We start from the raw sequence: 69,698 nt of genomic DNA on the forward strand, positions 1-69,698 counted from the left end.
TTTTGAGCTCCTGGCTTCCTGCAGGGCTTCTGCTCTGACTTCCTGCCTCATGCGGCCCCAGGCTTCATATCCTGTGCTTGCCTGCAGCTGGTCAGTGTTTGGGATCCTGGCCAGCAGGGATCAACAGGACCTGTACAAACGGTGCTAAGCCTTGCCGTGCCGGGCTGGATTCACGCTTCTCCATGGTCTCAGGCCTTTTGGGATTCCACTTACCTTCTCCCCAGAAAGATTTGAAGTGTGATGTTCTGGGGCATTTTCGGGTCTTAGATGCTCTCTGTTGGGAGGCCTCCTCCCCACTCTCTTCTGCTGTGTTCTGGAAGGGGTGTCCCTGGCCCGCCTCTGCAGGATTAGAGAACTGCATTGCAGTTGGCATTTGAAGGACTCTGCACAGTGGCCCGGCTCCTGTTCAGCTTCTCTCTGTGCTCTGCAGCCTCCGCTGTATGACTCCTGCCCGCTCCCTGCATGCAGAGTGTCACTTGTTCTGCAGCTTTCTCTGATGCAGTCTCACTGTCCCTGTGGCCACTTGTGTGCTGGTTTATTCATCCCCAGCATTCCCTGAGGAGACAGGCCTGGGAGGGCAGTGGCAGGCCCCACCCACACGCAGATCCCAAGGCCAGCCTGGTGCTGACCACGTGGTGGCTCAGGAGACTATGGCCTCTGCCTGCTGGTGCAGGTGGTGTGTGCCCATTCTCCTGAGGGGTATTCTCTGCAGACCAGCTCACATGCTGTGGCACTGTGGCCTTCTCAGGAGTCAGCAAGCACGTGTGTTCCTGCAGGCCTTTCTAGAAAGTAACAGGTGGGGACGTGTTGGCGGTGGGGGAGGGGGGAGGGCTCGATGGCCTGGCAGCCTCCTGCGGGCCCAAAGCTGTGCACTCTCCGCACCTCCGGGGAGGACAGTGAGCCGAGGGGCATAAAGCAGTTCTGGCGCCTCCTGGGAAGACCTTTTGATAGGAGCGAGAGGCTCCGTGCGTCACAGGCCTGCCGGAGTGAGCCGGTGTGGCCACGAGGACTGCTGGGCCTGGAACAGATGGTCCCCGCAGAAAGACTGGTGCCACAGTGTCCCCAGAATGTGCACCCCTCTGCTCGCTCCTGTGGTTCCCACTTGTCGGGGCTGGGTCACTGAATTCCCAGGCCTGCTTCGGCTGCCCCATCCCTCCCGGAAGACTCTGCTGCTACAGAGGGTGGAGTAAGGGGAGGAATTGGCCCTGGCAGCGGGGACCCCAGAAACGTCACCATTCATCATCTTGGGGTCCCCTCTGTACCTGCCATGGCCTCCCTCACACTCCTCTGTGTGGGACGAGGCTCTGCCTCACAGGTGCCTGGCTTCCACGCTGCGGGCTGGGAGGCCGGGTGGGCTGGGGTCTGCTCTCCATCTCGAGGAGCGGGACAGTGAAGGCGCCCCGAGCTGACTCAGCCCCTGCCTGGGAGCAGGTGTGTGCAGTGGAGGGTGGTGTCAGGCTGAAATATGTCCCCCCAAATTCATATGTTGAAGCCCTAACCCCAGAACCTCCAAGTGCGACTTAGGTCTTCAAAGGAGACAGGGCCTTAAAAGAGGTGATAGAGTTAAAAGGAGGCGTAAGTCACCAGATGCACCTTCAGTATGTAAGTTGGAGTGCTCAAAATACCTTCATAGATCGGGATGTAAGGTAAAGGAGGTCAGCGGGGTGGTTGGGACCCAGTCTGCCCGGTATCCTTGTAAGACGAGGGGATGAGGACACAGCCACAGAGGGCTGGCCCTGTGAGGACACAGGGAGGAGACAGCGTCTGGGAGCCCAGGAGCATCTCAGGGACCAGCCCTGCCCTCCCTGACCTCGGACCTAGCCTCCAGGACTGTGGAGAATCTAGGAATATGTGTGGGTGCTGAAGCCCCAGGCTGTGGTGTTTTCTCACAGCCGCCCCCCGTGACTCACAGTGGATTTGTCCTCCGGAGTCCCCGATGAGTCTGCGCCCTGGGGCCCTGTCTTGGTTCTGTGGCTGAGCACACCTGCTCCCTGCCCTTCCAGGCTCCTGCTCTGCCTGTGCCGATCTCCTGGCTGGGGCTGGAGACTCGCAGGTGGGAAGTGGGTGCTCCTGCCAGGAGCAGGGCGTGCACATCTGAAAACGTGAGGGTGATCAGTGCGAGGGAGCTGGCTTTGGCTGCCGCTGGAAGTGGATCTGGGGAGGAGCCACTCGAGGCTCAAATCCCCCATGAGGCGGGAGGTGGTGGGCGCTGAGGTCCCAGCTGACCGGGGCAGTTCCTGCTTCTCGTTTTTATAACCCGAGGTGTCCCAATTAGCCGCTGCTTCGGAACAAATCACCCTCAAACTTAATAGCATAAATAACGACTCATTTAATTGTCTTCCCAGTTCCTCTGGGTCAGGATTCCAGGCGGGCCGGGCTCAGGGCTCTACTTGGAAAATACGCTTTATGGGCCCCGCTACTCCCTGCCGTGGTGGGGGCCCAGGAAGCATCCCCAGTTTGGTGGAGAAAGTTGAGGTGAGTGCTGGAGGGTGCTCACCACTGCTGGGCCAGGCAGGACCCCCCAAACTCACACCGCCCTTTGTCTCACCTCACCCACCCCACACATCTTCCTCCCTCCCCAAAACATCTGGTGAAGATGGATTGCACCGTCCTGGGCCCACAGTGCTTAGGGCTGCTTCAGTCCCTGTGTCGGTGTCCCCAGGACTCACGTGTTGAACTCCTACAGCCCGCGTGCTGCTGTTAGGAGGCAGGGCCTGTGCCACGTGAGTGATGTGCACGAGGCCGGAGCCCCGTGAATGGCTTTCCCCGTGGTCAGCACAGACGCGGAGCCACACACACAGTGTGAGCAGAAGGCCGAGCAGAGACGAAGCGTGATGAAATGCCTTTCTCTTCAGCCGCACTGCGGGGAGAATTTCTGCTGCTCATGAGAAGAAACACAAAGACGGAGGAAGTCAGCGGCCGAGCGAACTCAGGGAAGGCCCGGGGAAGCCAGGAGGCCCTGGAGCCGGGGTCAGGCAGAGCCGCCTCGGGGGTGCAGAGGGAGCCCCAGAATCTCAGGTGGGTCGGGTCGGGGCTCTGGCGGGGCTCCCTTGTGCCGCCTGTGTTCGTCCCTGAGTGCAGGAGAGAGAGGGAGAAAGAAAGGGCGAGATGGGGGAGACACAGGGAGACCGAGGTGTCCTCCCGCCCCTCGCTCCTCGACGCCGGCCATTCCACAGCCCGCGCCCTCCTGCCGTGTCCCTCAGGAAGCCCGCGTCTCACGGAGAGCATCCCTGTGGACACTGGGAAGGACGATGGCACCCCGGGCAGTGACAGGCCCTCTCAGCTGCGTTTCCTGGGACCGCCGTCGCCGCGCGCGGCTCCTCTGTTCCTCTCGGCGAGGCTTTGAAGATGACAGCGTTCACCTCCTGGAACGCCTACCCGACAAAAGCCATCACGTTTCCAGAGAAAAGTAACAGCTCACCCAGAACCACGCCAAATATTTAGGACACTTGGTATCAAACCAAGGGTTTCTCTTGGATCCTAGGAGACTCGGAGGCATTTTAAACTTCCCTCAGCCTGCGGCCGACACGGTTAGGAGGGTCTGGGGGCCTGGCCGAGTGCGGCGGAAGCCTGATGGCTCATGCTTCTTGGAAAGCTCAACCCTCATGTGCCCTTCTGACATTAACAACCCCAGGCCCCAGGTCTTGTCGCTAGCAAAATCAGGACCAAGTCCTCCTGCCGCAGGGCACCCTGGCATCTGCTCCCTTCACCCTTTGCGTGCAGGAAGAGACAGACGTGTGCTGGAGGTTGTCACCTCAAAGCACGGGGACCAGCAGAGCCTCAGCTATGGCAGCCGCAGGGAGACTCAGGAGTGAGGGACTCCCTCCTGCAGGATAGTTATGTCAGCCGCTGTAGTGTTAACTCCATCTGCAGAAGAGACAGTCACGGGCCATCCTCTCACTTCGACCTTCCGAGGCCGTGGGAGCTGCACCCCTCTCCTCGTGCTCAGCCTCTTTCTGTGAGCCACTCCCTTCTTAGGGCTCTGTGGACTTTCCATCTTATTCCTTTCCACAGCGATCATTGTCATCCAGCACCCTCCTCCCTCGACCTGATGCTGAGATACCTCATGCCTGTCCAAATGCAACACACCAGTTCCTGAAACCTAGAGGTGATTTACAAGAAACCCTTATATCCGGCACAGAACTTCGCGGTTCGTGGATGATCCTGTGACAGGTGAGGAAGAGGCATCCCGCTGGACCCGCTGTTCCTACCCTTTCGGACGGGGCTGGGGCAGCCCTGCCAGCCACGGCTACTGAGCAGGACTGCTCTAACCAGGGCCTGTCTGCTGGTGAAAGGTCAAACTGCAGATACTTAAACCCACAGCCACTGTGCCTTTAGGGTCATGAGTTTGGTGTGCTTTGGAAACAGAGACTTTTTGATCTCTGGAAGGAACCAAATTAAAATGACACTTTTGTCAATAGTTTATTAAATTCAATTTGGCTTCCCTCTGCTTTGGCCATAATCAAAACTGTTGGGTATTCAAAAATTGGAGTCTGATGAGGCTAAAGAAAAAAAAAAAACTTGGTTGATTCCACAGTAAAAGCCATTGCCTTGAGTTTCACTGAGACTAAAAACCTTAGAGCTAACATTGCTTGTTTTCCAAAAAAGGATGTAAATGATGTTATTAAAGACACTCTGTTCCAAGCACCCGTGAGCCGGCGTTACCAGAATCTATGAAAACCCCACTCACGACACCTCAGACGACTCATCGGGCAGCTAATGAACTTACAAGTCTACAAAACAGTGTTGGCGGAGAAACGTTCAAGGGCGGCCAGAGGCACAGCTGACTCGTGCTTTGTCCAAAATTCAGCCCAGAAGAGACAGTTCAGACAGTCCCCGGCCATTCTGACCTGCCAAGTGGACTTCATCCAGCCACTGCCACTCAGGGCCATAAATATGTTGTGATGATGTGCATGATTTCCTACTGGGTAGAAGCATTCGCTTCGGACGTGCCGCCACCTCAGATGCTGCAAACTCTGTTAGAACAGAGTCTCCCTAGGGGGCAGGAGCATATCTTCACAGGTAGTGACCAAGGAACTCCACTGGCCAGGTCAGAAATCTGTGAGGTCTGGTCCACATGGCAGCAGTTTCATTGTGCCCACCACCCCAATCTTGCGACTCCTGGAAAGCGTGGGCGGCATCATCAAGATTCAACTGGCAGAATTTCAGGAAGCACTAAAATGGCCCTGGCCAAAGGCATTTGCTGTGGGTCTCCACCTTTTGGAAAACGCAAGTTGTCGCCTTTTGAAATTATCCCTGGGGTGGTGGTGGTGGGGGGCAATGCATATCGTCCCTTCTGCTTTTAATAGTCAACTGACTGATTGATTAAAGGAGACATTCTCCAATATTGCAAAGCAATAATTAGGGTTATACACACAAGTCACACCTGGCAAAACATCTTTACGCAGTGTGCTCCCAGGAGATAGAGACACCAGATGTCAACCTTCAGCCTGATAATTTCATTGGAAAAGACATTTACAAAAAGATTTCCTTCAACCTCTGGAAAAGTCCACGTCGGGAACTCCTTACCAGTCCCTGTGTTGCCAAACTAAAAGGTGTTGACCCTTGGATTCACGTTTCTCATTTAAAGAAATATCCTACCCGCTGCTGGAATTCAAACAATCAGACTTGAAATGAGAACAGGCCCGAAGGGGAAGCAGATGGCCGTGGAGGCTGACTGAGGTCACGTCTGCCACGAGGGACGTGACTCCCTGGGACAAGTCCATCCCAGTGACAGTGGACGGCATCAGATTCGCTGATCGATCTGTGACACTGTCTGGAGGAAGGGCTTGATCAGAAGGGGGACACGTGAAAGAGAATGGAGTGAGTGAGGCTAAGGCTTTCTCAAGTGGAGCTGGGCGGCCGCGGGCGGTCTGCACTCACATCTGCCAACGGCCAGTCCACAGGACGTGCCCACACACTTGGACGAACAGCTGAGGCCGGCACCAACGGCCTTCACATCCCCCAGCTGGGAGTGCCCAGAATTAGCCAGTCAGAATGGGTTTGACTTAGGATTTCTGCCCAGCCAATGAACTGCCTCCAAAAACCCTTTGTGGAAATCCCCTATACAAATCTCTCCAGGCTGGGTGCGGTGGCTCACACCTGTAATCCCAGCACTTTGGGAGGCTGAGGTGGGTGCATCACCCGAAGCCAGCAGTTCAAGACCAGCTTGGCCAACATGCTGAAACCCCATCTCTACTAAAAATACAAAAATTAGCCAGGCATGGTGGCGTGTGCCTGTAATCTCAGCTACTCAGGAGGCTGAGGCAGGAGAATCACTTGAACCCACAAGGTGGAGGTTGCAGTGAGCCGAGATCACGCCGCTGCACTCCAGCCTGGACAACAGAGACTCCATCTCAAACAAACAAAAAAACCCAAAAACTTCTTCAGTGTTTGCCTTACAGGACACTGCCCCCCAGGGCTACCCTGACTCAGTGTACCCAAACTGCAACACTTTGTTTCCCAAATAAATGCTTTAGTTTATGGTATTAAAAATGAACAATGAAAAAGCAGATTCAAAACATTCAAATGGTTCTAACTCAGTGTGTTATATAGTCACAGCTGCTTACTGAAAACAAACAGTTCAAATTGCTCAACCCCAGGAGCTTGTGCAGAAAACAGGTGACGGGTGAGCCACTGGGCCCAGCCCACCATACAATGGCCCTCTGTGCTTGTCTGCCCCAGCACAGCGCAAGCCCTCGTCGTGCCTGTGCAAGCTGGCTTTGTGTTGCCTGACTGCACGGGAGTGAAACCAGAGCCAGGCTGCTGCCATTCACACACATTTTAAAAATGAAACGTTTATCAAGGGAACACCTTTGGACTGTTTTTAAAAACTCTGAAGTCATGACTTGGAGCTGGCAGAACAGGCTGTGGCGGTGGACTTCGGCACAACCAACATTGCTCAAGACATGAGATTTACATCCATTCCAAGTTGCAAATACATCTTTTTTTCCTGCAACAAAAAGACCATTAGCTTAAAAAAGGGGGTGGGTTCCATCATCCCTACAGCAGCTAAGACAACCCCTCGGAATCCACCGGGACTCCCAGCCCCAAATTCCTGATGTTCAGACCCAGCAACTCCTTCCAGAAATACTGCTGGCACTCTGGGCCTCTCGTTAAATTTAATTTGGCCTAAAGCTTCCCCCATTCTTTGAATTTCTACCTAGTGAACTGCAACCTAACTAAGCATGCAAACAAATTCAACCTAATGAGTCCATTCTTATAACAAGTAGCTGAGTCTCAGCCAATCGCAAGCTGCCAGAGGAACAGACCACACCCACATGTGGCAGGCGACCAGCTGTGGCCAATCAGGCTGCTCCTTGCCTCACCGCCATGTTGTGTGTGTAAGTACTGCCTGCCCGTGTTGCTGAGTGGAGCTCACGGAATCTCCAGGTTCTGAGTACCGCCCAATTCATGAACTGTTCTTTGTTCAAATAAACCCTGAAGTTTAAAAAAAATTTTTTTGAGACAGAGTCTCACACTATTGCCCAGGCTGGAATGCAGTGGCACAATCTCAGCTCGTGGCATCCTCTGCCTCCCAGGTTCAAGTGATTGTCCTGCCTCAGCCTCCCGAGTAGCTGGGATTAGACGTGTACCACCAAGCCCGCTAGTCTAAGTTTTGTATTTTTGTAAGTAGAGATGAGGTTTCACCATGTGGCTGGGCTGGTCTGAAACTCCTGACCTCAAGTGATCTGACTGCCTCTGCCTCCCAAAGTGCTGGGATTACAGGCATGAGCCACTTGCGTCCAGACTAAAGTTTTCTTTCAACACTCACGACCACTGACACAGCAAGGGCCTCCTCACCAGCCTCTGGCTTCCAGGCTGCTCTGCACAGTGGCCACAGCACGCCCTGCTCAGGACCCACGGTGGACCTCCTGCCCACACACCTCCCGATGCACCCCTGGCCCAGCGGCTGCATGCCACACCAGCTTCTCTCCGCCTTGGCCGTGTGTGCCCCGGGGCCTCTGCACTCAGTTCGCGGCTCCTCCCACCCTCCCACCGCCTCCAGGCTGCTTCCTCCTCTCTGATCATGCAGCATTCAGCAGCGCCTAGCACACAATCTTCTCACTGGCTGGTCTTTTCCCACCACAAAGGCCATACTGCCATCTCCTATGTGCCTAAAACGCTGGCAGTTTTCAAACGTTTTACAGCTGCGGGATTCTCTCTCTCAAGAGGCCTCCCCGCAGGCTAATAGACAGAGGGCTGGCTGCTGTCGGTGGCAACGAGGTTTGCAGGGCCCCTTGAGCAGACCCCGGCCACACTGGGGGCCCAGGGGTTCTGGCAGGAGTGTCCTGACATAGATGCCACAGCACTCATGGGCCAGCAGGAGCGCCCCTACCCTGCTCCCCCAAGCCTGGTCGCCATCTGCGTTCTGGGAAGTCTGAAAGGATTCTTCAATTTTTCCACTGGGTGGCAGGAAAAGAGTCTACGCTCCACAGCTATGAACTACCATAAAGAGTTTATTTTTCTAAAAAAGGAAGGTACATGGTCACAGTCCAGAATGTTTTATACAGCTCTCAGCCTGAAGAAAATTCAACTGATGAAAAAGGCACTGTATCTAGAACAAATGAAAAAAGAATAAATATGTCACCACGGACCCTGCACAGCTGAGTAACACCACAGAACCCTGCCACAAATTCAGGGTCAATGTTAAAAGCTTGAGAAGACAGCAAGGTGACGTCCTAGACTAGCCAGGCTCCGAAGGGAAGAGCCGTCTGTCCCTCCTCACTGTCCTCCCTGTCACACACATCTGTGTCACTGTTCCTCTAGCAGACGTGGAAAGTGGCAGGGCTCAGCCCCCACCAGCCTGATGGAGGGTCACACGACACCATGGTGGGAAGGTCGCAAAGGGCAGAGGGGTGAGGGGGGCCTCCTGACCCTGAGGACCCCGAGGCACTGCTGCTCCTCCCTCCATTCTGTGTCCAGCGCTGCCCTCTTTGCAGGTGCCCCTTGTGGTTGTAGCATAAAGACCTAAAAATGATTGCTGTAAAATGGGTACAAGGAGCTCCCTGATAAGGCAGCTCATCCTAGACAGCCTTCTGGAGTCGGTGTGACCGTCTTTTCTCATTCCCAGTTCTCAGGAGTCCGGAGGCCCCACGTGCATCTGCCAGCCAGGGCGAGGGTGGGTGGCTGGGTGAGGATGGGCAGCCAGCCAGGCCTGGTGTGAGGAGGGCGGGGCTCTAAATTCCTACGGACAATCCACTGAGTGTCTGCCCCAAGGCATCACTAAAGAACTTTCCAGCACACTGACGTGCGGACGGTGGGGCCTGAACTGTCATCACTCCACGGGGCTCCGAGGCCTCAGGCCCCTCCCTGTGCAGCACGAGGTATGCCTTTCACGCATCCCAGGAGAAAACGCACTCGCAGGCAGCCTCCTGCTGTGCAGAGGGCACAGGGGGTTCGTAAGGCCCCTGGCCGCTCCCACAGAATTTAAAATGACGCCACTCCTTGCACCAGCTCCCAGGGAAATGTCAGCCCCGTGTCCGCCCAATGGAGGCAGCTCACCTGCCAGCATCTGCCCTCAACTCGCCTAAAATATGACGACATGAAGGGCGGCTAGAAAGGGCCCAAGCTGGAGCCTGACACACACTCCCTGCTTCTGGACCACCACACAACTGAGCCGTGGGTTCAGACACCGCCCGCAAACACAACCACCGCCCCGAAGGCAGCGAAGCCTCCTCGTAAGCCGACGGCGGCCAGGAACGCCGGGGACAGAACGCGACTCCAGACGCGTCATACCCCAAGGGTGGGGCCCTCCCTGGGCCTGGGGCCTGCGATGGACAGTCGTGTCCACCCAGCTCCTGGCTGGGCAGCAGAGGCTGACTCCACGATGGCAGAGCACGCACCCACCCGCGTCGGCCAGGCCGGGCAGCCGCGCCGTCTCAGTAGCTGATCTTCCAGTGGGTGGGCTGCTCACACGCCTTCTCCTGGTCTCCGCAGAATCTGTTGTACGTCGTCCTGGGGTCCAACCCCAGGATTTCTCTTTCCTCATGAATCCGGAAAGAAAATGTTGAGACTGAGGTGCCGATAAAAAACCTGCAAAGGATCAGAGTTTCCCGAGTTACACAGAACTGAGAAGCAGATGAGCAAAACGAGTGTGGGTTCCACAGAACCAACACGGAGGCACCCCGAGCGACCGCACGCGCCAGCCGCCCGCCCCCAACCCAGGGACCGCACGCGCCAGCTGCCCGCCCCCAACCCAGTGACCGCACGTGCCGCCTGCCCCCAACCCAGCGACCGCACGCGCCAGCCACCCACCCCCAACCCAGCGACCGCACGCGCCAGCCGCCCACCCAACCCAGCGACCGCACGCGCCAGCCGCCCACCCAACCCAGCGACCGCACGCGCCAGCCGCCCACCCAACCCAGCGACCGCACGCGCCAGCCGCCCCCCATAGGAACCGCGCACACCAGCCGGCCGCCCGCCTGCTGGCACACCTCGCTCAGGTGGCCTCAACATCTGCGCCCTGAGGGGCTCTGCCTGGTGCTGCAGCCCCTTCCCCTGCTGCCTCACGGTCGGTGGCTGCCATGCCCTTGTCCTGCCACACGTCCCCTGGGAGCCCTCCTCTGTCACCAAATGCCAGGCCCGCACACAGCGCAGGTCGAATGTCTCCTGGAGATTCCCACTAATCGAGACACTGTGTAGCCAAGGCACGGGGGTTCTTATCCCGAGGCACAGCAGAAATCACAGAGGTCCAGGCCCCTCCACGTACAGGCTGCGTGGGCTGGTGGGGACACCCTTCTCCAGGGGTCCTCCTGACCTCTGGGTCAGCGGCCTGCCCATTCATTCCTCTCGATCCCCTCTCCAGCAGCACTTTCTCAACAAGCAATCCTCAGAGACGTTTCCACGGCAAACATGACGTGCACAGCGCTGTACACGGAGCCACAGGGCCAGGAGGCTGCACAGGCCTGGCTGCTGCTGGGTTGGGGGGCGGCGTTGGTGGGCAGACCTCACCACCCCACGCAGAAGGGCTGCCAGAGTGGGTGGCGCCGGTCCGGAGGCGGAGAAGCTCCAAGTCAGTGGGCGGCACACCTCCTGCAGCAGGGGAGGGGGCTGAGAGCTTGGTGTGACACCTCCCCACAGCAGGCCTCCTGGGCTGAGGAGACAGCACGGCCAAGCTCGCAGTCAGAATCCCGAGGCCACACCTGAGACGCAGGGGTGAGCTCGCGACCAGCGCCTGCACACCTCCGCCCAGACCACAGAAGTCAGCACGGCATCCTGTCTGCTTAACACGGAAAGGATCCGACTCTGCGGCAGACAGCATCACCCAGAGCCACCGTGGGTCTCACACGCAACACCCAGAACACAACAGGCAACAGCAGACGCATGGAGAGGCACTGGCACAGGAGAGAGGCAGGAGAACCCACGCAGACCATGCACATGCACAGGTGAGGCAGGAGAACCCACACAGACCACGCACACACACAGGAGGGAGGGAGGTGAGCCCACACAGACCATGCACACACACACGGGAGAGGCAGGAGAACACACGCAGACCATGCACACACACGGGAGAGAGAGGTGAGCCCACGCAGAGCACGCACACGCACACGGGACAGGGAGGTGAGCCCACGCAGACCACGCACACACAGGGGAGAGGGAGGTGAGCCCACAGACCATGCACACACACGGGGGAGGTGAGCCCACAGACCACGCACACGCACAGGGGAGAGGGAGGTGAGCCCACAGACCATGCACACACACGGGGGAGGTGAGCCCACAGACCACGCACACGCACAGGGGAGAGGGAGAAGAACCCACACAGACCACGCGCACGCACAGAACCACAGGCATCGGAAACGCTGTGACCGCAGGGAGAATCGTTCCCTCTCATTTCCATTTCACTGGAAATGTTCCGTCGTAATCCCAACCTTGGTCTCCCGTGCGACCGGCAGACGGGCCTTTGGAGGAAGAGACCCAGGCCCCCTCCCGCAGCAGCCCCACGAGAATGATCGCAGGAGGGCCTGCGCCTCCAGCCTTGAGGACACTCATGGACACCCTTCAACGCACCAAGGGTGAGCCCCAAGCCCAGGGCCCGGGCGACTCCCAGGGCAGGGGGCAGACAGGAGCAGAAACTGGGAATGTCGGGAAAACGAGAGCCAAGACGAGGCTCTGAGATGAAGCGATGCCGGCGGCCTGCTACGGAGGAAGATGAACAAGTAACTTCCACCCAGGAAACGCGGAGTCAGGCGTTCCAGGAGACGCAGGCGAGGACGCACACAGTACGGAAATGACCACTGTGCACACAGGCCCATCCCCTTTGAAAGCCCCAAACGCGCTCCTGGCCGACAGTGCGAGGCGGGCGGGCACCTGGCGTGCGAGCAGATCCACTGGTCAATGATCGCGACGCCTCCGTCCTTGTACAGCTCCAGCTCCTCCCACGTGGGTTCAAACCTCACCATCTCGGGTAACAGCTTTTTTAGCTCTTCATATTCTGCAAAGTAGAAGGAGAGACCCTTTGAACTGGGATCCTCCAGTAAGCACAGATAGGTCTCTCTTTAGCGGAAAGACTTGGCCTCTTGTTAATTTGTTACGAACTGGCTCAAAAGGTGCAGACACACATTCAGCTTTACCCTCTCAGGAATCACAGCTGAAGATCATGCAGGCCTAGGTCTACCCAGAACCGAACCAGGGATCAAAAAGACACGAAAGGCATCAAAGATCCATACCCCTCCTGACGGCATCTGTGGCCACAAACACCTTGTCCAGCCGCTGAGTCTTCATGAGGCTGCGGATCTTCCTCACGGCCCCTTCTAGACTGGGCACGTCCTCTCTGTGACCCCAGATAAAATCTTTTCTTCTCAGGTGGACTCCCAGGTAGGGGCCCCCTAGCGCCGAGCCCAGCATGACCTAGCAAAGAACCACATGGAAATGCAGAAACTGACAGGCAGACTCAGGGCTCATCATGGGCACCCAATGAGACTTGAGACGCAGAGGGATGGCTGCTTCCACGGGGTGGCCTCCAGGGCTGTCTAAGGGATTCAGGTGGAATCTTGGGGGCAACCAGATGTCTTTTTAAGAAGCAGTATTAATTACCACAGATCCTTTTTTCTGCGTTAAATAAAAGCATTTAAAAAGAGAACAGCATGTGGTGACTCACGCTGTGAACTTCTGCTCCAAGAACCACCACAGGAATATGCCAGAGGCCGAAATAATTCATGGACCCTGCAGATGAAGCAGCTCACAGCTGCAAACTCCCAGAGAACCAAAGCACTCTGCTGCTCTCCTGAAAGCAGCACCAACGCGAGCCGTTACAGCAAATCTTAATACAACAACCCCACTCCGAGGAAGGAGAAAACAGCAGCGAATTCCACCACCTGCAACATCCTGGCTGACCAGAGGGCCCGGGTCTGTCCACGTGACAACTTCACTGTAGCACAGCAGCATTTGAGAAAAACAGTGCACTAAACACACCCAAGGGCCCCCCGAGCCCACTTCACTCCCCTGCCACCTCCACCAGAGCAGGGGCTGTGTCCGCGGCTGGGAGACCCGAAGACGGATCGCATCACGGGACTCTACAGACATCCCCCAGCGCCATCCCGGGGCCCGACGGCCCACTGGGTGGCCAGACCCAGAAGAGCAGTAACAGTCACTGCAGCCCGGCTCTGAGGAAGCCCCACCCCGAGGGGAAGGGGGAGAGCACCACACAGCACCCCGTGGGACAAAAGAATCTGAACAGCAGCCCTGGAGTTCTGGATCTTTCCACTGAAATAGCCTACCCAAATGAGGAGGCAGAAAAGCCACTGTGACAATATAACAAAACAGGGTTCTATAGCACCTCCAGAAGATCACAGTAGCTCCCTAGCAATGGATCCAAACCAAGAAGAAATCTCTGAATTGCCAGATGAAGAATTCAGAAGGCTGATTATTAAGCTACTCAAGTAGGCACCAACAAAGGTGAAAACAACTTAAATTAAAAAAATACATAATATAGATGAAAAACTCTCCAGAGAAATAGGTATCATAAAGATAAAACAATTGCAACTTCTAGAAATGACAGACACACTTAAAGAAACAAAATACACCGCAAAGTTTCAACAACAGAAGAAACAAGTGCAGGGCTCCAAGACAAGCCTCCAAGAAATCTGGGATTATGTTACACAACCAACCTAAGGATAATTGGTGTTCCTGAGGAAGAACAGGAATCTAAAAGTTTGGAAAACTGATTTGAGGGAATAATCGAGGAACACTTCCCTGGTCCTGCTAGAGATCTAGACATCCAAATACAAGAAGCTCAAAGAACACCTGGGCAATTCATCACAAAAAGATCACCTAGGCACACAGTCTTCAGGTTATCTAAAGTCAAGACGGAGGAAAAAATCTTAAAAGCTGTGAGCCAAAGCACCAGGTAACCTATAAAGGAAAGCCTATCAGATTAACAGCAGACTTCTCAGCAGAAACCCTACAAGCTAGAAGGGACTGGGGTCCTGGCTTCAGCCTCCACAAACAAAATAATTCTCAGTCAAGAATTTTGTATCCAGCAAAACTAAGCTTCATAAATGAAAGAGAGATCATCTTTTTCAGACAAGCGAATGCTGAGAGAATTCATCACTACCAAGCCAGCACTACAAGAAATGCTGAAAGAAGTTCTAAATCTTGAAAGAAAACCTCAAAATACACCAAAATAGAACCTCCTTAAAGCATAAATCTCACAGGGTGTACAAAACAATAATGCAATGCAAAAAAAAAAAAAAAAAAGAAAAAGAAAAGAAAACAGGATATTCAGGCAGCAACTATCATGATGAAGAGAACAGAACCTCACACCATAATACCAAAGTTAAATGTAATAGAACAGAACCTCACGCCGTAATACCAAGGTTAAATGTAATAGAACAGAACCTCACGCCGTAATACCAAGGTCAAATGTAATAGACCAGGACCTCATGCCGTAATACCAAGGTCAAATGTAATAGAACAGAACCTCACGCCGTAATACCAAGGTCAAATGTAATAGACCAGAACCTCATACTGCGATACCAAAGTTGAATGTAAATGGCCTAAATGCTCCACTTAAAAGAAACAGAATGGAAGAATGGATAAAAATCCACCTAAAAGCTGTGAGGCAAAAGTCTTCAAGAGACTAACTTAACGTGTAAGGACTCACATAAACTTAGGGTAAAGGGTTGGAAAAAGATATTCATGCAAATGGAAACCAAAAGTGAGCAGAGTGGCTACTCTTGTATCAGACAAAACAGACTTTAAAGAAACAACAGTTAAAAAGAGATGGAGGGACATTATCTAATGATAAAAGGATTAGTCCAACAGGAAAATATCACAATCCTAAATATACTTGCACCTAACACTGGAGCTACCAAATTTATAAAACAATTACGACTAGACCCAAGAAATGAGAGAGACGGCAACACAACAGTAGTGGGGACTTCAATACTCCACTGACAGCACCAGACAGGCCATCAAAACAGAAAGTCAACAAAGAAGGAACTCAACTATACCCTAGAACAAATGGATTTAACAGATGATTACAGAACATTCTACCCAACAACTGCAGAACATTCTGTTCATCAACACGTGGAACATTCTCCAAGGTAAGTCATATGACTGGCCACAAAACAAATCTCCATAAATTTAAGAAAATCAAAATTATGTCACGTACCCTCTCAGGCCACAGTGGAATAAAACTGGAAAATAAATCCAAAAGGAACCCTCAAAACTATACAAATACATGGAAATTAAATAATCTGCTCCTGATCTTTGGGTCAATAATGAAATCAAGATGGAAATTTAAAAATTCTTTGAACTGAACTAGTGACACAATTATCAAAATCCCTGGGATGCAGCAAAAGTGGAGCCAAGAGGAAAATTCACAGCATTAAATGCCTACATCAAAACATCTGAAAGAGCAGAAATAAACAATCGAAGGTCACACCTCGAGGAGCTAGAGCAACAAGAATGAACCAAACCCAAGTCCAGCAGAAGAAAAGAAATAACCAAGGCGAGAGCAGAACTAAGTGAAACTAACATGAACAAACAAAAAAATACAAAAGTTAAATGAAACAAAAAGCTGGTTCTTTGAAAAGATAAACAAAACTGATAGACCATTATTGAGATTAACAAAGAAGAGAGACGATCCAAATAAGCTCAATCAGAAACGAAACGGGATATATTGCAATCGCTACCTCAGAAACACAGATGATCATCCAAAGCTACTACGAACACTTTTATGTGCAAAAACTGGAAAACCTCGAGGATAAATTCCTGGAAATATACAACCCTTCTAGATTAAACCAGGAAGAAACAAACTCTGAACAGACCAATAACAAGTAGTGAGATTGAAACAATAATTTAAAAACTGCCAACAAAAAAAGCCCAGGACCCAGTGGATTTGCAGCTGAAATCTATCAGACATTCAAAGAACTGGTGAAAGATCCTACTGAAAACTATTCCAAAGACAGAGAAAGAGGGAATCTCCCCTAAATCAATAGACCAACATCCTTGATGAACATAGATGCAAAAATCCTCAACAAAATACTAGCTAACTGAATCCAACAGCATATCAAAAAGATTACATGCCATGATCAAGTGGGTTTCCTACCAAGGATGCAGGGATGGTTTAACGTACGCAAGTCAAAAGATGTGATCCACCACACAAACAGCGCTAAAAACAAAAATCGTATCATTTCAATAGAAGCAGAAGAAGCATTTGACAAAATCCAGTATTGCTTTATGATTAAAACTGTCAGCAAAAGTGGCGTAGAAGGAACATACCTCAAGGTCTTTGAAAAGACCTTGACTTTGAAAAGTCATCTATGACAAATCCAAAGTCAGCATTATACTGAACGGGGAAAAGTTGAAAGCATTCCCGCTGAGAACTGGGGCAAGACAAGGAGCCCACTCTCACCACCTCTATTCAACACAATACTAGAAGTCCTAGCCAGAGCAATCAGACAAGAGAAAGAAAGAAAGGCCATCCAAATTGGTAAAAAGGAAGTCAAACTGTCACTGTTCACTGACAATATAATAGTGTACCTGGAAAAACCCTAAAGACTCATCCAAGAAGCTCCCAGATCTCATAAATGAATTCAGTAAAGTTTCAGGACACAAAATCAGTGTATTCCCAAAGACGGAGGAAGTCAGAAGTCAGCAGCACTGCTATCCATCAGCTACAGCCAAGCTGAGAATTAAATCAAGAACTCCTTTTACAACAGCTGCAAAACAAAAACAAAAAACCGCAAAACTTGATCTCTACAAGCAAAATTATAAAATGGTGCTGAAAGAAATCATAGACAACATAAACTAATGGAAACACATCCCATGCTCATGGATGGGTAGAATCAATATTGTGAAAATGACCACACTACAGAAGCAATCTGTCAGTGCAATTCCCATCAAAATGCCATCATCATTCTTCATAGAACTAGAAAAAAAAATCCTAAAATTCATATGGAACCGAATAAGAGCCTACATACCCAAAGCAAGACTAAGCAAAAAGTACAAATCTGGAGGCATCACATTACCCAGCTTCAAACTGTCCTACAAGGCTATAGTTACCAAAACAGCATGGTACTGCTATAAAAATAAGTAAGTAAACCAGTGGAGCAGAACAGAGAACCCAGAAATAAAGCCAAACACTTAGAGACAACTGATCTTTGACAAAGTAAACAGAAACATAAAGTGGGGAAAGGACACCCTATTTAAGAAACGGTGCTGGGATAACTGACAAGCCACATGCAGGAGAATGCAACTGGATCTGCATCTCTCACCTTAAAAAAAATCAACTCAAGGTGGATCAAAGACTTAAATCCAAGACCTGAAATCATACAAATTCTAGAAGATAACATCGGAAAAACTCTTCTAGACGCTGACTTAAGGCAAATCATGACCAAAAGCCCAAATGCAAATGCAACAAAAACAAAGATTGATAGACATAATTAAACTAAAAAGCTTCTGCACAGCAAAACAAACAAATCAGCAGAGTAAACAGCCCCCAGAGTGGGAGAAAATGCTCGCAAACTTTGCACCCGACAAAGGACTAATATCTAGAATCTACAAGGAACTAAAGCAAATCAGCAAGAAGAAAACACAAATAATCCCGTCAAAACGTGGGCGAAGAACATGAATAGGCAATTCTCAAAAAAAGATACACGAATGGCCAACAAACCTATGAAAAAATGCTCAACATCACTAATGATCAGGAAAATGCAAATGAAAACCACAATGGCGTACCACCTTACTCCTGCAAGAATAGCCATATGTAAAAATCCAAAAATAGGCCAGGCATGGTGGCTCACGTGTGTAATCCCAGCACTCTGAGAAGCCGAGGTGGATCACCTGAGGTTAGGAGTTCAAGACCAGCCTGGCTAACATAGTGAAACCCTGTTTCTACTAAAAATACAAAAAATTAGGTGGGCATGGTGGCAGGTGCCTGTAATCCCACCTACTCGAGAGGCTGAGGCAGGAGAATCACTTGAACCCAGGAGGCAGAGGTTGCAGATAGCTGAGATTGTGCCATTGCACTCCAGCCTGGGCGACAAGAGCAAAATTCCAGCTAAAAAAAAAAATCCAAAAATAAAAGATGCTGGTGTGGATGTGGTGAAAGGGAACACTTTCACACTCGTAGGGGGAATGTAAACCAGTACAGCTACTATGGAAAACAGTGTGGAGATTCCTCAAAGAACTAAAAGAGCCACCATTTGATCCAGCAATCCCACTCCTGGGTGTGTACCCAGAGGAAAAGAAGTCGCTATATGAAAAACATCCTTGCACACACGTTTACAGCAGCAACATTCACAACCGCAAAGACGCAGAAGCAGCCTAAATGTCCACCAACCAACGAGTGAAGAAAATGTGGTGCACTGGCCCTCAGGAGGAACGAGACGAGTGCATCTGCAGCCGGCTGTGTGGAGGCGGAGGCCACTGTTCTAAGTCCCTCAGGAATGAGAAGCAAACGCCACGTGTTCTCACACGTGGGAGCTAAGCCATGAGGACGCAAAGGCCTAGGAATGACACAGCGGACTTCGGGGACCTGAGGGGTGGAGTGGAGGGCTGAGGGGTAAAGACTACACACTGGTTAGAGGGTACACTGCTCGGTGACAGGCACACCAAAATCTCAGCATCACCACTAAAGAACTTATCCATGTAACCAAACAAAACCTGTTCCCCCAAAACAACTGAGGTTTAAAAAATGATAAAATAAACCAGGCACGGTGGCTCATGCCTGTAATCCCAGTGCTTTGGGAGGCCGAGGTGGATCACCTGAGGTCAGGAGTTCAAGACCAGCCTGGCCAACACGGCAAAACCCTGTCTGTACTCAAAATACAAAAAATTAGCCAGGAATGGTGGTGTGTGCCTGTAATCCCAGCTACTTGAGAGGCTGAGGCAGGAGAACTGCTTGAACCCAGGAGGTGGGGGTTACAGTGAGCTGAGATCGAGTCACTGCACTCCAGCCTAGGTGACAGAGTGAGACTCTGTCTCAAAAAAAAAAAAAATTAAAATTAAAAATAAAATTTACAAGAATAAAAAATAAAGAAACACTGAAAATACAAACGAGATAAAAAGGAGAAATCTATGTTTTTCCCCAGTAAAAACTGTCCAAGTAACTTTATTATTGCTGGAACAATGAATGCCATTCCACTTGGAAATAGCTCAAATATCCCATAAAGAACAAACAGGTAAAACAGCATTTCTATGAAAGTTTTGTTTAAAAAACACTAAAAACAGATAATGAAAATGCTTAAAAATAACATCAAGTTGAAAATGTGTGGGTAACACCCTTTTGGGTGCCGAGGAAGGAGGGCTAGGCAGACCCCCAGCACGATTAGTGCCTAAAGGATAATTTACTGCTCATTTATTTATTTATTTATAATCCTTTTATATATAATTATATCTTAGTTCATAGTGGGAGGACTGCCTAGAGCAGACACGGTGCAGAGATAAATTAAGGAATGAGCAGCTATATATATATAATCTTATCTTACTTATAGTCGGAGGAATGTCTAGAGCAGACACAGTGCAGAGCACAATTTAAGGGAAAAACAGGAAATACCAGGACAAGAACTTATGGCCCAGGAGGCAGCTCTCAGTATCGTAAAGATACCAGCTGTACGGCAGGCTTGGAGCAAGAGCCACTCCTCCTGGAGAAGGAGTTGTAGTACCTTGTGTCCAGTTCTTATAAAGGCCGCCCTCAGACCCGCAATCCCGCGAATGTCCAAGGGCTTAAAACCCCTCCGGTATAATGGCAACTTGGTGACTGTATAACTTGTCAGCTCTCTAGCTACTGTGCTAAGAGCATCCCCCTACAGAAATCACTGGAAGCTGCCAGCAGGTGGCTGTAGACCTTGTCAGCTCTGTTGCTGCTTAAAGCATCCTCCTTTAGAATTCCTTAGAAGTAGCCTGTGCCTAGATAAGAGATATTGCACACTGCACCCTCTTCACTGCGCATGGCCCACCTCCTCGCCTCCGTGACCTGATGGGGGTGACCTCTGCTTATCGCCCACATGACTGTCTTGACCCTATCACTGTTCTTAAGATGACCTCACTCACTACCCTGCCCTCTAACCTATACCCAGTAAATACAGACGCTCCTGGACGTTCGGGGCCTCGCCTGTCTGCTCGTAGGTGGCGTGGCCCCCCGAGCCCAGCTGTCTTTTCCAGTCCCTCGGTGTCTCATCTCTTTACTTCTCGGATCCTGCGCCTCAGCACAGCAATAGGGGACATCCCACGACCCTGTAGGGCTTGACCCTACAAAAAGCAACACATTTGTTGAAATGACACACTGCGACGAGGGCCCCAGGTCCTGGCACCTCCCGAGAGCAGGTAATTACCAAGACTCACACCCCAGAGAGGTGCCGGAGCATCCGCCCGCCACCCCTGCCGTGACTTGAAATTGAAGGGATGAGTTTTTGGGCATCTCAAGAGCATTTACGTTCTCTTATAAAGGAAGGGGAGGGGAGCTACCTTCATCTTCGTCCAGTCCTCCTGGAAGGGGATCCTGTCTGTGGCGTCCGTGGAGTTGAGGTGCCTACTCCTGAACTGGTCGCCCACCTCCCGCAGGTGCCTGGCGAACACCATACTGCGACGTGTCTGTGGAAACGGCCACGGGCTCAGCTGAGAACATGCCCGCCCACCCGCCAGGCAGCCCTCCCGGGGCGGGTTCTTCCACTGTTGCCACCGCCCACCCTGCAGCTGCCACAAGCCCCTCAGTCACGTCCCTAATCAACGCTCGCCCGAGAAGCACGGTGGAGGCTCCCAGAAGCTCTCCTGCAGGAAGCCAATGCAGGGCCAGCTGCCCACCACTGCCGGCTCTGCCAGGCCCCCTTGGGAGGCTGTGGCACGCACTGGGTGGTCGGCTGTGTCCCTGGTCTCTCCCCAATCCAACTTCCATCTCACTCCATAAGCGCGTCTTGCTTTTGCCAAACTGAACGGGACTGACCCGCATGAAGCCCCACGTGAGCAGGGACAGTGTCTCCTGAAGGCAGATCCCGGCTTTACAAGCTGCTGCCCCAGTGAACACGTCACCGGACCTGCTGTGCCCACGGGAGGCAGCAGCCGCTTCCCAACCTCTGCTCCATTCACCCACAGAACCAGGGCGGCTGTGGAAAGTCACCCATTAAAGCAGAAAAGGACACCAGTGGGAAAGGCCCACTGCAGAAAGCAGCCCCCCCTTTCAAAGCTAAAGAGAGGAGCAGGGAGGGGTCTGCGTTGCACCCACTGATGGAGTCAACGACCTAGGGGCTGACTCCAGGGCCTGCGGCATCAGAGCTCAGAGCTGGGCGGGCCTGCAGCCACATGACATTCCGGAGCAGCACAGGGTCATGGCAGGTGCCCAAATCCACAGCTTCCATTATGATTTTAATCAGCAAGCTCCAAAAAGAGCTGTGAGCTGTTTAAAATTTTCAAAAACTAAATACTGGACGACACACAGTAGTTTAGAAAGACTCCCGAGCAAACACTCACATCCCAGTATTCCTTTCCGCCATAGTGGTCATGAAGCAGGTTTTCGGCTCGGTCTAACATCACAGACCTGTTTTTAAACAGAAGAATCAACGGTTATAAGAGTTATGGATGATGACTTCACACTCTTTCAGAACAGAGTGGAAGAACCCTGGGCCGGGGAAGCAGAGACTGTCCCAGAGGGACACCGGCCAGGGCACGTTGGACGGCAGTGGCTGAGACATGGGGAGGCTGCTGTCGGCCTGCACACCACGGTTCTGAGGGGGCTTTCACGCCCACGGCCAACAGAAAGAATTGACATCAGAGAAAAGTATCTCCTAATTTAAGGAGCGAAGCTGAATGGACAGGAGGCTATGGCAAGCCACAGGTGCGCCTGAAGAGGGGAAGGTGGGGGAAGCTTTTATTTGGCAAAGAGAAGTTCACAGAAGCTGCTGGGAACAGAGTTCACTGACTCTGGTGCTCAGAGCCGGAGCTGCATCTGATGCCTGGCAGAGCTGCCATCACTGGGCTGGCGGTCTTTCGACAGCATGTCGTCCGAATGACTGCAGCCGCTGAGAACGCCCAGTGGCGAACCTGGTCGTAGGAACGCGTGCATGTGTGGAGCGACAGCCGTGAGAGCGTGAGGAGCCCTGGGGTTATCTCGGAAAGCCTCCAGCCGGCCCGTATCTGACCCGCAGGCGAGCCTCCTCCTCGGTGTCTTCCCTGCTCCAGCCTGGGTCTGACAGTCATCCTGGTGCCCGTGACAGTCACGCTACCTAATTCCAGTGAGGCTAGGTCTCCCCTACTCCAGCCACTGACCCAACTGTCACCAAACTCCCTAGAGCTCTTGATGCAAAATAAAAATGAAACCCATGAAACAGACTGTGAGCAAACAGACCCCGAATATTGGGGCGGTAAAGGCTGCAATACCAAAAGCCAGAGATTTTTAACTGATAACTTGACTATGGAAAAAATTTTAACCTCTACAGAGAAAAATTAGTGACATATCTAAGTTGGCATTTTATAGAATAACATTTCAAAAGGCTTTTAAGTGTAGTTGTACTCTGAAATCAAAAGAAACACAAATGAACAGAACAGATTCCACACTTCACTATCAGATCCACAGAGATGGAAGCTAAGTCCTGGTGGCTCCCTGGGAACCAGCTCTGCACTGCCACTGCGGGGGACTCTGTGAGGACCGCGCCAAGGGCACGCACCCGGCCGTCCCTGTTCTGCGGGGGACTCTGTGAGGACCGCGCCGAGGGCACACACCCGGCCGTCCCTGTTCTGCGGGGGACTCTGTGAGGACCGCCCCGAGGGCACACACCCGGCTGTCCCTGTTCTGCGGGGAACTCTGAGGCCACACCAAGGGCACACACCCGGCTGTCCCTCTTCTGCGGGGGACTCTGTGAGGACCGCGCCAAGGGCACGCACCCGGCCGTCCCTGTTCTGGGGGGGACTCTGTGAGGACCGCGCCGAGGGCACGCACCCGGCCGTCCCTGTTCTGCGGGGGACTCTGTGAGGACCGTGCCGAGGGCACACATCCGGCCGTCCCTGTTCTGGGGGGGGACTCTGTGAGGACCGTGCCAAGGGCACGCACCCGGCCGTCCCTGTTCTGGGGGGGGGGAACTCTGTGAGGACCGCGCCGAGGGCACACACCCGGCCGTCCCTGTTCTGCGGGGAACTCTGAGGCCACACCAAGGGCACACACCCGGCCGTCCCTGTTCTGCGGGGGACTCTGTGAGGCCACACCAAGGGCACAAACCCGGCCGTCCCTGTTCTGCAGGGAACTCTGTGGCCACACCAAGGGCACACACCCGGCCGTCCCTGTTCTGCGGGGGACTCTGTGAGGCCCGTGCCAAGGACACACACCCAGTTCCTGTTCTGTGGGGGACTCTGAGGCCACACCAAGGGCACACACCCGGCTGTCCCTGTTCTGTGGGGGACTCTATGAGGCCCGTGCCAAGGGCACACACCCAGTTCCTGTTCTGCGGGGGACTCTGAGGCCACACCAAGGGCACACACCCGGCTGTTCCTGTTCTGGGTGGCATCCTACAGTTTTACACACCCATGGTTTGCACAAAGACTCTTCTACAGAAACCTGGAAACAACCAAAGGCCAAATTTTCTTCCAACTGTGCACAGACGGCTGCAAAGGAACAAGGTGATACCCACACCCCAGGTGTGTGGCTGGGTGGGACAGAGGCAAACTGAAGTGAGGGGAGGGCGTGGGTGGTGAACCCACATGTTGAAACAGCAAGACGGCCGCGCGCACAGGCAGCGATGTCAGGGGCGTTCTGGAGAGACTGGCGTAGCTGGACACGGTGGGTGCCTCCGGCCCTGCTTCCAACACCGTTTGACGGCTTCTGATGAGATGCACCCCCGCCCTTGGGAGAGCACGTTCCAAGTGCGGGTAGACAACTGGTCCGAAGCCAACACTGCGCAGCCGCGCCCGGGGGAGGAGCGAAGCGTGTCACACACGTGCTCTGGCCCGGCCCTGGGGCCTCCCCGGCATCTTCCCGTCTCCACCTCCGACACACTGACTTTGACCTTCATGCATGTGGAACGTGACATGTATCCTTTTTCACTGGGCGCCATATCTTGATTTCTCTCTGTGGAAAGCAGCGTCTGCCCATGTTCAGCGGCGAATCTACCACCCTCCAGCTGGCCGGCGTGCGGCTGAGGGCTGCACGGGTTCTCCCGGTCCGGGGAGGCCGTGAACGTTTCCAGGCAGGGGTTTGCGGGCGCATGTCCTGCATTCAGGGTTTTATCAGCATCTCCCTCCAGGAGCAGCCTTCGAGCCCCTGCTGCCTGTCCTCCTGATGGCGGCTCGTTTCCCGAGCACCACAGCACGGGGGACACCTGCTCGCGTTAACAGCAGTTCTTACTCCTGAAACGCACCTTACCCCAGGCTGCCTGCCCGTCCGCCCCTCCCTCCCACGCTGGGTTTTGCCTCCTGTACCCCAGAGCGTGCTTGGTGGATGAACTGTGCTGCCAGGAGCTCCCTCTTGGAGGCCTGTCTGTTTTTCCAATGGACAAAAAGTTCTTTATTTTAGAGTAACTGGCTTTACCAATCTTTGCTTTTTGGATGCATGCTTTTCACACCTTAAGAAATGCTTCCTGCCCGAGGGCAAAGGCTTCTATCCTGACAGCTTTATGGCTTTGCCTTCCCATTAGGTCTTTAACTCCAGGTATGCTGGAGGTGGATGACCTCACCCCTCATCATCAGCTTCTTTTTCCCACTGCTCCCCACAGAGGCCTTTCTCCTCAATCAGGACCATCTGCTTGGAAGCCCCCTCTGGGCTCAGCTCCATTCTAACCTGTGAATGTGAGTCAAAAAAACTGACTGGCAAGCCTGTCCCGCAGGCCCCAAACGTAGGCAGATTGGCCTCTGAAACGCAGGTATTTCACAAAATTAACCCAGTTCCCACAACAGTAAAGCTGCATCCCAACAACCAAAACGATCCAGTCCAGTTCCCTCCACAACCTGCAAGTCCTGCTTTTCTGCAACAGCTGGGCTGGCTGAGCAGCAGAGACTCGGGCCTGTGCTGGAGCCACCTGCCTTCACAAAGGCCCAGAGCAGCTGAGACCAGGGGGTCCCGGCCTGCTGGAGCCAGCGGCAGCTGTGACTGACCAGGGCGACATCAGCCAGCTGTGGTGTGCAATGGGATGGCAGCTGCCACGGCCTCTGGAGGTGCACGCAGGGCACAACAGCAGACAAGGCAGCCTCAGCGTGGGTGAGTGCGAGGGGCACCCATGCCCTGCTGTGCCCGGGCCTGCGGGAGACGCTCACACCACCTGCTGGGGGACTCAGAAGAAGACCCAAGGGAGGTGACGGAGAGGGTCCCAGCCTGCAAAAAGTTCAAAGAATGTGGCCACCAACAATTCCCTCCAGAGTTCACAGCATCATCAGGTACCTGCAACCCCAGCGTCCCGGGTGGACCCTCGAGGCCCGGCTCACCAGGGCCGGGTGCCACATGGGGCAGACCCATGAGGCAGAAAACAGATGAAACAGTGGGTGTCGGGGATGTATTAGCAAAAGCTCCCCAAGTGCTACAAATGGAGAACAGTCCCATGGTGAGCCCCCCAGCACTCCCAGTCCAGCCCAGCCCCTCCCTGTGCACCTGGCCCGGCTGAGCCCTCACCTCTGTGCCCCTCCCCCCGTCCACGTCACCCACTGCCTTTCCCAGCCCCTCCCCATGCACCTGGCTGGGCCAAGCCCTCACCTCTGTGCCCCCTCCCGGCCGTCCACGTCACCCACTGCCTTTCTCAGCTTCAGCCTGGCAGTCACAGCACCTCAGACAGGGAAGCTGGAGAAGAACCGCTGTGACGCCTGCCTCCACCCCTTACCAGTGGAGGCCTCGGCACCATCAGAGCCAGGGCACGGAGAGGACGCCTTAACAGCTCCCCTGGGAGGCTGCATCCACACCCACGGGCGTCTTGAGCTTGGGTGTGGCTGGTCTAAACCCGGGTTCCTCCTGGGCTGTTTCCTGGGACACATGAAACCACCTCCCCAACCACCACCCCCGGGCCCACAGGGTCTGCTCTCTGTGAGGAAGGTGGGCAGGGACTCGGGAGCGCAGGCAGAGAGCCCCCAGCCGGCACGCACGGAGCAGGTGCCTTGGCCTCCAGGCTGCTCCTGGAGCGGTGGGGGGCGGGGGGAGCGGGCCACTCACCGGGCCGATGTGTTTCTCAGAAGCAGGGGCGCCACGACGGAGGCCGAGCCCTGGACGGACAGACAGGAGACGTTTAGACCCCTGGTCTCCTCATAACCCCAAAACCATCCTCTGGAAAACAAAACCCACGGCAGCTCTATTAGTTTGCTTTGCTTCCGCAAGGAAAACAAATCACGTCTAGACGCGCACAGACCATGGCTCGCTTCTGACGAAACGTGGCTGCTGTGGGGAAAACTTACTGATCCTGACTGTGGATCGTGATGTTCTCATAAAATTTTAAAAGCAGCTCACGAGCTTCTCTCAGGCTGATGGACCACTGAGGCCTTCCCCAAGACAGGGGCTGGCGGGATGGCCAGGGCAGGGAAGGAAGCCGGACAGAGGTGGGGCCAGGGTGGGGGACGGAGCTGGACAGAGGCAGCCCGGTGCGCCTTCAGGGCCAGCGTGGCTGTGATTCTCACCCAAGTCAGCCGCACCCTTCCAAAGCCCTCACCTACTATGCCTTAGAGCCAGCTGCCCTGGCACTGGACACAGGGAGACTGTTAACTGGCAGCTTTCCCACAGGAGGCCTGGCAGGGTCAGAACCGCTAACGGCAAGTGACACTTGGGACTCACAAGACCTCCCTTCCCATGGCAACATCCGAGTGCATTAAGACGCAGGGAAAAAGGAACGGGGTCTCAGCCAGGTGTTCATCATGGCCCACTCCACAGACCTCATCAGGAAGGGGACCAGCACTGTCAGGATGCCGGTGGCGGAGGACACCCCGAACCCTGCACCAGCACCCAGCGTGTGCAGAAAGGGCGCTGCGGCCAGGGGTGGGAGGGTTGTGTGCAGCAGGAGCAGCAGCCAAGGGTGCTGCCGCCAGGAGGAGGGGAGTGTGTGCAGCAGGGGGAGGAAGCAGGAGGAGGGGAGCGCATGTGGCAGGGGAGGAGTGGGGGATGCTGCAGCCAGGAGGAGGGGAGCGCATGCGGCAGGGTGGATGACGCAGGGAGAGGAGTTGGGGGTGCTGCAGCCAGGAGGAGGGGAGCACATGCGGCAGGGTGGATGACGCAGGGAGAGGAGTTGGGGGTGCTGCAGCCAGGAGGAGGGGAGCGCATGTGGCAGGGGAGGAGTGGGGGATGCTGCAGCCAGGAGGAGGGGAGCACATGCGGCAGGGTGGATGACGCAGGGAGAGGAGTTGGGGGTGCTGCAGCCAGGAGGAGGGGAGCGCGTGTGGCAGGGGAGGAGTTGGGGGTGCTGCAGTCAGGAGGAGGGGAGCGCATGCGGCAGGGGGAGGAGGCAGGAGGAGGGGAGCACATGTGGCAGGGGAGGAGTGGGGGGTGCTGCAGCCAGGAGGAGGGGAGCGCGTGTGGCAGGGGAATGAGGCAGGGAGAGGAGTTGGCGGTGCTGCAGCCAGGAGGAGGGGAGTGCATGCAGCAGGCAGGGGGAGGCATGCAGCAGGAAAAGGAGGCAGGGGGAGAAGGCGGAGGGGGGCCGCTTGCGGCAGAGAGAGGGGTCGGGGGAGGAGGTGGGAGACAGGCAGCAGGGGGTGGGGGCGTGCAGCAGGGGAGGCGGCGCAGGGCACTTGGCAGGGGAGCAGCTGGGCAGCACCTGTAGTACTCATGCTTGTCCTGGGAGTACAGCAGCTGATCGATGCACGGCCGCTCGTCCACCTTCTCTTCCCAGGTCCCTTCTTTCCACCCCTCTGCGTAACTTTGTAGGACGTAAACCTGGTCAATGAACGGGCCACCAGACTCTGAAAGACATCAAGAGAAGGTGGGCAGTGTGACAGTGATCATCAGAAGCTAACTCACAGGAACACATTGACCGCCAGCAGGTGACTTACTACTGTACAGCCCCCTATTCCCAAAGGGACTGCAGGAGGCTCACAGAGGCAGAGGCTGGGAGAGCACCTGCTATGAGGGCACGGGATGGACAGCAGCAGCAGCCGGAGGGTGGAGCTGGTCCCCGATTTCCCGGCCCTCACGCCCTGATCAGGGCTGTTCCCTGCTGGGATGGCTCCCCTCGGGAGCTTGCTCTCCGGCCCTCTGTGAGGCCACCTCCCCCTACCCCCTGGCTTCCCACAGCACTCCTCACCACCTCGGCCACCCTCTGCTGCACGGGTTAACCGCGTTGGTGACCTGCCTCCCCCGGGCAGGGCGAGAAGGAGTTGTGCCTGTTACCCACAGCCCAGCCCGCACCCAGAAGGTGCCACTGCGATGCTCAAGAGGCCAGCATTAAGGTCTGCTCAAAGGCGGCAGAACAAAGCCAGGAACGAGCATCGCCGCGCAAGTGCAGTCCTGGTGCCCTTTCCGCTCACTCATGACAGGGCCAACGGCTGCGTGGCCTGCGGGCCCGAGGCTCGGGTTGCGGGGGCTCCTTCTACAAGAGTGGGAGGTGGTGCCACATCAGGAGCTCACTGTGTGGTCTCCTGGCAGCCTCGCCCCAGGACAGGCACCCCGCCTCACGGGTGAGAAAACAGCTGAGCAAAGCCCCAGGTTGGTGGATGGCAGGTGAGAGTGAGACCAGCGTATCTGCCTCCGAAGCTCATCACACGGGCACTCGGTCTTCCCAGACCTTCCCAAGCTCTCGGATGTCCCAGGCCCAGACCTGCCCACTTCCCTGTCAGGAAACCCACTGGTCCCAAAGGGAGGTGAGGACCGCATCTCCGGGTTCCTGTTACCCAGCGTTCAAGCCAAGGCTAGCTGCTAGTTAGACTAAATGCGCAACCACAGCGTTCATCTTCCAGGACGCACGAGCACATTCACAGTCAGCTCAGGAAAGGATGCACTCTGGGAATGCTTGTTACAAGCTGTAGACTTCGCAACTTCACATCAACGAGGATGTGAGAGGTTTCTCCCTCTGCTGCTGCGTGCCCCTAGCACTCACAAGACTGACCCTGACACAGAAAACATTTCAGGGTGACAAGAGGTAGGGTGCGACGAGACCCACATCCTTGAAAAATGACGACATGGGAACAACACTCCTTGGCAGGGAGCAAAGGTCTCTAAGCCCAGAGGGTGGCTGTCGAGTAAGACCCCAAGAGATGCTAGAAAGCATGAGCCTGACTCAAACCCAACTCAGTCTTCAAAGCCTCTCAAATGCGGCAGAAACACATCACTGAAATTTATGTCTTCCAAGCAACTCAACACACAAAGCTTTAAATACTTTCATTCTAAGAAGAGCTTTAATTCCTCTCTTAAAATTAAACGAAGAGATTAAGCAACACAAAGTGAAACAAGGGGACCTTTATCTCTGGCGCTGCACTGACACACCACGAAGTGTACTCCGCACGCAGCGTGTCATCCTTAACGGAAAACAGCCTTTCACACAGGGAGGCGAGTCTCGTCAGGACAATGCCCGGGGCGGCCGCTTTCTTAGGGTGTCTGGGCAGCTCTAACTGCATTCACCTACCCATCAGCCCAACGTGGTTTCCAGAGGCGAGGAGCACAAAGCCATCCACCTCAGGTCTATTTCCCGAGAAGCATTTTGGGAAGTTCACTGCAGCGTGGGAAAGGGACTGTGCTCCCGGGCCGAGCAGGTGCCGCCACAGGCCTCAGGTAGCCCCGCTGGGCGCTGGAGGATGCTGGTGAAGCTGGATGCAGTCGTGAGTCCAACCTGATGTCTACCCTAGAAATAACTGCCCAGCCCCAGTTAAACAACCTCGGCCTCCCAGCCTGCCGCCCGCCTCACCTGCGATAAACTGCTCATACTCAATGACGGGGATGTTTTTATTGAGACTCTGAAGATCAAAAAACTCAGACCAGGGAATCCGGACCTGGTGGATGTCAGGACTCTGCCAGTGATAGAGGCGGCCCCACGGGGGCAGGACGAGCACCCACTCCTCCGTCTTCAGCAGAGTCTTCAGGAGAGAGGCAATTCGGATATAGACATCCCTGCGCAGGTTGAAGCCTTCCGGGGGGTTGACGTCATACAGAAGATACCTGAGCAGGGAGGAGGACGACCGGGGGTCTTGAATGCTGAGGTCTCGGCATGGAAAACCGACTGCTCAGAAGTCTCAGCACATGGCCCAGCTCCAGATCCCAACAATGGTTCCTAGTTAGTGAAGGCAGTGAGTGGCCTGTTTCTCTATGACCAATTACTTACGGAGCCTGTAAGCCAGAGCAGACATGCTAACATCCTTTTAACATCAGCAACAGTTCAAAACTATGGCTAGAGGACTCCCAGTGACTAGAACCCAAGAATCAGTACCCACGTGGTTCTCAAACTGTTTGCTCTGAAGACTCCTTTACACTGGAAACAATGATTGACAGCCGCAAAGGGCTGCCGGTTATATGCACTATGTCTATGGACAGGTCCTGTCTTAAACATTAAAGCTACAAGTATTTAATTCAGCTAAAAATAATAAGCCATTACATGTTAACAAAAGTCACTCTGTTAATGAAAAAATAAGTATATTTTAAAAAATGAATTAGAACTGTGACGTTCTTAATTTTTGCAGGTCTCTTTGGCTCTGGTGATAGCTGGATTCCCATACCCGTTTCTGCATTCAATTTGTTGTGACATCACAGATCAGGTGGTTTCTGGGAAAACCCCTCAGTGCACTCGTGAGAGAAGTGAAAAAGGCGTATACCCTGGTACTACTATTGAAATGGCTCTGAAAGTTCAGAGACCCCGGACACACTTTAGCGTCACTGCCCTCATGAGAGACACCAAGCACCCCAAGGCACAGGTCACCAACGGCTACAGAAACCCTGTTCCTGGCGCTCTCCTCTCCCTGCTCTGCGCCGGTTTTCCGTAGACCCCCATCGCCACGGCTGCCTGCAGCGCCCAGGCCTGCAAACGCAAGAGGGGCCGCGCGCCTCTTGGTCCTGGCCCCACTCGGAGTCCGCTTGGAGATCCCACAACCACAGGGAGGCCGCAAAGCCCGTCTTGGCCAAGACTTCGCTGCGGAGCGCCTGGCGCTGACTCCAGACCCATGTCGCTCGCAGGGGCCCGCCCAGGCTGAGCCTGAGCAACTCGGCGCTCTTTCCGGGCTCCTGAGGCTGCGCCCGCCTGGCCTTGCAAACGACCCCGCCCGCAGACCCGGGCCGCAGTGACGGAGCCCCGACTACAGCCAACCCGCCGGCCCGACCCTGCCCCCATCCCCGCCCCATCCCACCCCGCAGGCCCCTGCCCCTGCCCCGTCCCCGTCCCCTCATCCCATTCCCCTGGCCCCTGCCCCACCCCCATCCCCATCCCATCAGTCTTGGTCCCTGCTCCCATCCCATCACCCTGGCTTCTTACCCTGCCACATTCCGTGCCCCAGACCCCTGAACCCCATCCCATACCCCTGGCCCCTGCCCCCTGCCCCCGCTCCATCCCATCCCCGTGGCCCGGGCCACCCTCCGTCCCCTGCCCCTGCCCCACGACCCCATCCCATCTCCTTGGCCCCTGACCCCGCCCCATCCCGGCGCATCCCCGGCCCTCCCCCGCCCGCATCCCATCCTCCGACCCTGGAACCCCAGCGCTGGCGCCGTGAACGCGCATTTACCGTCTGCGGGACGCCGCCCCCGACAGGATGTCGGCCGCCGACTGTCCGGGCCAGAACTCCTCACCCGAGGCAGAAGCCGGCGGCCAGGACGCTGCCCCCAGCAGCAAGGCGACAACAACGAGTGCCGCCATGGCCGCGGGCGGCCACGCACTTCCGGCGGCCGCGCTCCGCCCCGGAAACACGCTTCGCCCGGGCGGAACGGGTTCCCAGTAGCCACGGCAACGCCCAGAGCCCACCTTCCCGCGCATGCGTATGCGCCGTGCCCGGCAGGCCGAGGCGGGATCCGAACTGCGCGTGTGCGGATTCTCCGCCCGCCTGAGCGCTCGGGCCGGCCGTCCCACCGCGGTCCCGGTGGCGCGCGCTGGTGCTGTAGGGGGCGACCTGGCATAGCCCATGCAGGGGCTCCTGAGGGTCCGCGAGGCCGGGAGGTCACCAGGGGCCAGTGGGGAGGGGGCGCGAGACTGGGGGCCGGGAGGGCGGGACGGCGGGGGGCGGGCCCGTGGAGGAGACGCGGGGCGGGTAGGGGCGGGGGTCAGCACTGCGTGGGGCAGGACACGGGGGGTCGGTACTCTGGGCCGGCGCCGGGTGCACGCGCCCCCTGAGTTGGGGACGGGGTGGGAGCCGCGCGTTGGAGCCTGGGTTTTTGGTCTGGGGTGCCGTCGAGCTCGCTCCTGCGGCCTCCTGGATCTCCCCAGCCCTGGAGCCCTGGGGAGGGGGCGCCCGGGCTGGGGCGCGGGCCTCCAAGGAGCGCTGGAAGGACTGTGCTGCTGGGGCGCGGGGCCTCGTGGGGTGATCGGGAGACGCGCAGGGATCCGGAGCTGCCGCCCCTGCGCTGCCCGCCCCTGGCCCCCTCTGTGAGGGTTTATTACAGGTCTGGTTTCGGGAGCCAGGTGCGTTCCCGCTGCCACCGCACACCGCGGCCTCCAGGCAGCTCTCCTGCTCCGCCGCTCCAGAGGGCACCAGCACTGGCCGACTGGCCTGGGGCGCGGCGCTGGCAAGCCTGGCCTTCTGAGGGGCCGCTATGCTGACTCTAGTGCAGGCAGCCCCCAAAACAGTATAACTGGACGAATTCCTGGAAGGATGCCAGTTACCAAAAAAGAACATATGAATGCTCATTATCTGTTCAGTTAAATTTGAGATCAATTTGTACTCAAGTGTCCTCACACAGAAAATTCCAGGCCCAGAGGACCAAGCTGGTGGATCGTACTTAGCAAAGCAATAATGGGAATGCTGCCACTCAGCGGATGAGGAGGGGCCGCCTGTCCCTGCCTGGTGTATGAGGCCAGCATTGCCCTGATAGCAGAGTCAGACATCACCAGACAGTAGAAGCAGAGACCAATGTCTTTCATGCATCTAGACACAGAGCATTTCAGAAAATTAGCAAATGGAATCTATCTGCCTATTGCTTACAAAAAAGCCAAATTTTGAAAAATGCTTGAAGAGATTCATTCTGAGCCAAGTGGGAGGACCATGACCCATGACACAGCCTCAGGAGGTCCTGAGAACTTGCACCCAAGGTGGCTGGGTTGCTTGGTTTTGTACATTTTGGGAGACATATGGCATCGGTCAGTGCTTGTGAGGTGTGCATTGGTTTGGCCCAGAAACAGGACAACTCCAAGCGGAAAGGCCTCCAGGTTACAGGTAGGTTCAGAGGTTTTTCTGATTGGCAATTGGTTGAAAGAATCATTGTCTAAAGGCCTGGAATCCATAGAGAAGAGTGTCTGGGTTAAGATAACAGGCTGTGGAGACAAGGGTTCTTAATATGTAGATGAAGTTTCATCGGTGTTCACCTTAGAGGCAATACATGGCAGTTTCCTATTCAGATGACCCGCGTGGTGAAACCCAGTCTCTGCTAACAATACAAAAACAAAACAAAACGACACCAGACTCTGAGCCAGTCTCTTCAGAATCAGAAAAAGAGCTGGAAAAAGAAGGGGAGTCTCTACAGAATGTGAATTTCCCCACAGGAGACAGCTTTGCGGGGCTATTTCAAAATTTGTCGAAGAGATCTATTTTGGGTAAAATACACTGCTACTTTCAGGGTCTGCTGTCACGTGATGCTGTACCAGAGTCAGATTGGAACTTGGTGTCTTTTTACTATCGAGTCTGCTCTGTCAGTCTTAGGACCTGTTTTAATGTCAGTGCTGGTCAGCTGCACCTGAACTCCAAAGGGAGGTGAGTGTAATGAGGCACGTCCAACCCCCTTGGTGGAGAGGAGGGTTAGAATTCTACTTTTGGGTTACACTATATGAAGCAAAAATTAAAATTTACTAGACCCCTAATAGGGTTCTTTTAAAGCTGCAGGAAGAGGATAAACATGCAGGTCAGAGTGGAGTCCCGAGCACCCAGAAGTGCCAGGTGATGGACAAAGGCTTGGAAAAGAAAAAAAGACCTCAGCCAGACACAAAAGCATGAGCCTTAAAAGAAAAAATAAGAGATGTTGAACTTCATCAAAAAGTAAGCCTTTCCGGTCTTCGAAAGACACTTAAAGGGCAAGCCATCGACGGGGAAAATATTCAGAATAATGGATCTGACAGAGGGCTTGTATCTGGAATATATAAAGATCTTTTAAAATCCAGGAATCTGACATGAAGATGGTAGCCAGCCTGACACACAAAGGAAGGAACCCGAATGGCCGATAGGAAGGGAAGTGAATGTGAAAACCTCAGTGGGATGCCCTTGTCATCACTGGACTACTACAGTTAAAAACGTGGATGCCAAGTGTTGGTGGGTGACTGGAGTGGCCGGAACCCTCAGACATAGTCGACGGGAGCTGCGCCCTTTGGAAATCATTTCACAGTTTGTGCTTCATCCTGGCTGAACCCATAGCTGGAGTCATTCCAAAAGCAGTGACGAGAATTTCCACCATGGAGTGCCTCAAACCCACTGAGATGGGCTGGTTGGGATTCCAGAGAAAGGCCCTGTCGCCAGGGTGATCCGTCCGGAGCACTTACTAGGATCTTGCATAAGGAGAGCCTGCAGTGTATCCTCAGGACAGATAGGACAGATGGCTGACACAGCCATTCCATCCTGCCTTTACCTGGGAGAAACAGCACCACCTGGCTGAACATACCTTCTTATATACCCATGGGTCCTGGACTCGTGCAGCCTTGTGGGACCCTGACACTCCCATGGGCAAGCCAAGGGGTTTGCCTGGGCTTGTGGCCAGAGATCCTTGAGATGGGTTTCCCTGTGCAGCCCTCCCCACGGCGGACCTGCAGCTGCTGCAGCCACGCCTCTATGCAGCCCTCTGCTGCAGCGCTGCAGCCACGCCCAGGCCACGCCTCTATGCAGCACTCCCCACAAGGGACCCACAGCTGCTGCAGCCACGCCTCTATGCATCCCTCTGCTGCAGCTGCAGCCACGCCCAGGCCACGCCTCTATGCAGCACTCCCCACAAGGGACCCACAGCTGCTGCAGCCGTGCCTCTATGCAGCCCTCTGGTGCAGCTGCAGCCATGCCCAGGCTATGCCTCTATTTAGCCCTCTACTGCAGCCACGCCCAGGCCATGCCTCTATGCAGCACTTCCCACGGGGGACCCACAGCTGCTGCAGCCACGCCTCTATGCAGCCCTCTGGTGCAGCTGCAGCCGTGCCCAGGCCACGCCTCTATTTAGCTCTCTACTGCAGCCATGCCCAGGCCACACCTCTATTTAGCCCTTTGTTGCAGCCATGCCCAGGCCACGCCTCTATGCAGCCCCTTTGTTGCAGCCAAGCCCAGGCTACGCCTCTATGCAGCCCTCTGGTGCAGCTGCAGCCATGCCCAGGCCACGCCTCTATTTAGCCCTCCGCTGCAGCCATGCCCAGGCCACGCCTCTATTTAGCCCTCCGCTGCAGCCACGCCTCTATTTAGCTCTCATTGCAGCGCTGCAGCCACGCCCAGGCCACCGCCTCTGAAGACAGGGGCAGTGCTGCTTTTGTGAACAAACACTTCTTTCAAATGTCAATAATCAATGCTTAGGAGGTAAGCGCCCAAGCAGAAGCCGACCCTCTTTATGAAGGGGGCCACAGAACACCTCAACCAGAAATGAGCGGAACAGCCAAGGCCACAGGGGAACTGAGCGGGCCACACCCCTGCCTCTAGGCTGCTTGGGACAGGCCAGCCCTGACCCCACTGGCTCTTATCACAAGGACTCACAGTGGAGCTCTGCTGGACTCAGTGACCTTAGCTGGAGCCCACAGACCCAGGTCCTACGGGCAGTTCTGTGCTCACGACCTAAGAGGCCAGAGCCCACACTGTCTCCAGCAGGCCCGACTCACTTCTCCACGGCAAAGGCTTGGCCTTGCTCCGGGCCCGGGGAGTCTCCCCCACTCAGGGTTTCTTCCCGGGTGACAGTGGTGGGAGAGCAGGCAAGCCACGTGCTGGGTGCCACAGTGGGGAGACTCCAGGCTGGCACCCCTCGGCCTCTGTTGAGCTCTGGCCTTTCTCCTCCCTGTCTGGGCAGCTTCCTTCAGGTTGGGGAGGCTTTTGTTGACCCCTAGATTAAAGTCCTAATCAGGAATGATCCGGAAGAGATTTTATGAGTCTTTCTCAAGAAAGTCTGTGTCTGAGTCTCAGGAAGTGGCCCCGTTCCCTGTACAGCAGTCTCTTCTGTGACCAGCAGCTCACACAGCGAAGGAGGGGCTCTTGGGCCCACAGACCATTGCCCTGAGGCTGCCACGAGAGGGCAGGAGAGCCCTTCCCGGGAGCTCCATGCCAGGGGGCAGGAGAAACGCAGCTCCGCCAAGCTCTGCATCTATGTGTCCAGCAGGGAAAGGAGAGTCTCCAGCACACGAGAGAAGAGCAGACGGGGCGGCCCCTGCCGAAGCCTCCCATCGCCTGCGACCCCCGAGAGCAGGCCCTGGGCCCCTGCAGCCCCTGCCGAAGCCTCCCGTCGCCTGCGACCCCCGAGAGCAGGCCCTGGGCCCCTGCAGCCCCTGCCGAAGCCTCTCCCATCCCCTCCGACCCCCGAGAGCAGGCCCTGGGCCCCTGCAGCCCCTGCCGAAGCCTCTCCCATCCCCTGCGACCCCCGAGAGCAGGCCCTGGGCCCCTGCAGCCCCTGCCGAAGCCTCTCCCATCCCCTGCGACCCCCGAGAGCAGGCCCTGGGCCTCTGCAGCCCCTGCTGGAGCCCCTCCCCAACTGCCGACCTGCTCCCAGCTCGCTCAGCTCCCTGCAAAACCTCACCTGAGGGGAAGGAGGCTGTTTGGGCTCAGATGCAGCAGGTGCAGCTTGTGGGCCTAGGGCCACACCTGTGAGAGCCCATCATTCCACCCCTGCTGGGCCCTGAGTATCATCTGTCCCCACAGAACTCAGAAGGGTCAGCTCTGGGCACTCCAGGCCCCCAGCTGCATGAGTGAGCCCTGGGCCCGAGGCGGATGTGGGCCAGAGGCCCCCCGGCCAGAACACCCACAGCAGGTGGACGCGTGCACCGGATGTGGGTCCCCTCCCGAGAGACATGCAGATGGGGAGGAGCCCAGCAGATCTCAGCACATCTGGATCTTCCACCCATCACTACCTCCCAGCCTCCCGGCCCGACAGGGGTGGCCCTGGGAGCCCGGTTAGCAGTGAATAGCAGAGAAAGGCAGTTGGGGATGTCATCATTGTCCCCGAGACCCCCTGCCATGGAGATGAGGGAGCTGTCCCTTGGCAGAGGGAGGCTGGCCAGTAGGAGTGGACAGAGAATGGACCCAGTGGCCGAGGACCGCTGAGCTCAGGACCCAAGGAGGGCTCTCGTAGGAGCAGGGATGAGAGCAAACGCCAGGGATCCTGTGCAGGCCTGCTTGTCCGCCAGACTCACTGCAGAGTTCCCTCCCTGCACATCACAGTCCCCAGTAACCAAATCTTGCCTTTGTGCCTGGAAGTGCACAGGGAGGTGACAACCTTGTGAGTCAGTGGCAGGGCAAGGAGTCTGGTTTTCCAGGGCCAGAGGCCACACTCGGAGGATTTCTTAACACTTTCCCATGGACAGCCTGGCCAGCAACGTGGACAGAGGAGGCGCCCGAGGGTCCCAGACCACCAAGTGACCAAGCAGCGAAGTCGCCCGGGGTTTCCTAGGGGTGCACCAATCCCAAGGCAGCCACCTGTGGTCACTGTACAGGGGACCAGCGCCCCAGAAGGCCTGCAGTACAGAAGGGCCTGCCTCCCGGGAGAGACTGGCCAGCGCCTGCAGGGGCCTGGGGGGCCACAGTGAGGGCTCTGCTGGCCCACCTGCCCTGAAGCAGAACCCAAGCCTTCTGCCTCAGGGAGCACCTGGACAGCTGCCTCCTGTCCGGCCCTGGACACATCCCAGCGGTTACATGTGGGGGAGGTACAGCCTGGGCTCAGGGCCAGGGCCCACTCTGCGGGGATGCCAGACCTGGGGGCGACCATGCCTGCTCAGAATTCCCCCCACACCTGGGCTTCTCCATCCTGACCTTCCCCTCCCCAGGGAAGGCCTGTTCTTCCTCAGCATTGCGTAGGGGGTGGGAGGCGGGAGGCAGGGCCCACGGGGTGGAGGGAGGAAGGAAGGCGAGGCCCGTGGCGTGACGTTCCCCCAGCAGGGGCTCCGGGAGAGAAAGCCCCATGTCTCAGGGAATGGAAACAGAGATTGCGCCACCCGCACGCACTCGGTGGCTCAGAAAATCATTTTCAAATGTTCTGAGCCCCTGAGTTTGGCTCTAAAAGGGATGTGACCAGTTCGTGACAGCTCCACTGCCTGTGCCTTGAGAGGGGAGCGTTCGACTTTGGGGGCAGCTTTCCCTCCAAGAGGAGCTTCACAAACATCCGCTCCCCGTGGGGTCGCCTCTCCATGGCCTGGGGCCGCTGTTGGAGGCAGGGTCTCCAGCTGCCGACAGGCAGGAAACGTGGGGGGTGAGCGGGGGTCACGGCTGGGGCCCACTGGAGACTGTGAGAATCCGTCCCACAGGACTCTCTGGGATTGAAAAGCTGGCAGAGGTGAAAAGTGCGTCATGCGCTTCGCTGGCCCCGGCTGCTTATTTATGTTTGGAGGGCTGGCTCCAAGGACGCCTCTTCTCCCTCTCCAGTGATGGCGTCAGTGGAAAAGCGGACGGGGCTGGGGGTGCTGGGCTTTCCTCCCCGGAATGAAGCGCATCCGGAGGTTTTGCTGATTCCCGAGCAGGCCCTGAACCCCGGGTTCAGGGTGGCAGATCCACGATTGCTGAGCCTGGCCCTGAGCCTCGGCATAAACGTCGCAGACCCCCTGGCCCGGGCGGTGTCCGTTCCATCCCTCCGGAGCGAAGACATCAAGTTCAAGTGTGAGGTTTAGAGATTCTAAAAGGAGAAGGGCCAGAGGTCTTGAAAACGACCTTCCTCACCTCGTTCATTCATTCCAGGATTTTGCGAGGGCCTCCGTGTCCCGTGCTTGGTGGGGCCTGGGACGCAGGTGTGAAGGGCGCTGCTCTCAGGAGCAGACGGAGGTGTAGACGAATCAGCACACACCCACCTCGGGCGCACAGAGGGCCCTGCGGGGAGCTGTGGGTGCAGGAGGGGACCCTCCTCGTCATGCTGACGGTGTCGGCAGAGTCTGCAGCTTCTGCAGGAGCGGACCTGGGGTTCTTCTGTGAATTGTTTAAACAAATCTTTTGCGCAGTAGTCTTCTCCTGTTGGGACACCTTGGTAGTTTGAAAGTGGTTTCTCGCATCCCTCGCTTGTCTCTTAGCTTTTTAGATGGTGTTCTATTTTAAATTTTGAATATATTTAATGTGAGAAATAGTTGTGCGCGCCATGAGTCCCTGTGTACCTATCACCCAGCCCAACCACCAGGGGCACTGGGGGACTGGCCACACCCCCCTTCCTTAGGACTCCTGAGTCTCGGGTGTTACTTAAAGGGTGTTTCTTACAGCCAGACAGTTGAAACAAACTTTGATGTCTCTTCCGTCTTTCTACGGCTGTGGCGTCTAACATTCTAATAGTGTTCCCGTCAGCCGGGGCTGAGAACAAAAGAGCGTAGACTGTGGGGCTGAAGCAGCAGAAACGTACTTCCCGCAGTCCCGGAGTGAGGAGTCTTGGCTCACCGTGCCACGCGCTCAGGTTCCTGGTGAGGGTCGGATTCCTGGCTAACCAAACTGCCTTCCCAAGAACGCTCCGCTAATACTGTGTCACTGGGGGTTAGGCTTCAGCATCGCACATGGTGAGCTCTTTAATCCACTGGAATTTTGGTTGCAGTTGTGTGAGATACAGCTCTAAGATTTTCTGTTGCAAATACGTAGCCAGTTATCAGATGATTTATTGAAAAAAGAATCTTTTCTCCACTCACCGACGTGAAATGCCACCGTCATCATAAACAAAATTCCTGTAAATACTTGGTACTGTCTCTGCTTTCTCAGTCCTGACTGGGGGACTTGTTTCTGTTTCTTTGCAGTAACTCAGGCCATTAGCGGCGACAGCTTTACAGCAGGCTTCCTGCCCAGGCCTCGCGAAAGCATTCCTCGGCCGGTCTGCCCGGTTCCTCTCCCACGTCAAGTTTACGAGCAGCGTCAAGGCCCACGGCAGTCCTGTGGGAGTTTTAAGGGATGCACGTAGTTCACGGGGCAGTTTGGAAAATTGTCATTCGTGGGACTTCGAGTCCTACTACTTGAAAATGGATTCTAGCTCTCAACTTATAGAACTTTGGCAAAGCGTTTCAGAGTTCTTCGATGGCAGAGGTGCTGATTTCTCGGTTTGTTGTTGAGTATTTTATGAAATCCATGAAGTTTTTGTGAGAATGAGTGGGACGCTTTCCCATAAAATGTGGTGACTCTGTATCGCTGTTGTAATAAACACTGATGATTGATGTATATGATGTTACAGTTGGCCACTTGTAATTCTAGTAGTTTGTCCGTTCATTGTTTTGAACGTTTTAGGTAAACAGTCAGATAATTATGCAAATAATTATAGTTGTATCTCTGCCTTTCTAATATTTATACTTTGTATATATTATCATGTTTGGCCAGAACTCAAGTATAAAACCAAGCTTCTTTCTCTTGTGTCTGACTAATGACAGTGAGTCTAATGCAGGGGTTTGCAAACTGTGACGCGGGGGCGGTGGGGGCAAATCCAGCCTGTGGTCTCTTCTTGTAAATAAAGTTTTATTGGAACACAGTTATGCTCATTCTTTTACATATTATCTGATGCTATTTTCACGCCACAGCAGTAGTGTTAAATAGTCCAGACACAGGCAATATTGCCGGAAAAACCTAGAATATTCACGATCTGAGCCTTTACAGAAAAGTTTGCTGGTGTCTGTCCTAATGTATTAAACACCATGTTTGTTACAGGATCAGGAAGCTTCTGACTATTTCTAGCTTTCTGAATTTCTTGTGGCTGTGTGTGCCTTAAACGTAGGGCTAAGTATTAAGTTTACAAGATGCTTGTTAGGAGCCTATCTTTTGAGATGCTCGAGCGTCTCCCTTTTCTAGTCTCTTTACGTAGTGAGTTACCCTAACAGATTCTCTAGTTAACAGAGTTGAAGCTACTAATGCCAATTCAAAATCAGGGAACCGCTGGGCATGGTGGCTCATGCCTATAAGCCCAGCACTTTGGGAGGCAAAGGTGGGAGGATTCCTTAAGCCCAGGAGTTCGATACTAGCCTGGGCAGGATGGCAAGACCCCATCCCTACAAACAAATTTTTTAAATTAGGCAGGCGTGGTGGCAGACATCTGTGGTCCCAGCTACTCAGGAGACTGAAGTGGAGAATGGCTTGAGCCCAGGAGGTCAGAGCTGCAGTTTTTTTATTTTTATTTTTTCCAAGTCTTGCTCTGTCATCCAGGCTGGAGTGCAGTGGTGCAATCTTGGCTCACTGCAACCTCCACCTCATGGGTTTTAGGGATTCTCCTGCCTCAGCCTCCCGAGTAGCTGGAATTACAGGTGTGTGTTACCATGCCCAGCACATTTATATATTTTTAGTAGAGATGAGTTCCACTATATTGGCCAGGCTGGTCTCAGACTCTTGACCTCGTGATCTCCCACTTTGGCCTCCCAAAGTGCTGGGATTACAGGCATGAGCCACAGTGCCCAGACTTTCTTCCTTTTTTTTTTTTTTTGTGATGGTGTCTGGCCTGGATGACAGAGCAAGACTCCATCTCAAAAACAAAAACAAAAAGCAAACAAACAAACACCAGGGGGAACATCCAGGAAAGCAGGGGACATCAATGCCCTGTGAAACCGTAGTCACAAGCCAGGTCTCCAAACCTGAGCGTGGGTAATGTGTGCCTGCAGCTCGCTGGGCTGAGTGTGTGTGACACTGCGCAGGCTTGCAGGCCCCGGCACGTTTCTGCGTGTGTCGTCTTCGGATGATAACATGCTCCGGGCAGGAGCCGCTGGAGCAGCGTCTGCACTGGGAGAAAGCCCGTCACACCGTCCTCTGTGGGAACCTTCCTGACAAGGTGGCCACATAGGGGCAGATATTTCCGAAAGGGGCTTAGAATCAAACCCAGGAATAAGGACATGGAATGCTGAGTGGTTTCACAATCAAAATAGAGGGTTTATGTCAAATATTGAATATTAAACAACAATTAAAGCCAGCGTGGACGGAACAGCTGAATGCTCAGCCTGGGCAGGGGCTCAGGAGGGGCTCCTGGACTGCACCAGCAGGAACTGAACCCCGGGGACTTTGGGGCTAAGAGCAGAACGTCTGGACGTTAGAGGCAAGCAGGTGGGTGGAAGTGAGCGCAAGCTGGGGGTCCCCTTACACCGGCTGCCCTCCACATCTCTGTCCAGGTCTGTCTCTGTCCTCTGCACATGGCACGCACTGCTCCGGGGGCGGCCGTGCCACAGGTGGGCAGAACACGCCTGAGGAAGGCGGGCCGGGCAGAGGGTGGCCAGTGGCTGCAGGCGGCAGAGCTTGCTGAACTGGCTGGGCCTTGGCGATCGATCACCTGGTTCTGCAGATACAGAAGTGCGGAAAGTAATAGGCACTTGCTGGGACTGGGATCCAGGCCGGCAGCTGCCCAGCCCAGGGCTCCTTGCTCCACAGCGTGGGCCACGTGTTTTCCAAATAGGAGATGCTCCAGAGGGGAAGTATGCACCCAGGCCCTGCAGAGGCAAGGGTCCAGCGTTTCATATCCCGACGTCCCTGGGCCCTGCCCCTCTGCACAATGACAGTCGTCTGGGAGAGGTTTCCCACAGCTGACCTTCCCTCCAGACCACTCCAGGCTCCCATGGATGGAATGTTCATCCTGTAACTGCACGGATTTCACAAACCACAACTTTCCATCTTACTCTCACGAAACCGGGAGCCCAGACCATGAGAAAGCCAGGGAGGCGGCTTCGCACACCGGCAGGCTGTGGGGGAGGCCTGGGAACGATCCCCGCTGAGGAGCTCCGCCCCACGTAGCCGACCCCTCGCACCCGAGTGTGGCTCATCCCCTTCTGCAGCTCTCGTTCAGAGCCCCTCTACCCAGAACGTCCCCACCCCAAGCCATGCAGCAGTGCCTCTGTGGGGTCTCAGGCAGCTCCTGACTTCCCATGAGTCCTGGGTCACCTACAGGAGGTAGAGATGCAAGGGCTGTCTCTAGGGTGGCTCTCGGGTCAGAGAGCCGCCCTACACCCTCATCTGTCCCAGAAGGCCCCCAACACCTGCAGCCACCCACCCCCTCCTGGGGCCTCAGCTCGTCCCCTGCTGCCTCCTCCAGGCCTTGTTCCTCCCTCATCCTCCATCCCCCTCGGCCTCCACATCCCATTAGCTCAAGAACATCCTTCAGCACTGCTCAGCCCCAGACAAAGTACAGCAAAACCCAAAGCTGCCCCGAGACCCCCACCGTCTCCGGTCCGGCCTTGCTTCCTTGAGCACCACCCTCGCCTGCCTGGTGTCACCCACCCCGTGCCATCCCCACGGCCCCAGTGGCCCCTGCAGCTGCCTCCCTGTCTTTGCTGTGGGTGATCCTGTGACTTCACCCACCCTAAACGCGCCTGTTCCTTGGCAGCCACTTCGTCGTTTTCGGAGCAGGTGCTCTCCTCCCCCACGTCGGTCCTGTGCTCTGTGGCTCCCTCCAGGTCCCCTGCAGAGGGCTCTGTAGGGTTCATTGAGCAGGGCCTGTGGGTCCTGGCCCTGTCTCTGCCCCCAACACTGAGCTTTGCAGGATGAGGACACAGAGATTCACTTTGGGGAACCCCCGTCACGTTCAGGCCTCACAGCTGCCCTGTGGGTGGGCGGGTCCCGCAGGGTTGGCCACAGCCCCCCATACCCTGCTGTGAGCCATCCTGACCACTAGAAGTGACCCCAGCACATTCTCTCTCTGGGCTCCCACACCCAGGCCACAGTGCACTCAGGGGCAGGTGCGGGTGGAGGGAGGAGTCTGGTCCAGGAACTGGTATGGACTTTTCCTGGCTTCTAGAAGGTTCGGCTCTGGCCAGGGGTCAGGGGCAGAGCAAAACCCAAAGCCCCCTGAGACCCCCATCTTCTTCGGCGGGGCCTGGGGAACTTGGGGTCTGGAACGTGTGACCCTCACCTCTGCGTCTTTTGAGCTGCAGTTTGGGGCAGGTGTGTACCTCCCCGCTCACCCCACCAAGAGGCTGGTCTAAGCCCCTGGCCCCACCCGTGTCCCCATCCCAGCAGCATGGACCAGATGCAGTCCCAGCCATTCCCGGCACCTCCTGTCTCGAAGCTGAGGGTAACCAGGGTGGTGTGGGGTTTGTCCTGGGGCTGGCGGTTGCTGAGTGAGAAACAGAAGCCCAGCTCCGATGGCGGCATGGGACTGGGGTTTCCACGTCAGCGTGGTGAAGCCCCGAAGTGCTGCCTGTGCTTAGCAATTAAAATATTTGCTTGGAGATGTTCAGTTTCACAGACGGCCAGGAAAGGCAGGGGTGGTGCAGAAGCCCTGCTCCCCAGAGCATGTAGGAGGGGAGGGGCTTGGCCCTCGGCCAGGACATCTCCCCCACCTCACCCTCGCTGGGCTGTGGTCCTGGGGACGCTGCCACTGGCCTCACACCCTGGAGCGTGGACGGGCCACTCTGGCCTGTCCGAAGGGGAAACGGTCGTCACTTCCATCAGAGCTGACGGACGCAGCAGGGCCTGTCTGTGCCAAAACCGAAGTTGAGGCGCCTCCCGGCAGCCAGTGTGTGGGAAACCCATCAGCCTCTGTGCGGAGGGCCGGGGATACCGGATGGCCTTTCCTTCCATTCCTGAAGCCGTCCCCGAATGCACTTGTGACCAGGGGACTGGCCAGCAGGCGTCCGGGAGTCAGTGGCTATCTGGGAAGGCGATGGTGCAAGTGGACTGGCAGCTGGGAGCGAAAGGCGCGGCAGGACCCGCTGGCTGCTGCTGGAGCCCCAGGCCCGGGCGTGGCCTCTCTGAGTCCTGTCCCTGGGCGGGCAGCTTCACCAGTTCAACCTACTCGGCCTGGGCGTTTCTCCTCCTAAGTGCCTCCCTCATGGTGGTCTTGGGAGGCTGGCGTGAGAACCCAGCTGGGTGCAGTCTCCAGGGAAAGAGGCATGCGGGGTACACGGAGGTCCTGCCTTTGTACCCAGCCCTGGGACACCCCACAGTGAATGCCCCCACTGCACAGTCTCCGGTGTCCCTGAGCTCCTGCTCTGGCCCCAGAGCCAGCACTAGGGATGGACGCAGCAGCTCGTGCCCATGACAGGGACGGCGGAGAGGCAGAGCCCACCCAAGGAACGCGCCCCCTAGAAGCTACCTACACCAGCTCCGTCTGGTGTGTGCCGCGGGCAAGGACATGCCGGAAGCGCAGGGACACGTGGGAGGCCCGGGCCTTGAGCCGTGTCCTGGTGTGCGTCGTGGGGACGTGTCCTGTGAAGATGCCGCGGCCACCTCACCTCTTTCCATGTGCAGCGAGGGGTGGGCAGCGTCCTTGCCGTGGGTGTTCCCAGCAGAGGGAGGAGAGCGCCACCCTTGGGCCACCACTGCCACCAGCAGCACCTGGACCGTGGAGCTGAGCGTTAGCATCTGCTTGGCTGGACCCAGGGCGGAGAGGGGCTGAGGGCGGCACCCGTCCAGCAAATGTCAGCACCTGCTTATTAGTGATGGTTGACAATAGAAGTGTGGTCACAGCGAATTCATCGCCCTTGGAATTTGAGGCGTGCTCTGTCCACCGCAGTGTCAGGGCTGTGAGGTCCCCAAAATCCATATACTGGATCCCCAGCTCCCAGGATCTTGGAGCAGGACTGGGTTTGAAGATGGGGCCTTTAAGGAGGTGATTACAGTAAAAGGAGGTCACGGGGCGGTCCTGGTCCAGTCTGACTTCCAAGGAGGTGATGCGGACGTGGACTGCACAGAGGGCCCCGGGAGGATGAAAGCGCCATCTGCCTGGCCAGGCCCCTTTTGACCTTCAGCCTTCTGCTGTGAGAGGACTCAGGAACTAGGGGCCGTCTTGGAAGCAGAGACAGCAGTCCTTGCCAGACACCAAACCTGCTGGGACCCTGGTCCTGGACTTCCCAGCCTCCAGTGCTGTGAGTGGTAGTTTCTACTCTTTATGAGTCACTCAGTCACAGAAACCTTACAACAGCAGCCAGCACGAGGGGGCGGCGGCAGCCCGGGCCCTCCCAGCCCCACCACGCGGCTTCCTGCAGATGTGAGCAGCTGGGGACGCTGGCCACACTGCGGCTTCTCTCTTTTCATTTCACTTTCTATTTCAAAACAATTTCAAATACACCAAAAAGTTGCAACAACAGTACGAAGTGTCCATATTATTCACCTAGAGACTTACTCAGGTTTTACTGACTGTCCCAATAATGGCTTTTTTGTTTTGAGAAGCGATCTCGTTCTGTCACCCAGGCTGGAGTGCAGTGGTGCAATCTCGGCTCACTGCAACCTCCTCGCCTCCCGGGTTCAAGCGATTCTCTTGCCTCAGCCATCTGAGTAGCTGGGATTATAGGTGTCCGCCACCACATTTAGCTAATTTTTGTATTTTTTAGTAGAGACAGCATTTCACTATGTTGGTTGGCCAGGCTGGTCTCGAACTCCTGACCTCAGGTGATTGGCCCACCTTGGCCTCCCAAAGTGCTGGGATTACAGGGCTGAGCCAGCTCACCCGGCCCCAACAATGTCTTTACAGCAAAAAGATCCACTGTACCTCCACACCTGGTGCCCAGTTGCCATAAGTTCATGCTCACCCTCAACCTGGAATGTTCCTGAGTCTTTCCTTGACTTCTAAGACCTTGACTTTGTTGAAAAGAGAAATACTCTCAGTTCGGGTTGATTTCGTGGTGAGACCCGGGCTGTCGGTGGAGGGAGCAGGTTCATCTGGGTTGGGAGGTGGGCGTACTGATGCTTTCACTCCGGGGGGCGCTGACCTTGACCTTCCGGTGGACGTGGCGTCTGCAGTGGTCTCCAGTGGAAATTCCTCCCTTCTCTGTGATTAATACACATGTCGTTGGGGGACCTTCAGACGTGACGTAAACCCCATTCTTCCCTCCACTTTCACCGCCAGGTTTGGCATTGAGGGATGTCCTTGCTGCCTGGATTAACTATTCCTGCAGTGGCTGCCAGGGGCGAATTCCCCATGCTGTCACTTATCAGCTGGAATTCCACGGGGGCGGGTAAGCTTTCTTTTCCCCCATCTATTACTCAAGTGTAGAGTCTCACGTCATGCACCGGCAATCATCTGCTCCTGTCCTTATTTATTTTAGTTTGATGTGAAGTTTGTCTCAGTGAGGGGCCCTTCAGGCCGGCGTCTGTGCTCTTTTCGTGTTTTCTGGCATGTTATTTGCGTGCACACGCGCACGTGTTTCATCTGCAGCGTCTTCTACCTGTTTGTACTGAGAACGCTGCATTCTGGTGCCTCCAGGTTGAATCTATACCGTGCTGCTGTCCTGTCTACAGCCGCCTCCCGTCAGCCCCGCCGGCCTCCCTACATGCGATCCCATGCCCGGCCTCCATGGGTAACCTGTCTCCTTACCCTCAGGGCTCAGCCTGGCCTGGAGGCCGCGTACCCTACAGCTGCCCTCTGTCCAGCTTCAATGCTTCCTCCATGGAGCCCAGACCCCCACCGGGTCCCTCCTGGTCTGTATGGGAAGGAGGGCGTCTTTCCGAATTCAGCTTTCTCCGTATCGAGGGGGGAGTCTCCCTTGGAAGCCGGGGTGGGGGCCTCACTCTGCAGCATCCTCTGCAGGAGGAAGGGGTGAGGGTCCAGGCTTTGCTGGTCCTAGGACAGCTGCGCTCAGGCCAGGCAATAGAGGAGGGGCCCCCACAGAGGCTGCAGGGTCCCCCAGGCCATCCTTGCTGCCCCTCCTCAGGAGTCACGGTGGGGACTCTGCAGGCAAGGAGCCCGGCTGGTCCTCTCACTCAGGCCCTGGGACTCTGCCCCAGGCAAAGCTGGTGCGGGCGATTCATGGCTCGCCACCGTGGCAGCTGAGTGCCATCAGAAGTGACCCCACTTGTGACTATCTCTCGGCCTGAGAACCTGAGAATGTTCCTCGGGTGAGCACGTTCCCCTCCCTGCAGCCGGTGTCCCCGGGCGGGGCTGGGCTCAGGCACTGACCAGACAAGGAGGAGAGCGCTTGTCTCCAGGCGGCCCAGGCAGACAGACAGCCAGTCCACTCAGCCTCGCTGCTGCAGCCACAGCTGCCGGGGCGCACAAAGGGCCCTTGTTCCCACCCAGCATGTGCTCCCGCACTCCGCTCCCTGACCTCTCCCGGACATGATTAGGTGTGGGAACTATTTTCCCGGGACTGCATTTGACATTTGCCATGCATTTGGGAGGAGGCGTCTGGACCGAAGGAGCCCTCCGCAGGCTCCCCCCATCTCCATGTCACTGCAGAAGGTTTAGCAGCAGCGACCCTGAAGCGCCTGTGACCCCAGACGGGCCTGTGTGTCAGCCACGCAGCCCCAGCCTTCGTCGCCTTCCACTTAGAAAGGCTGGCTCAGGAGGGCGGCGGGCAGAGGAGAGGAAGATGCCAGGGTGCCAAGGACACACAGGCATGCATGTATGTGCAAATACACACCAGGAACACATGTGCACAGACACGCTCCAGGAAAACACGCAGATGGTAGACGTGCAAATGCACACCAGGAATGCACACGTAGAAATGCACAAAAAGACCGAGTGCTCTGTGTGGCTCAGTGAAGACATGCAGCCCATTCCCTAAGGACGTTTTCACGCCCCACCGGCCGCGCAGAGCAGCAGCCTCACGAAAGCGGGGCTTGCTGTGCAGCGAGACTTCAGGGCCTGTCTCCCACCTGCCCCACTCACGGACTGCCCGTGCCCATCCTTCTCTCGCAGTGGGACCCGAGATGCAGCTGGGCCCAGCAGAGGGGAATGTCCTGTGAGGAATGGTGGCACTGGGAGCATTGTTGAAACTGTCCTCAAAACCACAGGCGGGAGCCAGGTGGCCCGGGGAGTTCACAGTGTGCCGAGCAGTGGGAAGAAGTTCTCATATACGTTGGAAGAGATTGCAAAACTGTGGGTCCAAAATGTGGAGCCGGAGTTCAGCTGCAGGCTGGGGCCTCTGGTGGGGCTGGGGCACCTGGGGCAGTGCCCGGCAGGCTGGGCTGGGCCTGGTGCTCTGTTCTCCCCAAACCCATGCTGCCATCTGCAGACGACTGCCGCCTGCCCGCCGTCTCGTGCCGCTGGGGGGCTGAAAGGATCTTGTGGCACAGTGGACAGGGGGGTGGCTGACCCCCTCTCCCCGCCAGGGACCCTTTTCCTGAAGTCCTTAGTGCTGGAGCCAACCGGCAGCCTCGGCCCTCCTCCAGCCTAGCCGCGCCTACATCCATGTTTGACCCCGGAGCCTGTGGATGGGACCCTGTTTGAGAGACAGTCTTATGAGTGTGGCTAGGTCCAGCTCTTGAGGTGAGGAGGTGGGCTGGTCTGTGGGGTGGGGGGGCCTGGATGACATCGCAAGGGTCCTTAGGAGAGAGAAGAGAACAGGACGTGACCCAGCCAAGGGACTGTGGGGCTGCCAGGAGCTGGAGGAGGCAGGAAGGATCCCGGATCCGCCCTGCAGCCCCTGGGGAGAGGCCGCCCGGTGACTCAGGCTGGCCTTCTGACCTGGAGAGCACGTTTCTGGTGCTGAAAGCGCCAAGCACATGACATTTGGTTACAGGCGCCCCGGGACACATGCGGTCTCTCACCTACGCCAAAGAAGTGCATTTTATTCAAATCTCACAAAACAGGACAAGGGGACATTCCAGCTCCCCAGGGAAAAGCTCATCTGACTCATTTGTAGGAAGATGAGTTATCAGTAGTGAGTCATGGCTTTTAAAATTTCAAAAAATACCTGTTTTTTCCTGAACTTCCGGTTCTCTCTACCGTGATCAGAAAATTGAAAACAAAACAATAGCCAAGCTCTGTTTTCTCCAGGCCAGCGCTGAGCAGAGCCGAGGTTGGGAGACCCGGGGCACCAGGGCTGGCTCTGCTGCTGCTTCCTGGCTTTTGGACGGGGCTTCCTCTTGGCTCAGGGCTGGGGAAGCCCAGCCTCTGTGCAAAGTCAGGGTCAATCTCTGCATCCCTTCCCTGGCCAGGCACCGCATCTCACACAGGAAAGACCTATTTGTCCTTAATTGACAGAGAAGACAGAATCCCAGTGACTCAACTAGGGTCAAAGGGCTGCCCCTGGGAAACCGGCCGTTTCTCATCCTCGAGGCAGCCTGGCCGCCCTGGAGAGCCCGGGGCCCCCAGATACTTTCAGGGAAAGGTGCAGGGCCTGTGAGCGGCGCCGGCCTCAGGCCCGGATGGCAATGGGATCGCATGTGGCCCTGGGTAGAGACGGGACTGCACTCTCTGCCAGGGACTGTCCTGGGTCATGGAGACACTCTAGGAACACGTATGTGGACATGTACACTTGCACACACACATCCACACACATGTGCACGCACACAATCACATATGCACATACAGCCACATACACATATACACACATGTGCACACACAAACACAGCCATGTGCACACACATTCACACACATGCACACACGTACGTGTGCACACACCTATACACACACATGCACACACATACATGTGCACACACACATACACACACACAAGGCCCCCACAATCAGCATGTCCACAGGTGGAGGTAGATGGGGAGGATGTTCCTGGCCCTGAACAGGGGTGTTCTTGGGGAGCTGGGCAGGTGGGGGCAGCACCAGGATGGCGGTGCCCGAGCTCAGCCTGGCCTCTGACTTCCTGGGTGCCACCCTAAGCACCAAATGCCCAGAGGCCGGGTGAGGACCTCTGAGAATCGAGCCCCTCCTGAGCAGACCCATGGACCCTAACACGTAGCTCGGCCCCCTGGCCTTTCCCAGAGCCTTCGGAGAGACAGCAGCCTAAACGCACTCACCCACTTCTCCTGCCCCAGGATGCCCACGTAATTCCGTGTCTGTCAGCCGCCCGGTCTGCTCCAGGGGCGGAGGCTTGCCTTCCAGGAGGCAGGTCCCCCACCTGGCGGAGGTTGTGGGAGAGGCTTGTCGCTGTTGGTTGGCCTCCCGGCACCTGCCTGTCCTCCAGGGCAGCAGGGACGAGTGTGCTCCCTGGCTCTTGTGCTAAGGACGGACGCGTCAGATGGCTCTGGGGAGGCTCCTCCAGGGCTGCACAGGCACCCTCAGTGGCTTAGAGGCTCCCGAAGACATGAGTGAGGCCTGTGCCCATCAGCCCATCACAGCCGCGGGGAAGCTGGTGTCCAAGTCCACACGGAGCTTGCCAGGCCTGGGCCTGCAGACCCAGAACCTGAGCAATTTACAAGAAATCAAACAAACTCATTAAAAAGTGGGGAAAGGATGTGAGCGGACGCTTCTCAAAAAAGACATACGTGCAGCCAACAAACACGTGAAAAATAGTTCAACACCACTCATGATTAGAGAAACGCACACCAAACCACAGTGAGTTCTCATGCCAGTCAGAATGGCAATTATGAAAAAGCCAAGAAACAACAGATGCTGGTGAGGTTGTGGAGAAATCGGAACACTTTCACTCTGCTGGTGGGAATGTCAATTAGTTCAACTACTGTGGAAGACAGTGTGGTGATTTCTCAAAGACTGAGAACCAGAAATACCATTTGACCCAGCAGCCCCATTACTGGGCATATACCCAAAGGAATATAAATCAATCTATTATAAAGATACATGCACGTGAATGTTCACTGCAGCACCACTCACAATAGCAAAGACATGGAATCAACCCAAACGCCCATCAGTGATTGACTGGATAAAGAAAATGTGGCACATAGACACCATGGAGTATTATGCAGCATAAAAAGGAACAAGATCATATCCTTTGCAGGGACATGGATGAAGCCGAAAGCCATTATCTCCAGCAAACTAACACAAGAACAGAAAACCAAACACCGCATGTTCACGGGAGCTGAACAATGAGAACACATGGACACAGGGAGGGGACCAATGCATACCAGCTCCCGCTGGGGAAGGAGTGGGTGGAGAGCGTTAGGGAAAGGAGGTGACGTGCGCCAGGCTTCATACCTGGGTGATGGCTTGATGGGGGTGGCAAACCACCACGGCACACGTTTACCTCTGTAACAAAGCTGCATATTCTGGACACATACACCAGAAATTAAAAAAAAAACCAATAAAACAAATGAAAAAGGAAAGACAGCAGAGGAGAACATGGACCTTAGCGTAGCAACTCTCCCGAACGAAGACGCGGCCGCACACGGGGCAGAGGGGGAGGCCGAGTGCACTCTGCAACAGAAGCCAACACTTCATGACAAAAGGCCTCGGAAACCAAGTCAGAAGGCCGGTGGCGGACAGGGGAATGATGAACGCTAAAGAACGCTCAGCTCGTGGTAGCCAAGAAAATACCGGCAAAAGTGGGAAGTGTGAGGGCGTCAAGCATCGAGGCACACCGTGTGTTCTCCAGATGCAGGGGAGGCGGGCGGGCGGGGCTGTGGTTGTCAGGGGAAACCCGCTGCTCTTAGGGGCCTCCTTTAACTTTCTCTGTTACTCAGAGCAGGGACCGGCAACCTCTATCGAGGGCTGGAAAATCATGGACTTGCTCTGCGGCCACATGGTCCATGCACCTGCTCTGCTCTGCCGATGTTTTATTTTTCTCCAAGCGTGTAAACACATGAAAACCATCCTTAGCCCAAATGCAGCCAAAAGCTTCTGTGGGTGGAGTTTGCCATCTTATGCCCATGAGTGGCTCAAAGTGTGCCCAGCCAGCAGCCTGGGCACCCCTAGAGCTGTACAAATGCAAGTTCTCTGGCCCACCCAGACCCGGGTATGAGGGTGGCCCACCCAGGCTCTAAGAAGCCGTCTAAGCGTCCTGCCCAGGCCTTTGACAAAGGCGGCCTTGGCCGAATGGTCACACCTGTGCATGGTGGAGGTGGGCGCACGACTTCTTTAGCGCTGGGGCCAATGGGAGCCTCCCAAGGGCCCCTTCACAGGGGCCTGGAACCTGGCTCTTGTTAAAATGCAGATTCTGACTCAGAGGATCTGGGCTGGAGCCCAGGCCTCTGCATGTCTACCCGGCAGCCACGGGTGCCCACGCTGCTCCAGGGACCTCACCTCCCAGCTGTGGCACCTTCAGTGCACTGGCTGCCAGGGTGGAACTCACACTGCAGCTCCCAAGTGCTGCAGAAATGGACGTGCGGGTGGGGTGGGGGCCGGGACCTGGAGGTGCTGTCTGTCCCCTCCCTCTCTCACTGGGGCACTGAGGACACACATGAAGGAGGTGTGGGGGCGAGAAGCAATGCTGGCATCTCCATCCTGGGAAGAGGCTGGGAAGAGTGACTCAACCACAGGAAATAAACAACACCAGCTTTTGTCTAAGAAATTTGCCCTGTTTGACTTCATGGATTCCTGTCAGTCTGCGAGGAACTGGGTTAGCCTGGGATCCTCTTCTGTGGCCTTGCTGAGCGCATCTCCAGTCTGCCTCCTCGTAGGATGCCTGGTCCTGCCGTGTGTGGTCCTGGAGGCCCAGGGTGACCTCAAGTGTCCCCAGCCAGGCTGCCCACCCCAATCTCAAGAAAAAAGAGAGTGGGAGTGAAGCAGAGCAATCTCAGCACCCACGGCAGAGGAGGCCACAACAAAGGAGGCCATGGCAGAAGAGGCCACAATGGAGGATGCCACGCCTGGCTCAGCCTGAAGTTGGGGACCTGGGGAGGGGCTGAGATGATTGTCCCCAAGACCCCCACTTCAGGCTGGCTCAGAGGGTCCAGGGTGGGGCTCCCTGTGGCCTTCAGGGAATCTCACCCCATTTGGATGTTACCTTCAGGCTTGTTCTGGAGGCTGGGCGCCCACAGGCCAGAGGTCAAGGAACCAGGAAATACCCCCGACACGTGCCTGGGGAGCTGCAAGCTCCTCCACTGGTAAGAAATCGAAACCCCTGCCTCCAGGTCAGTCACTGTCCCCAGGACGTGGGCGGCCACCCTCACTTCTCTGGCCCCCTCTGGCTGAGAAACTCCATGTGCACCACCCCAGGGGTTTCTGACCCCTCTAGGGGGGCTCTGTTTCCCTTCCTGCCCTGCCCCCCAACATTCCTTCCCCACCAAGCCCTAGGCCATTTTCCCACAGCCTGGGACCAGCCTTCTGGTCACCTGCAGTGGCTGCCAAGCCAGGCCGTGGGCTGGGGTGGGGGCTGTCCCTGGGTGCCCAGGCCTCTCGGGGACCCCTGCATGCAGGGGGCATGACTTGAAGGGTGCCTTTCCCCACCCAGAGCCCAACCAGCCTTGAGGTTACAGCCCCCCAGCCTGCTGCAGGGTGAGGCCCCGCCCCTCTGAAGCCATGCTCTGGCCTCCTCTTCTGCCCCAACCCCCGTCCTGCCCCTCCCTGCCCCCACCCTGCATCTATCTGCCCTGCAGGCCGTGCTCTGGGAGCCTTGAGGCTCTGCGTCTGCCCCCTGTCAGTTCTCCTCTGCTGGGCTCCAGGACGGGGCCCATTACCCGGAGGTGGACTGGCCGCCCGGCTGTCCAACAGGGCCACTGGGATGGGAGTGGCCACAACTCCTGCAGACCCACGTCCGGGAGGGCAAATGCCTTCCTTCTGGGTGGCGAGGTTTTCCATGACTCACTGCAGAGCTAGGCCGAGGTTGAAGGGCACCAGACGCTGGTACCTCCTCAGTCACAAGGAAGACGGGAAGAGGCACCCGGGCCCTGAGGGGGAAGGGCTGCTGGAGTCAGGACAGGAAGCGTGTGGGCGAGGGTGTGTCAGGAGGACAGGACATAGGAATGGCCCTGACTCCGTGGGGACCCTGCCAGACTGCCGATTGGCAATGCCCAGAGATGCTGTCTGCTGGCTCTTCCTGCAGGGTCGTGGGGGAGCTCGGTGCATTTGTGAAGCTGGATGCGAGAGGACGGTGGTGGTGACCAGACTCAACTCACACGTGTTCATCAACACGTTAGTGTTTTATTATTCTATGGCAGTATGGTCGGGTGAGGGTCCTGTGTGTTTTACTTGACACGTTTTTAAACGGCGTTCTGTGAGCACAGAGCCTTTGCCCACTGGCCAGCGAGATGCAGTAGAAAAGGTTAAGGGTCCTTGTCTGGCCCCATGTGGGCATGGGCTGACCAGGTGGGGTCCGCACCAGGATGAGAGCACCTGCCAGCCGTAGTGCCGGATCCTTCCTCCACTTCCCTTCCTGTAGCCCCGGGAAACCCCAGCCCAGCAGCTGGCAGGAAGGAGGCCCGTGTCCGTGTGCCTGGCCAGGCCCTGGTTGGCTGCCGGGGTAGTCTCTGCAGGACCCTGGCGCCAGCCCGTCAGAAGGCAAAGCCCATCGGAGGCTATTCTTGGCGTGTGTGCCCCGTCCCCGGGAGTGCCTTGTAAGGCTCTGTCCAGCCTCAAGACTCTCTGAGTGCTGAGGTCTGCCCTGTCGCTGCCTGCGGCTGGACGCGGGGCCACACGACCACCTGGCTGCTCCCGGCCTGTTTCACCCTGGGCTCCAGACTGCCTCCCGTTTCCGGTGAATCTCCCCTTAGGTTTGAAGGAATTTGACCAAGACCTTGGCCTGGGGAGACCTGGGAGAGAAGAGGGGGTAGGGCTCAGAGCTGGCCCTTGGCAGCCTTACATGGTGAGCTTCTGGTCCCGCTGAGCCACCGTGGGAGCCGTGGCAAGGGATTATTTTTAGAATCTCTTACCCCAACACCAGGGCTGGACCCAAATAACACATGTATTTTCGTGGCTCAAAAATATAACTTGATGGTAAGTCATTTGATGCAGAGAAAATGCCAAACTGGTGAGCACAGCGAGAGGCTTCCTGGGACCATGGTGTCTTCCTGCAGCTGGCACAGGTGCACCTGACTAGCCACGGCCCAGAGTGTGACCGTCCTGGCCCTAGGAGGGCAGAGTGGCCTCTGGTTTGCCATTGGAGCCTCGAGGCCGGCGTCCCCTGGTGCTCCCTGCTGCATTGCATCAGCAGCCAGTGGACGGGTGGGCCAGCGGGCCGTTTTCCCCAGGACTAGGTGAGGGAGGCCCTGCTGGGAAGCCCCCAGGTGCAGGAGGCACCGGAACAGCCCGTCCTCCCTGTCCCAGGAGAGGCATCGACCTGGCTGGAGGCTGAGCCCCTACTCTGCCACCGTGGCCCCTGCTCCGAATCACCATGTCGCCATCACCGGCTGCTTGTTAGAGATGTGGACCCTCAGTCCCCTCCCCCTGGTGGTCGATCTCGTTAAACCTCCCGGACTAGGCTTTGTGGTGGCAGGGCTCAGCCGGGCGGCTCTCACTCAGGGACTCCTGAAGGACACCCAGGTGGCTCAGCACAGGGAAGGCAGGAAAGGAAGGCGGCGCGGCTGGGGTGGGGCCCACCCAGGCTGTTAGAGCCTTCGCACAGCCGCTGGCCGGGACCCGAGTGGGATTGTGTTCAGAGACCCAGGCAGGTGCTGTCAGGCCCTTAAGATGTAACCCTAGGAACCCCAGAAAGTCTCTGCTTACTTCTGTTGGTTGAGCAAGTCAGATTTCAGGGGAGGGGACTTAGACCCTGAGGATGGGGGGTTCAGGGTCCCCTCATGTGCATCCTGGGGTCACACCTCCAGAACCCACATCTGCACTTAGTCAGATCCCGGCTTATCTGTGGCTCATTGAAGTGGGAGAAGTGGGGGGCTGGTTGCGGGGGAAGCTTACGCCTCTGTGGAGCCCCAGGCAGTACCCCAGGTCCTGCCACAGACCATCCGAAGAGGGCTCAGGTGGACCAGGGGTCAGCAAACTGCTCTGTTATGAGCCAGAGAATGAATAGTTTAGGCTTTTTGGGGCCAAACAGTCACAACAACTCAACTCTGCCACTGTGGACTCTAACCTCATGGCATCTTGTTACACAAGGCAATGTTCTCAGATTCCTGAGATTAGGAAGGAGATACCCTAGGGGACCTGGTTCAGCCGCCACAATCACCTCCAAATGACGCCAGGGTAGTGGGGCCCGGACGATGGAAGCTCCCATCCCCCTCCCACCCCACAACGATGTCACTGTCCCATCCCTCATCCCCATGCCCTGACCACCCAGCACAATTAAGAATCAGAAAACAGGCTGGGCACGGTGACTCACGCCTGTAATCCCAGCACTCTGGGAGGCCAGGGTGGGTGGATCACCTGAAGTAAGAGGTGTGGGTAACCCCCAATGTGGGCACTGAGGAAGGAGAGCTAAGCAGATCCCCAGCACAATCAGTGCCTGAAGAATATCTCAGTTGATAGTGTTACTACTGAGTTATTTCCTTTATATAATCCTTTATATATAATCAGGTATTAGTTTATAGTCGGAACAATTAGTGCCTGAAGAATATCTTACTACTCAGTTATTTATATCTGCGTTCATAGTGGGAGGAATGCCTAGAGCAGACACGGTGCAGAGATAAATTAAGGAATGAGCAGCTATATATATATAATCTTATCTTACTTATAGTCGGAGGAATGTCTAGAGCAGACACGGTGCAGAGAAGGAAAAACGGCTATACATATATAATCATATCTTGTTTATAGTCGGAGGAATGTCTAGAGCAGACAGGGTGCAGAGCACGATTTAAGGGAAAAACAGTTATACCAGGACAAGAATTTATGGCCCAGGAGGCAGCGTTCAGTATCGTAAAGATACCAGCTGTACGGCAGGCTTGGAGCAAGAGCCACTCCTCCTGGAGAAGGAGTTGCAGTACCTTGCATCCAGTTCTTGTGGAAAGCTGCCCTCTGGCCGGCAATCCCGCGAATGTCCGAGGGCTTAAAACCCCTCCAGTATAATGGCAACTTGGTGACTGTACACCTTGTCAGCCCTGTTGCTATGTGCTGACTCAAAGCATCCTCCTACAGAAATCACTGGAAGCTGCCAGCAGGTGGCCGTAGACCTTGTCAGCCCTGTTGCTGCTGTGCTGACTCAAAGCTTCCTCCTATAGAATTCCCTAGAAGTAGCCGATCCCTAGATAAGAGATGGTGCACACTGCACCCTCTTCACTGCGCACGGCCCACCTCCGAGCCTCGGTGACCTAATGGGGGTGGACCCCTTGCCTATTGCTCCCGTGAGTGTCTTGACTCTATCACTATCCTTAAGATGACCTCACTCACTACCCTGCCCCCTAACCTATACCCAATAAATCCAGACTCTCCTGGACGTTCCGGGCCTTGCCTATCTCTGCGTGTCGGTGGTGTGGCCCCCAAGCCCAGTTACCTTTTTCAGTCCTTTGGTGTCTTATCTCTTTATTTCTAGGATCCTGCACCTCAGCACAGCAATAGGGGACACCCCACGACCCTGTAGGGCTTGACCCTACACAGAAATTTGAGACCAGACTGGCCAAATGGTGAAACCCCGTCTCTACTAAAAAATACAAAAATTAGCCAAGCATGGTGGCGGGCATCTGTTATCCCAACTACTCGAGAGGCTGAGGCAGGAGAATCGCTTGAACCCAGGACCCAGAGGTTGCAGTGAGCTGAGATTGCACCACTGCACTCCAGCCTGGGCGACAGAACGAGATGCTGTCTCAAAAAAAAAAAAAAATGCCTAAGGAAACAGAAGACTCTCTCTGTCCTTCCTTTCCCCTTCTCGGATACTCCTCCTTGCTATGGACCTGAGTTTCTGACCCGTCCCACGCTGGAGGCCCCGAGAAGGCGGCCAGACCCCAGCCCAGCCTGAGAGCCACCTTCCTAGCGGGTCAGGAGGGCTGTTGCCCGAGGCAGGCTGGCTCCTGGGGCAGATGGTCTCCTGGGACGGCCCCTCCCGCACCTCCCGCCCCATCCCATGCGCTCGGCCCTCTGTGGCTTCTGCAGCTCGGGCCTGGGGTGTGTCTCGTGTAAACAGCACAGGGTTGGGTTGTGCTGGGTGAGTCTTCCAGGGTGAGTGCAGGCGGCTGCAGCTCCCCGCGTGGCTGACGGGCCGCACCGGCCCTGCTGCGCTGTTCTGTTCGCCGCGTCTCTCCCCGAATGGTCACTTTCTTGGGCTTTTTGAACTCATTGATGCAGATTTGTGTTTTCCTCGTGGTTCATTTGTGCTCACGTGTGCATGTGTGTGCGAACACAATGCCCGCCTCCTCTTCCTCGTATGGTTCTGCCGAGCCAGCCGCGTCCCATCTCCCTCTGCTCCGTGTTCAGTCCTCAGGCCAAGGTCACGGCCCGGACGCTTCCCCCGGAGCCCCCCTCCCATCAGGCGGGTATTGGACTATTCAGATCTCTGTGCAGTGCCCTCTGCTCACAGCAGCTCCTCTGCAGCCACCTCCGAGCTGGCTGAGCCTCGTGGCATCTGGCGGTTCCCCAGGATCGAGTTTGGGGCAGGGCCCCGAGTTCCCACACGCTGGGCTGTTTCCCGTAGCCCCCGAGGCATTCGGGACAGGAGTCGGGGGAAGCCACAGCCACTGTTTCGCCTTCACTGAGGTCCCGTCCTGCACATGGCTCTCGGGAGGCCTCAACGTTCTCCTTCAAGATGCCCGAGCTTTACCACCCCTGTGTCCAGCCCTGGCCCACACCCACAGAAGTAGGGAACTGGCCCCGTCTCAGCCAGAGCAGGTGCTCCAGGCAGGCCCAGAGCCCGGAGCCGGTGCGGCCAGCTCGCATGTGGAGTCTGGGACATGAGGACCTCTCTGTCCCCATGTCCCTCGGAGTATGTTCTGACATCCAGGGACCCACATTCCGGGGGTCTGACATCTGAACCCTGAGCCTCAGGGTCCCTTCCGCTGCCTTTGCGGGGGTGGGGGGTAGTCGAGGCCCATGCTGCCACCCCTGGGGAAACCTCCTGTTTTGTAGGAGAAGTCCCCAGCTCCAGAGCTCTGCCGCTGCCTTGGGCTGGACGGTGGGAGCGGCATCTGTCTGTTTTGCCTCACTTCCCTGCAGGGATGGGGCTGCTGTTCTGGCTCCTCCCCACCCGTTTCCTGCCAGCCAGTCTGTTTGTAGCGGGGCTGTGCGGCCCTGGGGCTGCCTTCCCCTCACCCGGAACCCAGGCAGCCCCCACAGCAGTGCTCATGGGCACTCTTCTCTATGCGTTTGTGCTGTGGGTCGGCCTTCCTGGGAAGCACGGCACAGATGAATCCTGACTCCATCAAAGAATCCCCAGCCTGGGTGCTGCCTCCCTCTGTGGGCCGGTCCCCAAGGAGGGGTCTGTGGATGAGCAACTCTGCCTGGCCAGCACCAGGGGCCCTCAGCCGAGAGTCGGTGCCAGGAGGGCAGGAGACGAACCATGTGGGGCCCCCAGGGGATGGACAGTTGTGGGACAGGGGCTGCAAGGAGCCTGTGTGGAGGGGCCTTCAAGGCCCGGGTTCAGGGAAGACCCCAAGGAGGAGCCGTTCCGGGAGGAGTGGGTGCCCTGCAGGTGGGGGACTCCTGCTTAAGGCAGGACAGCCCTGAGAAGCTGGTGCCCCGCGTGGCAGCTGGGCGCGTCCTTCCCACCCCAGCCTTCCCCGTCGCCCAAAATACCCATCCACACCTGTGTCCCTGCCACCTACAGCCCAGCAAGTCCCACTGGCCTGTTCAGGAGGGAAAACCTGCACACCTCCCTCATCTGCAGGATGCTCGTGCCCAAGCTTGTGGGAGGCCTGAGCTGAGGGCAGAGTTGCCAGGGTGGGACCAGGAGGAAGGTCAGGAGCTGTAGGGCTGAGGGCCCCACAGGGTCGTGGGGTGAGCCTCATGATTTGCTGAGGCGCAGGATCCGAGAAACAAAGAGACAGGACACAGAAGTGCAAAGAAAACACAGCTGGGCTCGGGGGGCCACGCCACATATGAGCGGAGTCAGGCTAGGCCCCGAATGTCCAGAAGCGTGAGTATTTATCGTGTATAGGTTAGGGGGCAGGACAGTGAGTGAAATCATCTTTAAGGATTGTGATAGGGTCATGAGCAATAAAACATGGGGTCCACCCCCATTAGGTCACCTAGGCCGGGAGGTGGACAGTGCGCAGCAAGGGGCCCGTTCCCATGAAGGCAAGGGCCGTGTGCAGTAAGGGGTCCACCCCCATTAGGTCACCGAGGCTTGAAGGTGGGCCGTGCGCAGTGAAGAGGGTGCAGTGTGCAATACTTCTATCTATGGGCAGACTACTTCTAAGAAGATTTATGGGGGGATGCTTTAAGTCACACAGCAGTGACAGAGCTGTCAGGGTTACCGCCACCTTCTGGCAGCTTCCAGTGGGTTCTATGGGCAGATGCTTTTCAAGCAGCACAGTAGCAAGAGCTGATAAAGTTCACAGTCACCAAGGTGGATTGCCGTTCTGAGGGCAGCCTTCCACAAGAACTGGAGCAAGGTCCTACAACTCCTTTATCAGGAGGGGTGGCTCTCGCCCCAAGCCTGCCGTACAGCGGGTATCTCTACAATGCTGAACCCTGCCGCCTGGGCCGTGGATTCTTGTCCTGGTATAACTGTTTTTCCCTTAAATCATGCTCTGCACTGTGTCTGCTCTAGGCATTCCTCCGATTATAAGCTGCTTATTCCTTAATTCATGCTCTGTACCGTGTCCACTCTAGACATTCCTCCGATTATGAACTAAGACATAATTATATATATGTAGGGAAATACTCTTTACGCACTCATACTGTGAACTATTATATGGTTATATATAGAAAGGATTATATAAAGGAGATAGCTGAGTAGTAACACTATCAACTGAGACATTCTTCAAGCCTTAATTGTGCCAGGGTTCTGCTTGGTTCTCCTTCCTCAGTGCCTATGTGGGGGTTTCCCACAAGGAGCCAGCAGGTCCTGACAGCTTCCTTACCCCAACCCCTACAAAAGGCGACAACACCTGATCCCCAGGAGAAGGTGCTTCCCTCTGCTGCTCTGGCCTCACTTTCCTACTCTGGGATTCCTGAGCAGCCTCAGCGAGCAGCAGACTCCAGGCTGGGCCCCCGTGAGGGGGCGGGACGGACCATGCCTGCATCTCAGGAGCAAGGTGCATGGTGCACCCGGCGTGTTTCTGACCTGGTTGTACCTGGCTGCATGACACCAACCTCTGTCCACGGCCTGTGGTCCCTTTGAGCTGTGGTCCTTGTGGGCTATGGCCTGTCTGTGGGCAGTGGTCCCTCCATGAGCTGTGGCCCCTCCGTGGGCTGTGGTCTCCGTGGGCTCTGGTCCCTCTATGGGCTGTGGTCCCCGTGGACTGTGGTCCCTCCATGGTCTGTGGTTCCCGTGGGCTGTGGTCCCTCCATGGGCTGTGGTCCCTCCATGGGCTATGGTTCCCATGGGCTGTGGTCCCCATGGACTGTGGTCCCTCCGTGGGCTGTGGTTCCCGTGGGCTCTGGTCCCTCCGTGGGCTGTGCTGTGGCCCTCATCTGCCCTCTGAGGGGCCTGGCGGGACTGCTGTCTCTGGCCCTGTGCTTCTCGGCCTCGGCTGCAGCTCCCCTGCCATGCAGGCTCATCCTGGGCGATCCCTGCCTTGAAGACATCTTCACATGGAGTTGACAAAGCCTTGCTTTTGGGGGTTGGGGGGGTTGACCAGCCCCCTGGGAGGCTCTGGCCCCACTTTGTTTCTTACTCAGTCAGAGCCAAGATTAGAAAAGGCCGAAATCACCCCTACAAGCCAGGGCCCTGGCGCCCTCGTCAGCTGTGTCTAATCACTCCGTGGGGTCAACCACATGGTGGTGTCCCAGCATCCCCAAAGCCAGGTCAGCCTTCACTGTGGCGTGCAGGGCGGCCTTGAAAGGAGCTCTGTCCTCCGTGGGGCCTCAGCCAGGAAGGCACAAAGGGGCTTTGTCCCCAGCCCAAGCCCGGACGACCCTCCTCCAGCTGTGGCCCTCGGGGCCGTCTGGCTGGCTCGCCCATGGGATTGCATCTTCCCAGACTTCAACGAGGGCCCCAGTCAGCCGCTGAAGTGCAGAGGATGAGAAATTCCACAGAAAAACGTGTACGGACACCTCAGGGAAGCTTCTGGAAGAGTGCCCGCAGGAGGCTCACCACAACGCCCAGGGTGGGACTAGGATCCCTTTCCCTGCTCCTGCTCCCAGCTTGTCCTGCAACTGTGAGCATTCTCCCGTGTTCCCTGAAGCCCTGAAACATGAGCGCACAGGCCTTGGGGACGCATCGTCTGAGGTCACCGCCCACCCAGTGTCTGCTCCCCCCACATGGTCCCATCAATGTGCCCTAGACATGCTGCAGCTGCGTGCTCAGAGCCCCGGGTCACCCCAACTCCCAGACTCGGGCTTCCCCTGATACCACCTCTTAGTCACCCTGACAACGTCCACTGCTCACAGGACGGCCCACACTCTGTGGCTGGGTGTGGAGGGTCCTGCTGGCCCTTCCTGATACCTGTGCCCCTCTTTTCACCTGTGTCCCTCCTGCCCCACCCCTGGATGGAGTTGGCCAACATTCCACCGGCGTCCACCCAGCACAGCTGACAGGCTGTATTGCCAACTCTGGGCTTTGCTGCCTGGTGAGATGTGGGCATCCTTCAAAGCCCAGTTTCCCGATCACCTCTTCCAGGAAGCCTCCCCTGACTTCCTGGGTGACAATGACTCCACCCTTTCTCTGTACCATGGAAAAAGGTGGACTGAGACGTTAAGCACTATGACCCCTGCCCCACTCTATGAAGGAAGCACTTGCAGTGTGGCAGGCTCTGTGCTTGGTGCTGGGGATAGACCTTGGGAAAGAAACACATGAAGCCTCCCCTGCTCTCAAGGAACCCGCCCCGGGGGCAGTCAGGGGCAGATACCCAAGTGAGAGACCCACACAGTGGCGTAACAACGGTGGTGATGGTGGGGACGTGGCTGGACGGCAGGTCAGCGAGGGGATGTTCAGGTAAGACCGGGGATACGGAGACCAGGGGAGAGTCGGGGGACAGACGGGACACTGGGCAAATGTCCCGAGGCAGACAAGGAGCTGTGGGAAGGCGGAGGCGGCTGGGCAGAGACGCAGAGAGCTTGCGGGTGCCACAGACACCAGCAGGCCCAGCCCAGGCCTGGGGTATGTCCTCAGCAGGGAGGGCCGGAAGGATCTGGGCCTGCAGATGCTGGTGCAGACTGGAGGCCTGGGGTGTGAGAGTCCAGGCGGGGCTGCTGCCAGCACCCAGGTGAGTGGATTGCGGCCAGGTGGGCCAGGAGCTGGCACAGGGTCAGGTGCTTGGAGGCTGAGTGCCACGTTTGGGATCTGGAGGTGTGTGGGGAGGTATCTGGTGAGCCTGGGGCTGCCACCTGCAGGGCTGGGCTCCAGCGGTGCAGGACAATGAGGTGGGCATGTTCTGGGGTGGTGGGCGGGATCTAGGGTGATGGGCGTGGTCTGGGACCATGGGTGGGGTCTGGGGCAGTGGGCGGGGGTCTTGGACAGTAGGCGGGATCTGGGGCGATGGGTGGGGTTTAGGGAGGTCAGCAGGGTCTGGGATGGTGAACTTTCCCTTTGGGCAGTCAGGGGAGGTGTCGGTGCCAAGCTGCCGTTTTAGTCTGGCTCTAAGAGGGTCTGGGCTGGGGACACATAGGGAAACCCTTGACCCATAGGATGGGGCGAGGTCCCAGGGACACAGGTGGCTTGGCCTGAAAACAGCTTCCACCCGCAGATGTGCAGGAAGCCCTCGGCAACGAGCCTCAGCCTCTCCATCTGTGAAATGGTGACGGTGTCGCTGGATTTCAGGCTGTCCATGAGGGTGACGTGGTTGGACGGGTTGGCGTTCCTGAACACCCCGGGGTTCTCACAGCAGGAGAACCTGTCTCACAGCAGGAGCTTAGCTGGGGTCAGCATCTCCTGGACCAGAGCGCCTGACCCTGCCCCCCATGTCCAAGTCTGCTGTTCCCACATGCCTCAAGGCTGCAGACAGCTGCACACATCTCGGCGGCCGCCCCAGCACTGTCCTCCTGCGAGGTGGGCGGTCCTTCTAGGGAAGAAGTAGTAACTCCTCCGTGGTTGCCATGGAAAGGGGCAGGAACGCCCTGTTGTTACCAGGGCAACAGTAAGCTGACCTGGCCCACCGGAGGGCATGTCTGGTGAAAAGCTGCCTCTGCCCCTCCCTCGCCTTTGTTAGCTAGTCCTCAATGGGGTCCGGTGTCTGAGCCCTGCCTCCTGCCTCAGATGTTCCGTCTGTCGCCCCATTACCAGGGAGGCACTGCCGGTAATGTCCCTTCCACCCGTCACTGTCCTGACATCGCTGCGGTGGACGCTGCCACACAGGCTTGTGTGCTCGTGGGTACCCAGGTCCTCACCTCTCTGGGACAAACGGCCCCATGTGTGGTCACCAGGCACGTGGCGGCCGCCCCATCTTCTGTCCCCAGCAGTGGGGAGTTGCCCCGTCTTGCAGGAAAACGTTTCGCACACCTGCAGCGAAGCGTCCTGTTGGAGTTTTCTCGGGGCTGCCAGTGCAAACGCCACACGCCCGGCGGCTTCAGCAGCAGACCGTGGTTTCCCTCCGTGCTGGAGCTGGATGTCCGAGGTTCCTCCCGAGGCCTCTCGTTGGCTTGTGGCAGCGTCTCCTCCCGGGGTCCTGGCAGGGCCATCCCTTATGCGTCTGTGTCCTCCCCTCCTCTTATAAGGACCCCAGGCCGACTGGATCAGGGCCTGCCCTAAGGACTGACTTTTACCTTAATCACCTCTTCAAAAGCTATCTCCAAATACAGTCACCTTCTGGGGCCCCGGTCATTAGGGTGCTGATGCATGGATTTGGGGGACACCACTCAGCCTGGAACAGCCTCCGTCCTCCACCTGCCTTTACCATGGGGCGGTGCTCAGCGCAGCCGGAGCCTCCTGGCTTGATGTCTGCTGTGGCTGCGGCGACTCTCAGACTGCTTCGCCCACATCTGTGCTTTGTCTCTGCCTGGCCGTGGGGCTTCACCTCCCAAGGGGGTGGAGAGAGAGACCTGTCCTTCCCAACTCTCCTGGCCTTGCCCACTGCAGAGCCCAGAGGGACATCCTCCGCTGTGAGCCTGGGCTCAGGGGCGCCCTGCATTCTCCAGCCCCTCCTCCAGGTGCACTGCTCGTGTCCCAGCCCCCCAGGCCTCCTGGGCTCCGTGGCCCCCGAGGGTGCCCCTCCCTCAGCCAGCACTGTGCGAAAAACTTGGGGGTTTCCTGATCTCCACCCCGCCCAGCAGCCACCCCGGCCCACAATCTGCTGACTATCCCCAGCTCACTCTTCTCACCAACCTACCTGGTGTCCTGGCCGGGCGCCTGTCCAGGGTCCCACCTGCAGAGACCTGCCCACCTCTTCCAGCTGGTTCTGGGCTCCCGGCTGATCACACGCTGCTGACCTGCAGTGGTGGCAGCTTTTTTCTTGTGGGTGGGAGCGATCTCTTCCCAGCTCCCCTCTGTCAGCCCTACCTGGAATTCCACCAGGGACGGGTGCAGCCGGCTAACGCCACCTTCCCGTGGAGAACTCGTCTGCCCCAGATGGACAGACACCGGGCCAGGATGTCAAAGGCACATCTGCCACGGACCAGGGCCCCCGGGGGAGACATCTTATTGCCATTTTGTTTTCTGATAGGAGGGTTTTTGGAAGTTGCCCTCCCACCCACTGGGTTGCTGGCGGCCCAGCCTGAGCTGTTTTCAGCGGACGCTTTTACAAATGTCTTCACAGGCTCCTGGGAAGCCGAGCTGAACGGTGACCTCAGCCTTGAGCAATCCCAAGGATGTGTTTGCTGAGGAAATCATCAAACGGGGGGACATGAGCATTAAAACCCCCCACCCCATGCCAGGCTCTGCGGGGGCCGCTTGTCCCTGTGGCCTGGGGCCAGGTGCCCCAGCGTTTGCTGCCTTGGTAGACACTTATCTGGCCTGAGCCCTCAGGCACCGTACACTGACCCGGTTACTGCAGCCAGCGTCAGCCCAGGCCCCTGGGATCGCGGAGTAGAGGGGCCATTGGCCAAGCGCAGCTGGGGCAGGGTGTCTAAGACCAGGCGTCACCTATGGTCACCTGGGGAATCTGCTGACTCCACCCTCCTGTCCTGCTCAGTGCTGGGGGCCCAGCCAGGCTGGCTACCAGGGCCTCAGGGTGGAGGGGGGTCAGGGCGCAGGTCCTCAGAATGAAGGCGGGTAAGGGCCTAGGGCTTCAGGGTGGATGGAGGTGGTCAGGGCCCACGGCCTCAGGGTGGAGGGGGTCAGGGCCTCAGGGTGGAGGGGGTCAGGGCCTCAGGGTGGAGGGGGTCAGTGTCTCAGGGTGGGGGGCTCAGGGCCTCAGGGTGGGGGGGTCAGGGCTCAGGGTGGGGGTCTCAGGGCCTCAGGGTGGGGGGGGTCAGGGCTCAGGGCCTCAGGGTGGAGGGGAGTCAGGGTCTCAGGGTGGAGGGATCAGGGCTCAGGGTGGGGGCGGTCAAGGCTCAGGGTCTCAGAGTGAAGGTGGATCAGGGCTCAGGGCCTCAGGGTGGAGGGGGTCAGTGTCTCAGGGTGGAGGGGAGTCAGGGTCTCAGGGTGGAGGGATCAGGGCTCAGGGCCTCAGGGTGGAGGGGGTCAGTGTCTCAGGGTGGAGGGGAGTCAGGGTCTCAGGGTGGAGGGCTCAGGGCTCAGGGGCTCAGGGTGGAGGGGTCCCGGGCACTGGACAGCTGAGTGGCTTCTTCACAAGCATTTTCTTTCTTCTCACCCAGTGTAACCACTGGAAGATCTCTGCAGAAGGGGGCTCCTCAAATACTGCCTGGTGTCCCCCTTCCCAGTCGCAGTAGAAGGGACCCTCACGGGGCAGAGCAGGACTTTGGGTGAACAAGGGGCCCCCTGCTGGCTGAGGTACAGGAGGGGTGGTCTCCCGTCCGATAGGGAGCTCTGAGGTGGGGCCTCTGCTAGGGTGGAGGGTCTCAAGATGGGGAGGGAGAGGTTGTGGGGAGGGGGTGGAGCTGCCAGTGTGGCGAGAGGCTTCCATCCACGGGGCAGCCCCTCACAGGGGAACGGGATGGGAGGGCAGCCATGGCAGCCGCGTGCCACCTCAGACTTTTGAAGAAACAAGACTTCTTGAAATGCAGAATGTCTTTTTATTTTGATTTTTTGTCAAGGATATCTTTTGCATTACTCTTCATTTTGAAAAGTGTTGCGTGAAAATACTGCTTTTCTGATAAGTGAGTTTTTGGAACCCCTGCCCCCGCTCCCGGCTTTAATTTTGCCCTGGAGGCGACAGCTTATTCTCGTCTGCACTGTGCGTCTTTGGAAGGTGCTGAGACTCCCAGTGACCTCTGTCTCTGTGGGCCATACCCTGTGAGCCAGCGGGAACCAGCCCAGAAGGCAAGAGAAGGTCAGCTGGGGGGCAGCTGCTCAGCGTGGGGGTGGCCCAGGGAGGCCAGGCTGGCCAAGGGCAGTGCCAGGACCACCCAGGCTGGGAGGTCCACAGCCCACCAAGGGGTGTCCCCGTGGGGAGACACCGGGGATGGGTCCGGCCCTCTCAGCACGCTGTGGAGTGTGGTAGAGGGTGGGAGGACACACCCTGGAAGGAGGAGGCTGAGCCTCCAGAGAGCTGACTTGGGCCGGAAGATATGGGAACACTGTGTACATACGGCCCAGCCATGACAAGCAGTGACCGTGGTTTTAGCCAAGAGTGGGCAGTGAGGGAGGGGACGAGTGTGGGGGGTAGGGTGGGGGTGGGGTAGGGTGGGGGCAGCCCCATAGGACGTCGAGAGGGACCTCAGTGAAGGAGGAAGTGCTGGCAGGCCAGGCACCCACCCTCGGGGCCAACTGTCTGGAGATCGGGCAGCGGGAGGGGCAGGGGACGGGGAGGGGCAGGGGGCAGGGGGAGGGCAGGGGGCAGGGGGAGGGCAGGGGCCAGGGGCTCCCCCAGGCCAGGCACCCACCCTCAGGGCCAACTGTCTGGAGATGGGGCAGCGGGAGGGGCAGGGGACGGGGAGGGCAGGGGGCAGGGGGAGGGCAGGGGGAGGGCAGGGGGAGGGCCGGAGGCAGGCTGAGGGCAGGGGAGGGCCGGCGACAGGGGAGGGCTGGGGACAGGGTCTGCTCCCTCCCGGAAATGTCTCACGTTGTCCTTGAACTATTTACAGTGAGGATTATTTATAAAACCCAAATTGCTTTAAAGCCATTTCTAGGTTTTACATGAACAAAAATCTGTTTGAAAAAAGAAAATAATAAAATAAACATTTAAAAATCTTTCTTAGAATTTCCTAAATTTCAGGGCCATGTGTGTGCCCATGTGTGGTATTTGTGGGTGAGCGTCTGTGCCTCTGTGTGTCTGTGTGTGTCAGTGTGTCCGTGTCTGTGTGCCTGTGTGTCTGTCACTGTGTGTGTGCATCAGTGTGTCCGTGCATCTGTGTCTGTGTGTGTGTTGGGTATTTGTGCGTTAGTGTGTCTGTGTGTCTGTGCGTCTGTGTGTCTGTGTGTGGCTATGTCTATGTGTCTGTGTCAGTGTGTCTGTGTCTGTCACCATGTCTGTGTGTCACTGTCACAGAGGCGCATCCTTTGAAAGGATGAAAGTCTTCCCCGTACTTCACTTTCTCCAGGGCAGGGGCCTAGAAGTAGAATTTCTTGGTTGAAAAGATGGCATCTTTAAAAACTCTCACGTAAGAACCACCCTAACTGGCATCC

At 56.6% G+C, this 69,698-nt stretch overlaps 1 protein-coding gene and 2 long non-coding RNA genes across 5 annotated transcripts; 1 reads left to right on the forward strand and 2 right to left on the reverse strand.

The window, feature by feature from the left end:
• Window positions 1-8,856: 8,856 nt before the first annotated feature.
• Window positions 8,857-32,189, reverse strand: POFUT2 (protein O-fucosyltransferase 2). Of its 3 annotated transcripts, XM_064380237.1 has the most exons (9): window positions 32,035-32,189; window positions 30,234-30,484; window positions 28,152-28,296; window positions 26,564-26,674; window positions 21,913-21,979; window positions 20,914-21,039; window positions 12,669-12,849; window positions 12,310-12,433; window positions 8,857-10,035 (listed from the first exon to the last, which is right to left on the reverse strand). In XM_064380237.1, exons 1-9 carry the CDS (start codon window positions 32,163-32,165, stop codon window positions 9,882-9,884), a joined length of 1,290 nt encoding a protein of 429 aa, XP_064236307.1. In that variant the 5' UTR covers window positions 32,166-32,189; the 3' UTR covers window positions 8,857-9,881. The 3 variants fall into 3 exon arrangements, with proteins under 3 accessions (XP_064236307.1, XP_064236305.1, XP_064236306.1); XM_064380235.1 differs by lacking the exon at window positions 8,857-10,035 and having other exon boundaries at window positions 11,709-12,433; XM_064380236.1 differs by lacking the exons at window positions 8,857-10,035; window positions 20,914-21,039 and having other exon boundaries at window positions 11,709-12,433.
• Window positions 32,190-38,334: 6,145 nt separating this feature from the next.
• Window positions 38,335-38,890, reverse strand: LOC105713239 (putative uncharacterized protein encoded by LINC00205; the record flags this gene model as incomplete). The annotated part of the gene is made up of 1 exon (XR_010343908.1): window positions 38,335-38,890. It is a non-coding gene; the product is annotated as a putative uncharacterized protein encoded by LINC00205 (long non-coding RNA).
• A 4-nt stretch (window positions 38,891-38,894) lies between these two features.
• Window positions 38,895-41,092, forward strand: LOC105711495 (uncharacterized). The gene is made up of 2 exons (XR_001106020.2): window positions 38,895-40,142; window positions 40,374-41,092. It is a non-coding gene; the product is annotated as an uncharacterized LOC105711495 (long non-coding RNA).
• Window positions 41,093-69,698: the final 28,606 nt, after the last annotated feature.

This window comes from Aotus nancymaae, unplaced genomic scaffold (assembly GCF_030222135.1).
Source record: "Aotus nancymaae isolate 86718 unplaced genomic scaffold, 86718_ANA_hifiasm-v0.15.2.pri h1tg000022l_1, whole genome shotgun sequence".
Lineage (NCBI taxonomy): Eukaryota > Metazoa > Chordata > Mammalia > Primates > Aotidae > Aotus > Aotus nancymaae.

What these genes read in the sequence shown, in the direction of transcription:
- POFUT2 (XM_064380235.1), bottom strand. Translation starts at nt 32,165, where the DNA reads ATGGCGGCACTCGTTGTTGTCGCCTTGCTGCTGGGGGCAGCGTCCTGG. An exon ending in GACAAGCATGAGTACTACAG is followed by an intron (nt 26,675 to 28,151) that starts GTGCTGCCCAGC and finishes TTTGTTTTCCAG; the next exon opens with AGGATGGTTTTGGGGTTATG. An exon ending in CTGAGAAACACATCGGCCCG is followed by an intron (nt 21,980 to 26,563) that starts GTGAGTGGCCCG and finishes GTTTAAAAACAG; the next exon opens with GTCTGTGATGTTAGACCGAG.